Consider the following 72,089-nt stretch of genomic DNA (forward strand, 5'->3'; position numbering starts at 1 on the left):
TGTGGTGCTTGCTGGGGCCTCACCAGGTGGGCTGTGGACTCCACAGAGGGTGGGTGGAGCAGAGTGAACTTGAACGGTCCCAGGCCTGGGATAGTCACTTCTGCAGTTAGTGGTGAGGGTCTGGCTCACTGGGAGGGGATTTTTACCAGGGGCCTTAACGTGGCAACATAAGATACACAGACATATGTACGCTGGTATACCTACAGTTTTCTGCAATGTTCTTGAGCAGTATCAAAGGAAGTGCTGACTCAAGCAGAGGCCAAGCCATCTCTGGATGCTGTGTAACCTTGGCCTTTAGTCTTCCAATTGATCTCCATCATCCTACCTTCCACCCTACTTCCCAGCCTAGGGACATCTCTAGTCTTGGATCTGGAAGTGCCACACACTTGTATTCACTCAAATATATGCCCAAGAATCCTTATTTGTCTATGTGTAAGCATTGGAAGTTCAAAGTGATTGCTAAATTCTTTTTCCTTCCACTCTGCTTTCTTTTGTGTCAACTTATCCTTGAGAGAATGAATACATACCGCTGGGCCAAACAAAAAGAGAGCGGTGCAGGGGAATAAGGAAGTCTCAGAATGAAAAGTGCATTTGTTAATATTTTAGAAATATTATCCCCCAGACGAATCAGAGAAACTTGTTTAATCTAGCCCAAGCCATTTAGGGGAACTGCTTGTCAAACACACTTGGGGGAAACCACGGGTAGAAGGAGCAGGACCAGAAGCAGAGGTGTGCCAGGAGGCTGGAGGAAAGGGCTCTGGGTTAGTTGCCTTCTTGTTGCTGTGAGAAAACACCTGAAGTAAGCAACTTGCAAGAGGAAAGATTTATTTTAATTCATGGTGTCAAAGATTTCAGGCCATGGTTACTTGGCTCCAGTGCTTCCAGGCCTGTGATGAGGCAAAACGTCATGGTAGGGAACATGAGAAAAGGCACAGCTGCTCACCTCATGGTGATCAGGAAGCAAAAAGACAGAGAGGAAGCAGTCAGGGACAAAATGACATGCAATGACATGTCCTCAATGACCTACTTCCTCCAGCTCAGCCTCACCTCTTAATAGCCCATAAATGGATTAGTCCACTGGTGAGATTGATCGGAGCCTTTGCAATTCAATCAGCTCTCAATGGCTCCGCCTCTGAGCACGGCTGCATTGTCGAAAGACCAAGCCTTCAGCACGTAAACTTTTGGGGGTACATTTCAGACCCAAACCACAACAGGCTGTTATCATTTGTTACTCCTTTGGGTGCCACGGTCTCATCACAGTCCCTGTCTCTGTATGTCCACTCCATTCTCCTCTCTGTCTGGATTGGCTTTCACATATGCCATATGAACACCCAAGCCCTGCCCAGAGCCCAAATGGTGCCTCTGTACCAAAGAGAAATTCTGTCCCCTTACAGAAATATTTTAATTACCATCTGCCAGAGGGCTGAATTAAAAACATATGAACAAGTGGCCACAGATGTTCAATGAACTGCCCTGACCCTGCGTGCTGGGACTGCAGGGTCATTCTGGAGCTCTGGCCTCTGCATCTCAGAAGCTGCCAGCCTAGCAGAACCAACATTTTTGAATCTCAATTCCCAGAGAAAGAACCTCGACGTGTGTCTTAGGGAAGTGGCTGTGTGGGTTTGACAGAGGCCCCACATGTGGAGAGGGGTTAATTACACTAAGATTAGGGGCTTCTTTGGTATATCCTCCAATTTCAACACATCATTTAAAGTACTGAGTACAGGAAGGATAAACGTTCTTTTGCAGGGCCAACCTGAGGATTCCTTATGGAATTGTTTAGCAGGTCACCTAATACACCATTGTCCAGTTTTGCTGGTTAAAATTACAGGTATCAGCCTCAACGTCCCTTCCTGGGAGCGTCTGGCAGAATGGCTCAAGTGGTACAGCACCCACCTAGCAACCATGAGGCTCTGAGTTCAAAATGTCCCTTCCTTGGGACACCTTCCTTGGCCCCTTGTAGGTAACACGATTACCCAAATAAGGCAAATGAAGGGGTTTCCCAAAGGTGTGGGAAGAGTTCAAGGAAAGTCTGTAATTCTAGATGCTTGGGAGGCAGAAATGGGAGGACTGCCATCCAAGGACTGCCAGACAAAAGTACGAGACCCCATCTCAACCAATGGCTGGGTGCAGTAGCATATGCCTGTCATTTTAGCTATGCAGAGAAGCACAAACTGGAAGATCACAATCCAGGCCAGCTCAGGCATAAAGTGAAACCCTATCTCAAAAGTAATCAACACAAAAAGGGCTGGTGGCGTGGCTCAGGTGGTAGAGCGCCTGCCTAGAAAGTGCAAGGCTCTGAGTTCAAAACTCAATACTGACCCTTCCCCCTCAAAAGAACTCCAGCAAGGGAAGGGGAGGCTCGCAGGAGCCATCAGGACCCAGAAGCCTTTGTCCCTGGTGAGCATGAATAGGCAGCGAAGGGGGCAGTTACCAGGGTGGTGGCTGGTACATGTCTGGTCCCCACATGGCCATTCTTTGGGAGGTCTTTGGGACAGTGACTCTCCCTGTACTCTGCTTAGACACAAAAGGGAATATTTGGTGAGTGAACATTCACGGTTGAGTGATGGATGAATCCTAGGGTAGGACACTTTGAAAATACCCGGCTGTTTGTTCGTTCCATTGTACCAAGTGTATGTCAAGATTCAAGATCAAGGGCTGGTAAGAGCACCTGCCTAGCAAGCATGAGATCCCAGGTTCAAACCTCAGGGTTTATTTGAAAAAAACAGAACAAAAACAAAAACAGGAAGATTCAAGCTCAAATTCATTAAATTCAGCAAGACCTGTCTCTTCCTCAGAAGACATGGATATCTACAGCATTCCTGTCTCCTGTCCTGGGTCCAAGGCAGTGCCTCGGTCTAGTATCCCCCCTTCACTTTCTTTAAAAGGAACTAGGGTAGTCAGTTTCAGTCCCCTACTCCAGGGGTGACCTGGGAACTTGCCTTTCAAAGTCATGGATGAAACATTCCTCTCCCTTCCCTCCACCCTTTTCTACCCCCACCACCTCCCCTGCCTGAAGGTCAGCCAAAAAACCACTTGTTGCTTGTATCCAAGAATGGACACACTCACATGCCAGGAAGAAGGCTCCAGATTTATCAGGCTAATGATAATGGTACTGTCGATGATGTCATAAGATGCCTCCCTGCCTTAGGTTCGAATCTCAGCTCTGCCACTTCTCAGCTGTGTGACCGTAGCCAGGTTTCTTCTTCTCCCTGTGACTCAGTTTCCTGATCTCTAAAATGAGAAGGTCAGATGAATTAAAGCAATGCAAAAACTTTTCAGAGTACCTGGTGTGCCCTCAGTAAATATCATCAGGTCTCAACCAGTCAAGCAACTTGAGAATAAAAGAAAAAAATTGGAGAGGATTAAACTTTTTTACACTAGAGAGAAAAACAGCACAAGGCACGGAATGCACAGGGGTGACGCAGTGGTTTCTCAGGGGCTGCTTGTGTGTGCCCACCCATCTGAGGTGGGGTAGGGTGCGGAAAAAAGGCTCCAGAACTGTTTCCAAAGGCGAATTTGAAATGAATGGCTGCCTTTTCATTTTTCAAGAAAATCCAGAGGCTGATGACTGTATCTGGCATTTTCTCCCTCTTCTGGGAAAGTTCATGAGTTCTTGGCCTCAAATAAGCTTAGTTCTCTGTAGCTATCCACAAGGAAATTAAATTTTCAGGTCTTGCACAAAAGTTTGGTTATCACTAATACAATCATTGGTGCTGTCACTGTCGGGCTGCAGAAGCTGAATGGGAAGATGGGCTTTGATGGCACGGAAAACAACTCTCTCCTGCCCTCCCTCTCAGACCCTGGGACATGCATGGACACACAGGGATGGAAAGTAGTACACACCCTCAAGCACACATGTGCACAGCTACACACACCCACATGCAAACAGGTGGCTTTCCCAGGGACAACTTTTGTCCTGAGTGGGTTTTGAGAAAACTTAACCCATCTGTCATTTTGGGGTGCCTGCTTAGCCTGAGCCAGGAATTGGAGAGAGGGGAAGAAGAGGATGCTACCAGTATGACTGTGTTCTGTTCCCACCTTTCAGAAGACTGAAGCAATGTATTGGAGGATCTACAACATCTCATAAGAGGTAGACTGTAAAAAGAGCTATGTGTTTGTTATGAAAGGGAGACTGTTTGAGGGAACCCACAGGAGGGGGTGGGGGAAAGGAGAAGGTGACAGGCGGTTAATAGAATTGATATACATTATATATTATGAAAATAGCATAATAAAACCCACCAAAAACTGTTCAAAGAGGGGCGGAGGTATTAAAAAAGAGTAACAGAATTTGCATGTGTGGAAATGTCACAATGAAACCTCTTTGTACAATGTATGCTAATAAAAATGGGCTAGGTGTAATCTTAAAAAGTTGATAAAAGTTGCTCTCTTTCTTTAATTTATTTTAAAAATGTGATCTTGGAGTTTGGTTTTGAAGTCAGCCATCCTTGCTCTGCATTGGTCTGGATTAGAATATTGGATTTACTACTTGTAAGCAGTGATACCTTCTGAGCCTTTGTTTCCTGGTCTGTAAACACGGTGTTGATGTCACTAACCTGCATGTGTTTAAATAGTGTTTTGCTGCAGATAACAGAGGTCAGGTGGCAGGGGCTTAACTAAATAGGAGCGATTTTTCTTAGGTAACAAATCATCCAGAAGTGGCTGGTCCAAGACTATCATCATTTGGATCCATGGAGAACACAGGCTTCTTCTGTCTGGCTGCCCAAGAGTCCAGAGCCCCAACATGGCCTCTCCAGTTGCTGGCAAGAGAAAGGGGAAAGGGCAAAATGACAGGAAGTTGAAGAGATAAGTCAGTTGCACCTGTCCTACTGTGAAGAGCTTTCTGGAGAGTTCCACTTAGTGACTACATCTTATACGTCTTTGCTCACAACCATGCCAAGATGAGCAAGTCTATCTGCAAAGGAAGATGGGCTATCTGGTATTTTATTGTTTTCTCTAACAAAATTGGGCTCCTATAAGGAAGGATGATGGGGAGACCCCAGCAGTGTCTGTCACACCATCTTCGGAACTGGTTGAGAAGAGTCTCTGAGATCATTCATATCAAACTTTTGGCCTAATGTCTGACACATGGGAGCTTTTATTACTAGCTGGGCTCCACTGTCTTCTCAGAGCATCCCCAGTGAGGCGGCAAATGGAGACACAGTCTCCTCAGTGTTCAGGGACTCCCCCTGCCACCAGCTACCTCTTGTCTGGATCTGACTCACACTAATGACTCAGGCAATCTCACCTCTCCAGAATGTCTTCCCTCACCACCACGCTTCTCACAGGCATCACCAGCTGTTTGGAAAACCTGTAGCATGAAATGGCCCTATGTTTTTGTCTTTTGTTTTTTTTTTCTCTCTCAACCAGAAAATACATTTCTTCAGGGTGAGGATTATATTTTCTTCCTATAACCTGGCCCCAACTTTCTGATTATTGGTTCTCATTGCACAGTAGACACCTGCAGTGAATAGAATCTAAGACATTCGCGGTCACCAGCTTTTGTTTAAGTTGGTGGTAGGGCAGGGGCTGTGGTATGCCATGTGCAATAATGGGTCATGTTCTTTGGGGAACTTGCTGTTCTTTGTTGTCTTTCAAAGCTGAGATAGCAAAGATGTCATCCATGGCGACACTCAAAAGGGGATGAGCGGGGAGAAAAGGTGGGCTTAGAATGCCTAACTGGACCTGTGTGCCAGGTACAGTTGTGAGTGTGGCTCTCTTGCTGCTGTGTCACTTCCCACCTTAGGTTAGAGTGGATCCTTGACTCAGCAATTCTCATTTTCTTCAGATTTTTATCCAAGGCTACTTCTCTGGGCCCATCCATGTCAAAATCACTTCTTAAACCCAACTTGGCCACATGGTTTCTTGGGGATCCCTGTCAAATAATTATGAAAGAAATACCTGAAGCAGGACAATCGTGAGTGAGAAAGCCCCCAACCCCTTTGCTTACCTAACTCCTTTCTAGCCAGTGCATGTCCTGGTCCCTTCAGGGTCCCCAAATGAATTACCAGCACCCCTTCTCCCCCGAATCCAGTGGAAAGCAAAGGATTTGTCTGCAGGCAGATTGGAACTCATCCTTCAAGATGAATGAATTTAGGAAACAATTTTAGGTCCTGTTATATGTGGCACTGTGCTGACATGGGTGACTGGGACACACTCACTCCGGGTATAGTGAGGCTGACTGTAATCCCTGCCAGGTGGAAAGTGGAGGTGAGAGGGTCAGGATTCAATGTCAGTCTGGGTAAAGTTAGTGAGACCCTCATCTCAAAAATAAAAAGGGCATGGCTCAAGTGGCACAGTGCTTACCTGATGGTTGCAAAGCCCTGAATTCAATTCCTACTACTGCCAAACACATTACATGGTAGGGAATACTATTTTTTTTTCTTCCTGTGGTGCTGGGAATGGAACCCAGGGCCTTGTGCATAATAGGCAAATGCTCTACCACTGAACAGCCTAAACACAGTCATATAAACAAATCAAGTAAACGATCAAATATTTCACTGGATGGATTAATGGGATACCTTCATCTTTGTAGACAGAGCACTTCCCATGAGCCAGGCCCCACGTTTAACGCCTTAGCTACATTTCTCCTTGGACCCTTGGAGAATTCTCACCGTGAGAATTCTCAGCACCCTGAGACAGGAAATTATCCCCCTTAGGACCTGTCTCTTCCCCTTAGGTCCTGTGTTATGTTAAACCATGAAGGAATGGGGAGGGTTGGAGGTATAATGAGGATTGGAAACTCTGGGAAGAGACTACTCATCTTTAGGATGTCTTGTGATACTGGAGGTGGCCTGAGAGATCAGTATGATGGCATTTTTTAGGTGGAAATGGCCAGAGACATCTCCCTAGCACCCTACTCCCGAATCTCCTTCAGGTCCACAGGATGGATGGGATCTGAAAATGTCCCCATGCCCCTTGATAAAGGAGAGGAAGGAAGTAAAGAAATGAGAGCCAGGGGCATTGAAGCAGAGGGTCACTGTGACATAGTTTGAGGGGACATTGAAACAGAGTGCCTTGTGTTGATGAGCAAAAGCTGAGGTCAGAGGGAGGATAAAGCTGGTCTTGGAATCAATAGAGCCAGAGAAAGGCTGAGTCTTGAGAAGGGCCACATTTATTCAGCTACTGTTGCTTGAGCTATGGATGCTTTTGAAGTAGGAGTGAAAGGGGACAAGCCAATCCCCTGGCCTAGAGAGACCAATATGCCTGATGGGAAACCAGCCATGGCAGTGGGTGGTACCTGGACCAACCAGAGTGACAGGTATTACATGGGACAAATGACACTTCTGTGAGGTCAGAAGAGTAGAGAAAGCTTTCTGGGAACTTAGCTGCTTATCCCTAGGGAGGCATGAAGGAGAAGGTGGAGGGAGAGCACTTTTAATTCAGTTAAATAAATGACTCACCAAAGAGAAGGGCTTTAATCATTGAAGTAATGGTGTTATGTTGATGTGAAAAAAAATTAAGAGGGTGTTTTTTTCTTTCCTTTTGCAGAAACAGTGGTTCCAGAATTGTGACTGCAAATTTTATAACCGTAACAGTTTAGGTAAAAAAATCCTCAAATATTTCCTTTTCTGGTCTTCCTGTTCTTGGCTTCCTTCTCAGACAGCCTCCTCAAATCTGAAGTGGCTGCCAGCACCAAGGTAGATATTAAACCTATGAATAATGACTGAGGCTCCATCTTCATACTCCATGTTGTCCCCCAGTGGGGCACGTGTTCACTTTCATCTGTTAACCAGTGGAGAAGCTGGAGGATGACTCACTTGAGCTGAGGTGGAGGGCTTCATGCCCTTGACAAGAGTCTCTGCATGTGGTTCAGGAAGCCCTGTGAGGACTGCATGGGGTGAGAGGCAAGGGGTGCTGGGAATAATGATGGCGGCCGTTTGGAAAGGGACTCTTCCTGTCAGTGGTTCCAAGGGTTACCCAGGCACAGGCTCCAGTTCAGAAGTTCAGCAACTTCTCAACGCCCACTCCCAGGTTCACACACTCACACACAAAGCCCTCCCTCATCACCAGGGCTGGGGTCAACTCTGCCCAGAGGCCCTTTCCTCTTCCAAATACAGGAAGAGGAAGGAATTATGGAAAAGATACAAACACGACTATGGGCCTCACAAAACTTTGGAGAAGTGAAAAGACCGATGGTTGCCAAGGGCTAGCAGGAAGAAAGCAATGAGTATGAAGAACACAGAGAAATTTTAAGGCAATGAAAGTGCTCTATGACACAACTGTGATGGATAGTTGGTATTTACATTTGTTGAAACCTACAGAATGTACAACAAGAAGAATGAACTCTAGTTAAACTATGATCTTTGGATGTGGTACGTCAGTGCTGGTCTATCAGTTGTGGCAAATGTACCACTCTGGTGACAGTTGTGGATAACAGGGGAGGCTGTGCAAGTGGGGCCAAAGGACACATGGGCTATTGCTGTACCTTTCTCTCAGTTGTGCTGTGGAACTAAAAGTGCTCTAAAAAATTAAGTCTTTAAGCCATCACATCAACAACAGCAATCACCCCCCTCACCTACTCTGTAGACATCTGTAGGAAGCAGCTCTAATTTTCCCTTCCTTGGAGGATAAGAAATTCTACCCAATTTCTTTCCATCCAATGAGGTTGCTGGGAGGTTGAAACAGAGCAATTCCCAGTGTGTGGGTTCAACATATGGGAACTCAATACACAGACCTACAAACCAGATCAATGAAGAGGTGATTACTTACTTTACAGCCAAGTGCTTGGTTTCAGCCCAAGATTCCTTCAGGCAGTATTTCCTCCAGCCTCTAAAAAGTCATTTATAAATAATGAGCATTTGATATAAGGCAGGGAAAAGAAGAAACCCAGAGTTCTGAGCCACCCTGTGTTATAGATCTGGGAGAGTAAAGAACAAAGATGAAGTAACTTTGAAATCGTGTAAGTCGATGAGAAAACAGAAAGGACTTACCAAGTTCAAGTTATATATAACTTTGTGGAGCATTGTGAAATACCAACCTTTGCAATCACCTAGCACCTACTACCCGCTGAACTATTGCATCCTCACAACAGCTGTAAGATGTAGATATCCTCCTCATTTTACAGATGGGTAAACTGAGTCCCACAACAGGAAAAAACCTAAAGGTTTACTCTGTAAATCCACAGGTCTCTTATTTCCCCCCCCTTTGGAACTGAAGCATCAGAGTTAATCATTCACCCCTCTGTTTGAAAAATATGAAAAGGAAACTATTTTTGGATAGAGTGAATTAAAAAGTAAACATGAGTCTCTCTGTTAGTTTATTTTTGGAGTGCACAAACTCCTCCAATGATAATTCATCCGGGATGTGGGCTGGAGCTCATTAGAAGTCACTGGGCCTGGGGGAGAAGCTAAAACCGCTATTCAAGACATCTGAGTCCTTTAGGACAATTTATTTCCTAGGATTTCATTTTTAATAGGAGCCGCGAATTCACACAAGAAGTCCCCAGGGCAAGTGAATAATGCCCTGTTAAGCGTTCCCAAGAATGCTTTTGCTCCTGGGCTGGCCTAGGTACCAGGGCTGCCTGGAGATGCCAGGCCCAGGAACTCCTTGGAACAATCTGGCTTTGTACAATGACAATCTCTTGCCATAAAAAAAGAATGTAGCTCCAAGATGTCCCTTATGTGTTGGTTATTTTTTTCTCAAGGGCCTCTACATTCATGTCAGTGGGAAGATGAGGACTTAGCTGGGGATGGTGACTCAAGCCTGCAACCCCATGTACTTGGGAGAGATTGGTAGGACTGGGGTTTGAGGCCAGCCTGGGACAAACGTCAACGAGATCCCCATCTCAATGAATAAGCTGGTCGTGGTGGTGCATGCCTGTCATCCCAGCTATGCAGGAGGCTTAAGTAGGAGGACCACTATCCAGGCCAGCCTGGCAGGAAAAAAACCCCTGAAAAATAACTAAAGCACCAAGGGCTAGAGGTGTGTGGAGGTGTGGCGCAAATGGTACAGTGCCTGCTCTCGGAAGTATGAGGCCCTGAGTTCAAACTCTAGTACTGCCAAAAGAAACAGAGAAAAAGGAAGGCTGGGCTTGGCTCAGAGGACCAGATTCCATGCACTGAAGTAGGTAGTAAGTGACGGAGAGGAGAAAGTGGTTATTCCGAGAGCCAAATTCTCCCCATTGACGAAATGTGCAAAAATGATCCACCTTAGGCTTGCTATCTTGTTTGTACAACAGGAGGGTGGATAGCAGGGTGCCTTTTTCAAGTCCATGACTAAGTTAAAAAGGCAAAGAGGGGAAAGGTACCGTGGAGTTCACGTCCCTTCCAACACATGGGAGGTTATGACTGCAATCGCAACACCAGCAGAAAGAGCTGACTGCCTCCTAAACGCCAGACTTTATGATCTGGAACCCACCACACACTGGGGTGGCCCAGGAAGCAGGCACTTTGAGCTCCCCATCTCTTAGCTGAGGCAAGTGGGGTCTCTCTGGCTTTCATGCGGCTCAGATCAGACTGGTGGGAGAAAGACAACATGACATACCCAAACTCACATGGAGTTTTGCATCCCAGTAGTCTAATTTTAGCACTTGCTCTCTGTTATGGGTTGGACATGTTTTGAGTGGGGCCCTGAAAGCTTGGTTGCCAGTGTGGTGGTATTGAGGCAATGGGACCTTTAAGAGGTGGGGGTGCCTAGTGGGAGGAGATTGAGTCATTGAGGCACCATCTTTGGAAGGGATTAATATGGTTCTTGCAGACCCTCATCAGTTTCCATGACAGTGGGAACTAACTCATTAAAAGAAGAAGCCCAAATCTCTTTTGCTTTCCGAATCACCATATGACTACTCTCTCCCTCACAAATATGCTCCCACCAGGACCCATTCCCTATGGGTCCTGTGAGGAACCAGAAGGCTTTCACCAAAAGGCTCAACAGACGGGGTCACCTAATCTTGGACTTTCAGCCTCCAAAACTATGGAGCTAAAGAAATTTCTTTTCTTTCATACCCAGTCTCTGGTATTTTGTTATAGCAATAGAAAATAGACCAAGACACATTCCTCATCACCTGTAAGATGGGACTAATCGTGTACCTGCCTCACAGAGTTAGAGTCAGGAGCAAATAATGTCATGAGTCAAAACACTTAGCATTGCCAGGAACTATCATGGTGATAGCTTGCTAAGTAAACTGGCTTTGTTTAGCATGGAGAAGCTAATAAGAATTAAGGAGGCTTAATTATTGCCTTCAAATATGTAAAAAAATTTAATGCTTCACTTATATTTGGTGAATTTCAAGACTCCACAAAGCTAGACTAAAGGTTTTGTATTTATTTAAACAGGAGAAATTTAATTAGATATAAAAAAAACTTGACTTTCCTACTGGGTCCAAAATTTTAGAAGTGATTACAATTGGCTGTGAAGGTGGAATTGATGCAGTTTAAATAAGGAATTACTATTTCAAGACTCTCATGTACAGTTGTGATGTTGTGTACAGCACAAAACCAGGGGCAACCATTGCACGATAGTGTGTGTGAATGCTGCTCTCTGGGTGGCACGACACGTGACCTGCAAGGTCCTTTGTGGCAGCCCTGCCTATTTTCCCTAGATTGTTTAGGTTGAAGCTGGTCCTGTTCCAGATCTAGGACTCCATGGCTCTGAGTGAAAGTTGGGAGTTGAGATGGTTCCTAGATGGTTAGCTAGGAAAAATAAATACGTGCCTCGTGTCACTGGACTCACCCCTGGGATTCCATGACAGCCATGGGTGACAGAGCACAGCCCCGAATCCTCCACACAGCACTCCAGGACCTGCCATGTTAACTAAAGCACAAAAGTGTAAGTCGCCAGTGGCCTGGTCTGGAGAGAGGTAACAGGTTCAAATCTGAGCTCTGTTACTTGCTCTGCTGGTGACCAGAGTGAATCAGAAGTGAAGCTTCTGGTTGTAAATGACAGAAAGCAAACTAAAAGTGTTTTAATAATAAGTGAAAGTTATCCTGTTTTAACCTAAAATGTTCATGCATGCAAACATACGTTTCCCATTTTCTCTCTTTTTTATTAGCATATATTAATTGTACAAAGTGGGTCAATTGTGATATTTCCACACATGCTTTGATTAAATTCATCACCTCTGTTACTCTTTCTTATCCTGCCTTTAAAAAAACAATTTTGGAGCTGGCAGAGTGGTTCAGGTGGTAGGGTGCCTGCCTAGCAAGCATGAGGCCCTGAGTTCAAACCCCAGTACTGCCAAAAAATTTCTTTAACAGGTTTTGTTATCTCTATTTTCAAACATGCACATGAAGTATTTACAACATATTCACTCCCATCCACCCCTACCCTCCTGCTGGTTCCCACCAGCAAAGAATCCTTCTGCTTTATACTCATGTTATCCCTTTTGTTTTTAGGCCTAGATTCTGCAGAAGGGAGAGCACATGCAACATTTGTCTTTCTCAGTCTGGCTTATTTCACTCAACATGATGCTGTCCAGTTTTATTTATTTTCCTGCAAATGACATCGTTTCATTCTTCTTTATGACTGAGTAATACTCCATTGTGTATATATGCCACATTTTCTTTCTCCATTAATTAGCTAGGCTGATCCCACAGTTTGCTATAAACGTGACTGTGCATCTATCTCGGTTGTATGAAGACCTACATTCCGTCGTATAAGCCCAAGAGTGGTAGAGCAGAATCACATGAAAGTTCTGTTCTTAGTATCTCTGATGGTTTGTGGTCGTGCAACTGTTGGTAAGCACAGCTTCTTCTTGTGCACAAACCTGAGAATGCTGATGGCCTCTTGGAAACAAGCCCCAGAGAGAACAGCGTGACAGCCTCCTAAGGTACAAGGCATCACTGGTGCTCTGTGTAGTGCAGAGGCAACTGTGAGTGGACGAACTTGAACATGATGCCTCTTCCTGGACAAGTCATTCAGGAGTGTTAGACTTTCAATGCAGTAAGATTTAGGGAAAACTTGAGCTGTGAAGTATATTCCTATGGATATATTTATTATGAATATATATTTCTTTCTTTTTTTGCTCAACTGGGGCTTGAACTCCAGGTCTCATGCTCGCTAGGCAGGCAATCTACCCCTTGAACCCTTTCTTTTGCTTTAGTTATTTTTCAGGTAGGGTCTTGCAGTTTTGCACAGGGCTGGCCTCAGGCCACAATCCTCCTACCTGTACCTCCTGCATACCTGGATTCCAGGTGTGCACCACCACACCTGGCTGTATTTATTTCTTTTAAAAATTACATATTCATTTATGAATGTATCAGAAAAAACTACATAAAAACTAGAGTCTAGGTACAAGTAAGTCTACAAGCACTCTTTCATTTAATGTGAAATAAGAATTGTAAGCGATAAGAGAATGCAGTGTTGTTAGTGACTGGGTGACATTTTTCTTTCTTGAACACAGGGGGTGGCACATCTTACAATGGTGACAGCTCAGCTGAGAGGACATGCAGCATGTCTGTTTCAAGAAGAGCAGAGAGTGGCCAGCACCAGGGTTGGACAGTTAGGCAGCTCAAAGTGTTTTTAAGGACACTTTCTTTTCATCTTGCCTCGCTGTCACCCTTCGTCTGTTGGCCTGTTCTCTGAGGTGGCTCTTATGGTTCCAGATGGTGACTCTGGTTCTAAGTGCTCCGTGTCAAGGTCCAGGGTCAGAAGGGGAGTCTCTCAAATAGGTCCTCTTGATCAGTGAGAATTCTTAGCAGACCTGACTTCAGGTTTTACTGTCATAATTGTGTCTTACAAACATAATCAAAGTTACTGGGAATGGGATTAATATTGGATTAGGACATTTGTGACTTTTTCCTGGACCTAGGGAAGGACTCCAGCCCCTGAAACACATGATTCCTTGATCAAAACCAAAGTTCTGATCGGACATAGTAGTTCTCACTTGTAATCCCAGCTACACAGGAAGCATAGGTTGGATTGTGGTCTGAGGCCAACCCCAGGCAAAAAGTGAAAGACCCTGGGTGAAAAATAAGTAAAGCAAGTGCCTTACTGGTATGCCTTACTGGTAGCATGCCTGTCTAGCAAGTGCAAAACCCTGAGTTCAAAACCTTAGTACTGCAAATAAACAAAGCCTAATGTTCTTCTAGCATGGAAGAACTATTGCAAATTGACCAGAAGTGTCTGCCACACCCAACAAATTGCTTCTCTTTTCTTTGTCTTGATCTGCTTATGTGCAAAATGTCAATAATAATAATTACAGAAAAGGTGATTTTGAGGATTCAATAATAAATATAAAATACAGTCATGCTGACACATGATAATGGCTTCAAAACTCCTAAACGTTTATTGATACTGTTCTTATTCTATTTGTTACTACTATAATGTTGTGCTCAATATAGATAGGCAATGTCTGAAGTTGCTATTGAAGAAAAGAATGATGGCCTGAGTTAAGTGAAGCCAATAGAACAGATAGCAACTGACATGCAAGTTTGCCCTTTGTATGAGGCATCATTCCAAATCTAGGAAAATTTAAACCCAGCCATTGTTTGTGTGTGTGAGTTTGTGTTCTGGTCATAGGAGAGACTTATGCTAGGAAAACTAGTATGGACCCTCGCCCCTGGGTCTTTGCATGCGCTCTTCTCTCTGTCTGACGTATGATCTCCATTGCTCCTCTCTCCCACCTTAGCCTGACAAGTGACAATATGTTCCACTAAGTCAGCTCCATTGTTCCTTGTTGGAGCCAGCAGTGGGACTGTGCCTGTGTGATTTGGCATCTGGCCTTGTGAGAAAGCTCCAAGGAACTGAGGCAAAGTTCTCAAAACCAGACGTCCAGAAAAACAACAGTGTTGAAGGTTCCCAGATGGCTTCGTGTCCTTCAAATAAGAAAGTTATGCTGACCATGTGCTTCTCCTGCTTCTCTGTTCCCATTTTAAAGGAGACATAACAAAGAGTTAATTTTGACTGTGCTTCCCTGTGTAACCTTGACATGTAATACTTGGTGTGCTTTTTCTGACCAAAGGCTCTCTTTGAAAAAGGAGTATATAAAAGCAGTAGTATGCTTCATTAAAGTGGCTACTGAGCAGGACTCAGTAGTCCCCTCATCTTTTATGGCTCCAGTCACCCAGGTTCCACAGGTAAAGGGCTTACAGTTCCTGACCCAAAATTTAGGCAGTGTGTTTACACTGAAAGCTTTCTTATCCTCCATCACCACAGCAAAGATTGTAAGCTCCATGAGGGAAGGAATCACACATTCATGACTACATCCCTGTGTACAGCACCTGACACAAAAGTGTGTGGTGTAATTTGTTGACTGAAGGTGTGGATGAATGAATGAGCTTCACTTAGAACTCTTTCAGTTATGTGACAGATACAGCCTTGTTTAATTAGAGAAAAAGAAATTATAAACTGCATAACCGAAAATTCCAGGGGTTGGTCTGATTTCAGGTATGGCTTGATCCAGGAGACATAAAACAGTGACATTAATATTCTTTCATATCTCCTCTTCTAGTGTTGGCTTTGTTTTTAGACTTCTCATAGTAGCTGCAGATACTCATTTTTCCAAGGAAGCTAGGTAGCAAAGAATGTGTGACTCTTTCCTTCTATTTCTGCTCAGCATTTGATTGGGTTCCATTCTGAAAGAATCTCTGTGGCCAGGAGTGGAGCTGAGGTGAGGTGTTCCTCTCCTGGCCTAGATCTAAGGTCACAGAACCTAGAAATGAGGGACATAGTGGTTCTAAGGGGATATTTGGGAGATTATATTAGAAGATGTTTAATAGGCACGGGACCATGAAAGAGCCAACTTCACTAAGGAGGGAGAGAATGAATGAATGTTATAGTGCCATGTGATCCCTTCAGGTGTCAAGAAGAAAGTACGGTTGAATTCATGGCAGAGCAGAATAATGGCTTTCCAAAGGTGTTCACGTCGTAATCCTTGGAATCTGGAATATTTTACTTCATTCAGCAGAGAGGAATTCAGGTTGCAGGTGGAATTACAGTTGCTAGTCAGCTGGCCTTAAAATAAGATGTCTGCATAGACCAAGGGCAATCACAGGGCCGGCGTTTCAAAGGCGAAGACAGAGGCAGAAGACAGGACCAGAGTGGTGCCATGTGAGGACTCAGTCCACAGAGGCTGGCCTTGGTGTGGAGGAAGGAGACCAGGAACCAAGATTTCAGGCAGACTCTGGAAACTGGAAAAGGCAACGATGGACACTGTCCTAGAACTTCCAGAAGGAACATGACCTGTTGACCTTGGGTTCAATCCAGAGAGGCCCATCTGACCTCCGGAACTGTAAGATAATTGGTGTTTTAGGTCACTGAATTTGTGGGAATTAGTTACAGCGGCAATCAAAATTGATACAGGCCAAACGAAATAACAGACAGCACTTAGAGAAGGAATGAATGAATGAATGACACAGGACCATGTAATAAGGTTGGAGTGCCATTGAGTTCAAGGGAGGGAGGAAACTTTGTTGTTATGATCAAGAAAAGCAGGATTGTAGATATAGTATTTTCTAAGATTCATGAAAAGATGGAGTTTTGTCTGAGAAAAGCAGAACATCCAAAGGCAAGAATGAGTGAACATATTGGGGATTTCACTGAAATTACAGGCAGGGTGTAGCTGGGAGTGGTAGGTAAGAGAGGGAGGCTGATGAGAAATGGGTGAACCTGGGGTGAGATGTTGCTATTTGTCCTGTTTAGCTGTGGAAGGCATTGTAGACTTTGCATGCATCATGATAAACACAGTGGTGGCCAGGATGGATTGGGGACCAAAAAGGCCAGAGATAAGCCAGGGGAGCAGTGTAGCATGCAGAACAGTCACCCTGTTGACAGGGAACATGGCGGAACTCTGCAACTGAGTAGAAATGGAGGAAAAGTGAGGGAAGAAGAGAACCCTGGAAGATGCCAAAGGGTGGATGACAGTCCCAAGAGTTGATGCAAAATTTAGAATTTGTGAACTTTCCTGCAGAGAGGGCTTTCAAGGGGTGCTGTGACTCTAGAAGGATGAGAGTCAGTGATGCAAGTCTTAAAATATGCTTTCTTGAAGCACAATGTGTGTAATAGAAAAGTGAGTGCATCATTGACGCACAGCTGTTGGACTTGCTGAATGCCTCCAAGGAAACAGAACCCAGACGTCTTCTTGCAAGCTTACTTACCTCTGCTCCTGCCCTCTTCCTGCCTGGGTGACCTTGATCTCTAACACTACTATGAGGTATTAAAGCCAAGGCTGCATTATATTTGGCTCCATGGGTGTCAGGCCACCATTACTAAAAGCAGTACAGAAGCCAGAAAACCATATCTCATGGCTTTGCTCCAGGAGACTTTAGGGAGACCTGGGTAAGAAAAGCACTGGTGTTTTCCAAACATCATGTTATTTTAGCACTGGGCAGGACCACTCCAAGCAGGACCCCTCTCAGGGTACACCAAAGCAGCAAATGTCCCCAGACTGGAAAAGCTAGTAAAAAGAGCGATAAGATTTGAAGTGAAAAGAAAGAAACAGAACTTGGAGAAATTTTGTGTTAGAAGACTGGGGAAGTGGCTGCAAGAGCCATACCTCTTCCTAGGCGAAGGTCAGAGGACTCTCACTACAGACACGGATACCGGTCACTGGTGGCTTTGTGGTTTTAATTTATTTCTGTAATTTAAGAAAGATGCCAGGACCTGTTTGCTGCTGCATTGGAAGATTTCTTTCCCATGACTGGTGGTCATTGCTCTGGGAGGAAGGTTGCCTGTTTAGCCAAAGGTAACCTGCCACTTTTGTCAAAGCCCATTGTGAAATGGTGAGCTCTGACAGAACACCATGGATACCTAGGGAGGTACTAAATATTTAGAAGTTCAAAAGGGAGCAAGGAAGCTACAGGAAGCTTGGGTCAGTGGACACAAAGTCTGCTAATTTCCTAAGAGACAATAAATAAAAGTGTCTTTTCCCCTGATACAGCTCCAAGACAGAATTTTGGTGTGATAGTGCCTAGGGAACCCATGTTCTGGCTTGCTGGGGATGGTTGCTGAGGCTGAATGACAGAGGCTGGCTGGGTGTGTTAAGAAGGTGCTTGGGAAAGCAGATCCGGGCTCAGCTAGAAATAGCGCTATAATGATAACACACAGGACACCAATGTCACAGCAATGGAGTTGGGGAATTGTCACAGCAATGTCACAGCAGACACCTGCCATGTTTGCTTTCCTTGGGGGCTTAAGAAGATCATACCTGAGGATTTATCCCAGGAAACAGTTACAACAGAAGAAAAAAAATACTATGTGTCACAAAGATGTTCTTGCCAGTGTTGTTTACCATAGCAGTAATTTGTCCTACAGAAGGAACACATCCATTTGTTAGAATAAAATTGTTGACTATAAAGACTGTTTCTTTCAAGTTCACTGGTATATGGAATCCAGTTCCTATTACCCAGTAGGTCTCCAATATTTTATTGATAGCTTTTTATACTTGTATAATAAAAATAGCTTTCCAAAGGAGGAAGAAAAACTAAAACAAAGCAAAACAAAAAAACCTATGTTGTTAAAAGTCAGTGTGTTGGATTTTTTTTCCCTCTCCAAAATAACAATTTGTTCAACTTTCTCTAGTTGGTCCTGCCTCACACTTAGACTTATTCTAGGACTTTGCTGAGCAATGCAAAAGGCTCAAACTTCCATTAAATCCTTACAGATGTACTTAAAACAAAGCCTCCTCTGCCCTGCCTTTGTCTTCAGGTGCCCAGGCTCCAACTTCTGATATTCTGAAAGCACCATGGTTACTTTGCTTCCAGAGATTGTTGATTTGCCCTAAAGGAAATTTCCTTTCATTAAGTGTAGTCTGAGAGTTGACTGACCATGAGAACCATCTCAGCGACATCTCCAACACCAGTTGCAAGCTTCTGAGACAACTTAACCCCCAGATCTGAATCCTACGCATATGGACACCAGGGGTGATTGGCAGGTGGAGACAGGGTATCAAGCAGGCCCCATTTGTTCATGGAAATGGCCTCTTGAGTATGTGAACAAGGGACCAATTACTGTGTAACTTTACTAACTTCAGAAACTCTCTGAATATTCCCTAATCCCATCAAACAATAATTATTATTTTTCTCCAAACTGCACAAAGCACCCATAACCCTCCACTAGGAAATTAAAGTTTATTTTCAATTTCCTTGGGCAAGGCAAAGGCAGGAGTAAATTAACAGTCTGTTGCTTGTCTGGAACCAGCAAGACATTGCAAATGTGGCAAGAAGTCGCAGTGTAGGAAAATTGTCCAAAGACAATGCAATATTTAGCTGATGGTAATCTCAGCAGATTCAGTTAGAGGACAGCAGCTGATGAGCAGGCAATATCTCAGCGAGCAAAGGAGAAATGGACTTGGGAGCAGTCATTGCCATGACTTAGATCATGCTTTATCTGTCTATACCAATCTAACATACTGACTAATAAAACACCTGTCTATTTTCCTGGGTCTGATATAGTCCCCTCATTATCACATGTAATTTACAAATTATAAAGTAATAATTTTCTGTCTGTATTTCTCACCTGAATACTTTCTGTTCCTAGTCCTTTATTTTACCTAATATCATTTTTTCTTATAACAATAAATTTTGCCTTCATCTAATTTATAAATTTTTATTGAATTTCCACCATGAGTGCATTCTGCACAAGGCACAAGGGAGAGTGAGCAATTAGAAATGATCAGGGAGAGAGGCAAACTGAAGAGGCAATTATAGCTGGGTGCTGGTGGCTCACACCTGCAATCCCAGCTATGTGGGAATCTGAGATCAGGAGAATAGCTGTTCAAGGCCAGCCCTGGCAAATAATTTGTGAGAACCCATCTTCAAAATAATCAGAGCAAAATGGACTGGAGGTATAGTTTGAAACAATAGAGCTCCTTCTTTGCAAGAATGAAGCCCTGAGTTCAAACTCCAGTCCCACAAAAAAAAAAAAAAGGTAATTACAGGTCAATGCTATGAGAATGTATTCTGCACTCTCAAAGCACAAAGGAGAGGGTCCACCCCAGAGTAGGGAAGACTTTCTGGAGAAGGTGGAGGTGACAGACCAACTAATTCTGAGGAATTAATGGCTAGGATGGTGGAGAAAGAATCCTTAAGTCACCTGTCATCTTTCTCAGACAAAAGAGCTGTTAAAATTTATGTACGTTTCTTCTAGTATTTTTTATACACGTACATGCATATCTAGATGTTTAAATATGATAAGAATTGCATATAGACATGCATAGATTTACAGAGCTGTGATTTATACAGTTTTCATGTAAATACTGCTAGCTAACAGGTTTACCACTGGAGCTCTAGAACAAAAACCTATCGCACTTGGGATGCCCAGGCAGTCTGCCATCCTGGTACTAACCAGGCCCAGCCCTGCTTAGCCTCCAAGATCAGGGTGGTGTGGCCGTAGGCGTGAATGGATGCCAGTGTTATCTTTTCATATCTTTACATTCGTGCTGAAAACACGAGTCTTGACATTTCATGGGGAATAGTTTCCTAATGTGTTTGATGATTCTTTTTGTGTCTGTGTTCTAATTTTTTATTTGCAAGCCATCAAAACAAACCCTAGTAATATTAAGTGGAAGAGGAACTTACTAGAATTCTATAAGATAGGCATAGAACGTATGGAAGGGCTAGAAAAACAGGCTGAGAAAGGGAAATCAGGTCTCAGTCATCTCAGCAAGGGGCCTTCAATTGGGGCCTATCACAGAATCAACCTTCCCTAGGATTTTTTGTTTATTTGCTTAGTTTCAGTGTCTGAGACGGGGCACCTCATTGACGAAGCCTAGGTAATGAGTCAGACCCTATCTACAAGAGGACAAGAAGCAGGGAGAACTAGTCCTCTTGATTGTGTGCAAGAAGTAGGGCCCTGACTCCATTTATCCTCCCCAGTGGCGCCTTCCCCCAGACAGGAAACTTTGGTTACTGGACTTTCAAACAATTGAACATTATTCTGCCAGGCTTTGAGCACATCTCTGATTATCTGCTTAAGATAAATTCTCTAGAGATGGAATTTCTCGATGAAAGGGTATGAACGTTTTGGTCTCCTGATGTACACTGGCAAATGACTTTCTGAAAAGTCACACCAGTTCGTGCCCACTCTTGGAGTGCGTGTGTGTGTGCCTGTTTCCTGCGAGCACTTACTTTCTTTGATCACTTTTAGAAATCTTCACGTCCACACGTTTCTGGACTGAACTCATTTAAACTTTGGTCCTTTGAAATCAAATCCCTGGCAGCAAAGAGAATCATTGGGTAAACACGTTGTTTATTTTCTTGAGTTTATTTGTGATAATTACTTTTATTGATCTTTCTTCCCCATTAATTTGATTAATTTGGGGGCTGCTTCCTTTTCATATGCAGCAGAGAAGCTATTTCTTTTGGAAAGATAGCATTTGCAAAGCAGTGAGTGTGTTTGAAGTAAGGAAGATTGGATTCCAGGACGGAGGTGCTGGGAAGAGTTCCCCCCTTCCTGAGCAGGTGGCTCAGCGGACACTCTCAGGGGCGTCTCTCCCAGAGCCCCTAGGAGCAAAGAAGGGTACATCTTCAGCAGCAGATCCACCCTGTGACACAAGTCTCACCATCTCTAAACTGGGATGAGCATAAGCCCAGAGGGATGGAGAAATATTTCATGACTTTTCTATTAGCTTAGAAAAACGTCTTCTTAGGAAGAAATTATTAGGGCCTGGGCTTTTATTAAGGGAGTCTGAGTGGTGTCTCGAAAGAACCACAGGCTGAGGACTCAGTCACAGGAGATTTTCCTGTGCAGTCAACACGCCACACTCTATTACGACACTCCAAAGAAGGACACATGACATGATGAATTTGCCAAAACCAGTAGAACCCTATCACACAAAAAGTGAATTCTAATGTAAACTACAGACTCACTTAACAAAAATATAGCAACATTGAGTCATTAATTGTAACAAACATGCCTTACTCATACAAGACATTATTAGCAGAAGAAGCTGTATAGGGTAGGTGATGATGCATGGGAAGTCTGTATTTTCTGCTCAATTTTTGTAGAAATGAAAAACTGCTCTAAGAAAATAGACTTCTCACTTAAAAAAAGAAAAAGAGAAACAAAGAGTATATCTAGTCCTAGACTAGGAGTCTGGGCCTCAGAATGCTAGTCCAGCTTTGCTGTTCACTAGCTGCGTGGCTGGGCAAAGCCTCTTCACCTCTCCCAATTCAGCAGGCTGTCAGAACGAACACCTGATCACCCTGGGGTAGCCTAAGATCATAAAATGACTTTAGGTTTTGCTTCACCCTTTTCTTACGTCAAATGTCAGTCGTAATCAAAGCATGCTTTTCACTTTGCAATCTGGTAAGAATTGATCAAAAGAACAAACACAAGTGCTTTCTCACTGCCCTGGGGCTCAGAGGTCTCTCTGGAGCTAGCAAGACCCAGACAAAAGTCAGGCAGGAGGCAAGCTGAATTCTTTCAGAGAAAGTCACTTTTTCTTCCCCTATTTGCATGATTTTATTCTAATGCTCTGCCCTTGTCAAGTTCTTTCTTACTCATAGACGTTTACAAAATAGGTTATAGCCATATTATTTTATTTTTGGCTATTAATAATGGGCGAGTCACCATTTTAACGGGTTTATGTGTGTTGTTAATATTCTACCCAGGGCAAGTAGAGATAAAGTCTTGATTTTGGGTCACTGTGTGAACAAACATCTCCCCCATCCCCTCCCCCAGGGGTCTGTGGCAGGCCAGCAGCAGGTCAGCGTAGAGCTCTGTTCCATGTTTGATGGCTTTGTAGCCAAGTGGCCTTGGGTCCAGTTGATGGTACGCCATATACATGGGATGGCTAGGGTCATCTGTGGTCTTTTTTTAAAAAAATTACTTGTCTTTCTGTTCTTGAAGGACTGTTGTACTTTTTGCAAAGTTTACCTAGCACAGAATCAATCCTAATTTTCTTAAAGTAAATATCTGGCAAAAATCAGAATTGGATCAAGTCCAATTCTGCAGATAAAGTGCCTTCAAATTCATTTCCCCAAAGGAAGGCTGAGAAGCTATGCACCTTTGTATTTGTCTAATTTAAATCTCAGCCATGTGACTGATGCGGAAGAATGTAGAGTAAGGCACTGGTGCAGTCTCACAAGTGTCTGGAAGGGAGTCCATATGGCCCAGTGGGAGCTCAGGGCTTAAAGGCTCTTTCCAGTTGAGGTCGTCACACATGTGACTAGGCTAAGACCTTGCTTAGCCTAGGGGTGGCAATTGTCCAGCCTTTGTGTGTAAACTCTCCTCCTGAGCTTGGCATAGAAATTTCTAAGAAGATGAATTATTTCCTACTGCAATAGCCAGTCAGACATCCAAGGGAGTCTGCATGAGAGCTATGTGGTCTCCTTACCCAGTGGTGTCAACTGGCTTCTCTTTATGGGACACCACTTCTCCTGGAGAGGAAAGGAGATCCTGCCATTCCTCACAGATGACTGATGGAATAAAGTCTCATTCCTTCTAGGGTATGGACTAAGGGACCACGGTATTGAATTGACTTTCATTGTGGTTTTAAAGTCTTCACTGAAACTCCAGGACAGAGAATAGATAAGTACTCACCTTTTTCTGGAAAAAAAAAAGATGTTAGATATACCTCTGGGGAATTACTGAGAGAGCAAAAATGGTCCTTTCTGTCTATCACTCACCTCTTGCCTTTATAGGACAAAGAAGATCAAAAACTTGAGAAGATGGGATTAAATCAAGGATGTCTTAGGAACAGAGAGCACTGTGGGTACTGTGGCTTCCGCCCCTCCCCCACCACTGTCATATCCAGGCAAATAAGAGAGATTTCACAATAAATATCTGCTGGGCGCCAGTGGCTATAATCCTAGCTACTTGGGAAGCTGAGATTGGAAGGATCACAGTTCGAGGCCAGCCTTGGCAAATAGTTTGTAAGACCCCCTCATCTCCAAAATAACCAGAGCAAAGTGGACTGGTAGAGCCTGTGCTTTGTAAGTGTGAAGCCCTGAGTTCAACACCCAGTCCCACTGACAACGACAACAAAAAGTGGAGTAAATGTATGGGATTGCCGTGATGGTGGGGCTCAGAGATTATATCATTTGTGGGGCAGGATTATGGGTTTTTCCACGCCAGCTAAGCTCAGCCTCTCTGAAAGAGCATCCCTCAGAGGACTTCTGCCCACTTCTTTTATCCAAGATTCAGTTCCAAGGAACCTTCTTACCAACTAGGCTAATATAGCCTCTTCTGTCACACTTTATTACAGCATCTGGCGTATTGCCTGGGGAGCAGGTACAATGTGAACTTGTTCTCTGTTTTTAGTTTATTGTCTGGCAACTGTCTGAAGTTTTGTTTTTGGGTGGGGGTTAATTAGAAGTGGAGAAGTGAGGCTTGGAAAGGCATATTAGAGTCCACTCTTTAAGAAGTAAAAATTGTTACTAAATAGAAGCTCCTTAAGAGCAGGGACTTTATTCGTCTTATTTGCCATCATCCCCAGGGCTTGGAACAGAACCTGGCACATGGTGGCTGCTCAATGAAAATATAGAGACTTAGTAAATGTGGGCAGCTAGAGCCCTAAGAGATAAGGTGGTGTCAACTTCTTCTGAGAATGGCCATCTTTGAGTCAATGTCTGTCACAGTGAGGTAGGACCTGCCAAGTGGAATAAACTTTGTCCTCTCTAAGTGTCCACTCTACCCTGCTTCACTGTCTGAGGTCTTTCCTTCATCCTGGTCCCTCCTACTCTGCAGTGGATGTTCACATGGGCACCCAGTTGACTTTGATTGATGAGGCTGGCATGGATGAGATCTCCTCAGCCCTTATTCCACAGGCTTCAGGGGAAGTTGAGTCCCTGAGCAGATGCTGGGAGATCATCTGGAGAGGTGGGGATAGATATTCAAAGGGGAGGGCAGGTATTTTCTAGTGGCACTTATGGCTTCTGTGTACATCGTCCACCTAAAGCAACTGTGTATCTTCAATAATTGGTATTCCAAATATACAAATTTATGGAAACAATCTGGGTAAACCAGGATATTTGAAAAGCCATTCATTTCCAATGCTTCTGATTAGAATCACAAATGCACTCTCTACAACCCCAGTCACAAAACCGTGTGGCAAATTACAGCCTTTCCTCTTGGTAAGATTTGTTTTTGAAAGATAGAAATAAAAATTCCCTACATAAATAGATAGCACTTTGCAGTTTACAAGCACTTCTACCTGGATTATATAATTTGATCGAGGAAATGCTAAATCACCAGGTAAACTTTAAACTACCAAAGTCATAAAGCTGAAAATATTCTGGATGTTCAGTAAATAAATGAATGTTTGAGTGCAATGTGGAGAGAGAGTCACTATTGGACTCTCCATTTGGTGTTAAGGTTTTATGTCAGGTTGACCTTGAATGATGGACCACATAAAACAAAATCAGGTAATGTGTGCTGACAGCTGAAGGGTCAAAGAGTGCAATCAGGCCCAAATCTAAGATTTGTGGGGCCCAGGGTGAGATTACCTACAAATGGAAGTCCACGTACACATGCACCAGTATGTAACGTGTAAATCAGGCCATAAAACTGTAAGGTAAAATATATTCCATCCTCCTACCTTGACAGGTAGAATCCATGATGCTCTGGAAGGCCAGGTTTGAGTTGAGAATTCTTGGGAGAGTCTGACTTGGGTGTCTCCTCCTCTTTCCACTCCCAGCTCCATCCCACGCCACAGGGGTCTTGAGCGCAGGCAAGTTCATATTGTCAGTCCTACACCCAATCTCCCACACACCTAGGTGGTCCTTAGGAGTGAACTCAGGGGATTCCAGGGTGCTGGGTATTTAGTGTGGAGGAAGAGGATGAAGGCTCTGCGTGACATTTCCTTGGCTCTTGGGCATGCTGTCACCACAGGGAGAGGTCAGCGTAGGGAGCAGGCAGGCCTCTGTAAAACACAGGGCCTTTCTTACCTGTCCATAGGAGGAATTCAATCCGATGATGGCTGATGTATGCTCTGAATGCTTGTGCCCTGACCCCATTCATATGTCTAAATCCTAACTACCAAGGTGATGGTTGGAGGCAAGGCTTTGGGAGGTGATTAGTCAATGAGTTTAGTGCATCTTTAAAAGAGGGTTTTCAGTTTTGAGGTTTTTTTGGTGGGACTGGGGTTGGAACTCAGAGCCTTCCACTTGCAAAGCAGGCACTCTACTGCTTGAGCCACTCCTCCAGTCCATTTTCTCTGGTTATTTTAGATTGGACCTCACTAACCATTTGCCTGGGCTGGTCTCAAATCTCAGTTCTCTCGATCTCTGTCTCCCAAGTAGCTAGGATTACAAGAGTGAGCCACCATGCCCGAGTTAAAAGAGATTTGAGAGAGATTCTTGCACATTATACTTTATTTTAAAAGATGGCTGTCAGGAAACAGGTCCTCAGCACCTCAATCTTGAACTTGCTAGCCTCCAGGTTTCTGTGTAAGCCTTTTGTATAGTAGCTCAAACAGACTAAGAGAGTCAAAATTAAACTGAATATTGCTTGCTTCTCCTCTGTGTCTTAGGTACCCTTTCCTTTATGCAAAAGCTTTCAGAACACTAGAGTATCTAAAGCTGCACTAATTGAAGACTTATTTTAAATAAAGTCCAATTTAATCTACTTAAAAATTGTTTGGGGTCACTTGGGATAGAGCATCCAATAGTTAGAACAAATGAACCAAAATAAGATACAGAAAGGAGGAAGATAAAGCATCCTGGCTCTGTCAGGTGAATTAAAAGAGTAATCATCATAAGAATAATGACTTTAATAGTATAAATGTTTCTTATTTCCAAAGCACTTTCACTTATATATGTATCGTTGAATTCTTCTAAAAAGAAGCATGGATTCTTTGAAGTTGAAAGTTGTATACTCCAGCCAACTGAAAAAGAGCACAATAGTGTGAAGAATAAGCCAACAGGCTCCATTAGCTTGAGGGATGGTGGAAACCAGGCTAGAATGGTGTGGAAGGGAGAATCAAAGACAGAAAACAAGCTTTATCTTTGGGCCAACTCTGAACCGTCAGGGGAAAATCTCAGGGCATGCCTGGACTCCGTGGGTAGCAATGAATTAGCCATATCTGTTGTGGTCAAGGGAGAAGCCATGGTGGCACACACAGTGAATGTGCCACCCCTGGCTGGAAGAACACGTGTGGCAGATAGTAAGGCCATGCTCGGTACTTGGGGTCAAGCTTAGCCATCTGCAGTGGTCAACAGCAGGCCAATCAATCCACAATCAATCCACATTCTTATTACACAGTCTCATGTTGTTGAATCTCTTTGTTCCTCCACTCAAAACCATCTGATCAAGTTTTTTTTGAAAAAGACACATCTTTCAATTTATTTTCTGGTATGGAAAAAGATTGGATAGACAATTGCTAAGGTGTCAGTTGGTGATAGCTGGATTAATATGAGGCCTGGGCTCTTTTCTCAACTCTGTCATTAACTAGCCATGTGACCTTGAGCAAATCCCTCAACCCATCTGGACCGCTATTTCCCTGTCTCCAAAATAGGAATGCTATGTGAGTGAGCTCTCAGAGTTTGTGAGACCTAAAAGAGATAGCAAAACAATCACTGGAATATAAAACATTACGCAGATGTAAAATGAGCAAATTGGTCTAGGGTAGCAATTCCTAAAGTGTGTTCCTTGGAACATTAGTTCCATGGGATGTCAATAGGTGCTACAATAAATCCCTCAACAAACAAATAAAAATATTCTCTCCTAAATAAATTATAAAGCATCATAGCTAAACAAGCTTCAATTAGTATCTTTATCACTGAAATGATGTGTTTGTTTTGTAACAAAAACAAACACAAATTGAGGGATGGTATCTAGTAGTTCACACACTTATTTGGACACACAACTATTTTTTTCTCAAAATATTAGTTCTTAAAACTAATCATTAAGTTCTAAATCACTGAAGAATCTACTCTTCAAGTTCCCCTCTGACTTGAATGCTGTCTAATTGACGCAGTTATTTGACAAATGTTTTATAGAGCTCTTATTAAGTGTCAGGCATGCTTCAGTATAAAAAATTTATCTGTATATAAAACAGAAAAAAAATCCTTATTCCCCCAAAGCTTACATCCTAGTGGGATTTGATGTCTCTCATCCAAAGGATGCCTGTGCTTAGAGAAGTGACTCCTATCCCCTTAACTCAAAGAAGTAAACTGATTTCTGTGGATAAAATAATAAATTAGGGTTCTGATGTTCAAATAAAACTTGAAAACCATTGATGCCTTCCCAAAGGAAACTATCTTTTTACTTCTTAAATTGTACACCTTAGATCAGCTTCTCTCCCCCTAAATATTTGCATTTTCATGAGCAATTCTGGCAGATTGAGAATTCTTTCAAATCCAATGTATGCATTGCTTCTTGCAAATGTATTTGCTGACATTAATTTTATGATAAATGACAGAAACCCCAACTCAAGATGACTGTAGCAAAATAGGGAATTGTCTTACTTTGCAGAAAAATACAGTGAAAGTTTGATCCGGAAGTGTCAGACCCATTCTCTCTCCACTTCATCATCCTTCTGGCCTGAAGGCAATCTTTATTCTCAGGCAACATATGGAGACAAAATGGCTGCCAGCATCCATGTCCACATCTTTCCCGTTCAAGTCTAGTGGAAAGGGGGGCTGCCTTCCTGAAGCTACCACACAGCTCTCTATATTTCCTCTGATTGTGTCACCTATGTCTTATGCTCAATCTTGCACCAATCACATGGCCAACTAGATGAAATTAAAAAGATTGGACAGCCCTAGATCACACAATTCCATTCTGGAGCAAGAAGTGGAGACTGAGCTGTATGACTGAGAATCGTTTCCTAAAGAAAATTGGAGCTGTTAGCAGAAGCATAGACGTGGAGGAGGACAAAGAGAGTGAAGTGGTGTTGGAGAGAGATACAAAGGAAGAAGAAAGAAAAAGTAAGAAATACGAAGCAAAAACTCTTTTATTTCCATTTAACAAATGTAAAAAAAAGTATCTGTGCCATGAGCTTTTTTGGTTGTTGGAAGGTGAAAAAAGTTGTGAATCTAACATTGATGAGACATGGCTATTTCCCTGAGCCTGTCACTTCTCAGTGCCCTACCCATCAAATCTCCTGGTATGAGAGGAATTTGGAGGTCATCTGTTTCAAGTGATCATGAATTCCCTATGTTGAATACCCTCCTTCAGCCCCATAGCCACCATACAATCAGCTTGTGTCCTTGACACCTTCCAGAGACAGGAAGCTCTTTGCTCCTGTAGCTGGCTGTCACCCATTATTAACTGATTAGTCTTACAGGTCTGAAGTCTTCCTCTCTATCACTCTTGTCCATGAAAAGAGAGTATAATGAGTGGTGGTGAACTGGCGGGCTGTGGCCACTGGCCCTGGATAAGATCACTGGTGAGAACAATTTTCTTTTCATTTTTGAGACAAGGTCCTGTGTAGCCCAGGCTGGCCCAAGAACTCAAGATCCTCCTGCCACAGCCTCCTGTGTGCTGGGATTGCGGGTGTGAACACCTCGCTCTGCCAGACATTTGAATACAATTGAGTGTAGGTGTGTCAGGTAGATAGGCACGGTCCTTTACCTAGGGCTGTCAGGACTCCTACTTTCTCTTCCCTGGTTCTCTCCATGTTTGTGTTGCCTGCATGGACAGGGGAGGACTCTGACTTTGCAATCTTGATCTAGTTCTTCATTTATATAGTAATTGATTAGGTACTTGAGGATGTGCTTATGATCAGGTATTTCTGGTGAATAAAAAGAATGGAACTTGAACTTACTCAGTCCAGTGAACTCACCTCCTTCAAATCATCATTGTGGAAGTAAGAGGCACCTTCTCCAGTGACACTGTTTTTGCTCGGAAGGAGTTTCAAACTCCTCTTGGAATTGTTCTAAGCAAAGGCTGGTTCAAGAGGCTCTGACCTTTAGAAGAAGCCAGAAGTCACTGAGAGCTCAGGGTGAGTGACCAGGATGCTGGAGCATCCGTCTCATCTTTTTCTTCTGTGCCCAAAGCAAAGTTCAACAATGCAGTCATGAGTCTTTTACATTTTTTTAATTTACTGTTACAATTTGGCTCTCCAATGTCCTGCAAAGTCTCACATGTTGAAGGCATGGTCCCCAGCTCATGATGCTGTTGGGAAGTGGTGGAACCTTTAGGGGACAGAAGCTGGTGGAAGGAAGTTAGGTCAATAAACTTAAAGGGGTTATTGGGATCTGGGCTCCTTCTCTCTTTCACTTCCCTGTCTCCACGATGTGAGCAGCTTTGCTCCACCATTAACTCCTTACCATGATGCTCTGCCTTGCCACAGGCCCAAAGCAGCAGAGCCAAATGACCATGGACTGAAATCATGAGATAAAATAAATCTTTCCTCCTTGTAAGTTGTTTGTCCCAGGTATCTTGTCACAGTGATGGAAATCTGACTAGTGCATTTGCCTTTTACTCCTTTATTTCATTAATTACATAACCTATAGATTCACGTGCCATTTTAAGAGGGCTCAAAAGAACGTATGATTTAAAAAAAGATCTCTCTCTCCTTCTTGTCCCCCAGCCATCCATTTTTTCTTTCAGGCTTTCTGTGTTCTCTTCTAGAGTTTATGGAACTCCCTTAAATGACTTGAAGCCCAAGAGTGTCATGTCTAAATAATTGCAGTATTGCCTGCATGCTAGCCTATGATCACTAAATTGGGTCTAAGTTCTGATATGTTTATGACAAGCACAGGTCTCATTGCTTCACACTTAGGACCCCAGAAGTTCTCTGTAATGGGAGACAGTCTCTTGGCTCAGTTGCCCAAGCTATGCAAGACATCAGGTAACCTAGTCATTCTTTTTGAGCCCTGGCTTCCTCATCTTTACAGATGGAGAGAGTGTCAGTAGCCCCTCACAGGTTATTGTGAGGATTAAGTGAAATGGGTAAGAAAATGTCCCAAGAGGGAGTGACGGTTAATTCCCTTTTCTACTTGGCTCTGTCATGGTGCCAGTTGTTTGCTCAGACAGCAGTCTAGATGCTGTTATGAAGGTATTCTGTAGGCATGATTACCAGCTACAATCAGTTGACTTTAAGTGAACATATCTACCTGTGTTTTATGATGTGGATAGGCTTCATCCAATAAGGGTTATTTTCCCTCAGAGTAAAAACAAAAAGTTTTGCAGCAAGGAAGGAATTCTGCTTCAAGACTGTAACATAGGAAACTTCTAAGTTTCTAACCCGCTGGTCTGCCCTGTGGATTTCAGACTCAAAATTGCAACACCAGCTCTCACCTGAATTTCCAACCTGCTGGCTTACCCTGTAGAGTTGAATTTGCCAGTCCCCCTGATCACGTGAGCAACTTCCTTAAAATAAATCTGTCTTTCTTTAGCTAGATAGGTAGATATCTCCTATTGGTTCTGCTTGTCTGGAGAACCTTGATTGATTGAGAAGGGTAACACTGCATTTTAAGGAGAGAGAGTACTTAAGTAAACCTAGGTTTTAACCCTGGCTCTTGCACTGACTGGCTGAACAGTTGTGGACCAGACTCCTGACACCCTGGGCTTTCTCCTTTCTCCACCTGCCTGATACCTCTCCAGATCGGGGAGACACTGTGGAAATGATATGTCGGGCACCAGGCATGCAGGTTATTATGGGCTAGCTGTCTTTGGATGCACACATAGCTTTAAAGTCATCCTTTGGGGGCTCCATACTACATCTCTTAGACATATCCCCTTCTCAAGCATTGATTCTCAGCTCTGTCTCTGTCTGTCAAACCTGTACTCAGGGAACAGAGTCAGTCTTGCAGTGGGCAGTTATCAAGGGTCCCAGTCCAGGCCACGGTGGGCTCTGCACCCGCAGGTGTGAGGAATTGAAGGGAGGAGGAAGAAGAGAGTGAAGGGAGGAATTTATGGAGGAAGGAGCAGGGGAGGGAAGGAAAGTGAGAGGGGATGTGTGTGAAGAGGTCCCCAGGGGTCCAGGGCTGATTTGCTGGAGTAGTCAGGTCGCTCTGCAGATTGCAGGCTGATTGCTACCTATTAGCTGGGACCTAAAAGGGCCTCATCAGAAAAGCACACAAATCCAGAACTGAGTGTTCTGCAATTTCTCTCATCCCAGGATAGAGCCAATCAAAGTGGAGAGGGTGGGTGAGAAGCACTGTGAATAGCCTGCCTCCACTACCACTGCAGACATCAAAACACCACTTGGCCCCGTTTCCACTTGTTTTCCTCTGCTGGGGATTCACAGGCCAGTACTTGAGAGGCGTGACACTTTGCTGTGTCTGAGACGCCCCCATGATGCTGCCTGTCCACCCTGTGTTTCTACTTCATCACTCAGACCTGGTCCTTCATATCACTTATCCCAAGCTGAAATTAGATGATAAATAATTATTTACCCCCAAACTCTTCTCCCCTCTAGAATGTTCCATGAGATCAGAAATCTTATCATACTTGCTTGCTCCTATCTTCCCAGCCCCCAGCAGAGTGGCACATAATAAAACTCAAAATATGTCTATTGAAGAATAGAATGGATGAGTACCACTTACCAAAAACCCTCTGTGCGCCAGACAGGGAGCACAGAGGCCTGGCTCGTCTATTCTTGAAGAGAGCTCTGTGAAGGAGTATGATAATCTCTATCTTTCTGATAAGAAAACTAAAGTTCAGAGAGGTTAAGTAACATGTCTGTTGTGGTCACACAACCAGAGCTGGGATTCTGATCTAGTTTAAAATGACTTCAAAGTATCTGATCTTAATCACTATTTGGAATAAAATCCACTTTATCAGCAGGTCCAGCATTGATTGATTAACAGTTGAAAACAAAATTGAGGGTGTGGCCTGACTTAGGGAAAAGGAGTGCTGAAATCAATTAGTGATGTCTCCAAGGCAGGAAGTGCAATGTCCAGGGGTATACGTGCCAGCTACTTTCTGTTCTTACACTGCATGTCATGAGTCTCCCTCAGTTTGTACTGTAGAGGCAAAGGAGGGGAAAGGACAGAGACATAGTAGGAAACACTTTCTTTTCTTATCCCAGGTCTTACTTCCTCTTGCTGCATCTGTCTTTTCTTTGCAATGGGAGCTCATCTAACCACAAGCTTCTTTGGAGGACAGCCTGCAGTCTGAAGCAGGAGCTGGCTTTTGAGAGTCTTGCTTCAAAGGTTGTGATTTTTGTTTCTTAAGCTGACTTCAGGGTCCTTGCTATTTTTGTGGGAACCCAAAGGTGCTGTTATTTCTCAAAGGCCTGTCAGTGAAAACCAGGACAGGGAGTGTGGTGGGCAGGGGGGGAGGTGATAGGCAGGCTGCTGAACTGGATCCTGAGGACTGGATTCTGTTACAGGTGAGCCTCTTCCATCCACTGATCATGGAATAATCACCGGGTGTTTATTCTGCCCAACTGAAACACGTTCTAATGTTGCCACTTACTGTGCAGTCTTGGTAAGTTATTTAAACTCCATGAGCCATGGTTGCTTACTTAAAATATTATCTGTCTGAGGGGCCTGATATTAGAATTAAGAGTGACATTTATATAAAGAAACGATTTGGCCTGGCATACAGCAAGCACTCAATGTCTGTGAGGAAGCAACGCGTACAAGTTGAAAGTGGAAAATCAGAGCAATGACCTGAATCTAAGTTGCCTCGAGCAGGTACTTGTGGGTTTGTTTGCCTTCCTAGTTTGCATCTGAATGTTTTCAATATTCAGCCTCTGTGCTTTCAGAACTGGGATTTTTGGAAAAGGAAAGGGCAGGGCTTTGTCCTTGAAACTCAGTCTGTAGTCCCCCGTTGCTGTTGTCAGGCCTCTCTCTAATGGCACAAGGAGACATGAAATCCTCCTTCCATCGGGTGTTGAAAACTGAGGGTTTTGTTGTAGCTTGTTTTTGAGACAGGGGGTGCCATGTATGTCAGGCTAGCCTGGAACTTGCTATCCTCTGCCTCTGCCTCCTGAGTGCTGGGATTTCAGGGCCGCCATATCTAGCTGAAAAACTGAGTTTGAAGATAGTGAAGTTGGTTCACAGCAAACACCCAGGTTCAGGACAGCCCTCCTCATCTTCTGTAAGAAACTGCTCAGCTCATGGGGCTGGTTTGGCCTGCCATGTATTGAGCACTGAGTGTGTGCGAGGATCTTTAAGTACTGTTTGCTACAATCCAGTACTTGAGTCTGGGTAATTCATAACAAGCAAGAATTTATTTGGCTCACAATTTGGGAGGCTGGGAAGGACGTGATGCTGGCACCTGCTGGGCATCTGTGAGGACTTTCTTGTATCATCCCATGTTGGGTGGCAAGTGTGTGTGTGCGTGTGTGTATGTGTGTGTGTGAGAGAGAGAGAGAGAGGGAGAGGGAGAGAGAGAACGAGAGGTCAAACTCATAGCCTTGAGCCCTTTAAAAATCTTTATTAAGGGTGGTTTGGCCCCACCTCCCAGCACTACTGCCCTGTGGATCAAACTTCCAGCACACACTTTTGGGGACACTCGTCCACACCACTATCATTGCTCCTGTTCTGCAGATGACAGGGCCGAAGCCCAGTGTGTTCAACTTATTCATTCAACGTTACCGAGCCAGGAAGGAGAAGACCTGGGATTCAAACCCAGTTGAGAGGTTCCAGCATTCCTATCCTAACTAACCACTTTAGTCAAACTGTCTCACGGAAATTCTAGCTTAATGAAGAACTCTGAAGAAAATGTCAGATTTATAAATGACAGCAAGGGCTGGGAGTGTAGCTCAGTGGTACAGCGCTTGCCTAGTAGGTGCGATGGCCTGGGTTTTGTGCCCAGCATTGTGAATGAATGAATGAACTAACAACTGAATGAATAACAAGGGCTGTGAGAGACTCCAGAGGAGTCAAAGCAGTCTTTCCCAGGCCCAGCTGAAAGCGCTCATGAACTTGAGCTGCTTGGTCCCCCTTCCCCTCCCCAAGCTTTTGATGCGCTTGATCTCAGCAAGAGTCAGATCTTCCAGGTGATTCTGCTAAGTTCTCAGGCTTGAGAATCGTGCAGACAGTTGGGAGGGATTTAGCAAACTTTGTCATTCTCCCCCGGAGGAGGTGGCTAGCACGTTCCAGGTGGGATCCCTTCACCTCCACCTCCCATTTGTGGCTGTGGGCAGTGGAGCTTGGCGTATTGCAGCGGTGGATGGACGACCAGCTGGGAATGTGCCATTGAAGTGGGAGCACTGTGATGACGCAGCTGGGGCCAGACATGGCCCCATTTCGGCCTTGGAGTGGGAATGCTCTGGACCACACCCTGTGCAGGTCAGAGTCATCAGGTTAGTCCCATGGAGTCGGGGTGGGGGGCGTCTGGTCATGGCGTGGGGAATGGGGGAATGCTGGCTGCCCATCCTGGTTGAGGAAGGGTGTGAGCCAATGCCTAATTAGAACCATTAACTGGCTCTCAGTCTGGACAAGAAGATCTGTGGCTCCCGCTCACGGAGGAGATATGAAAGAGTAAACACACTGCAGTTACGCACGGGGTTAAGCGCGCCATTAAACTGAGTGCTTTTGAGCATCTCATGGGGCAGCCAGCAGGTGCCCTTTGTCTGCCTTCTCTTTCATTTTCCCGTAATTCTTCTCTGCCCTGCTTTTTGGGTGATAATGGACACATGCCTGAAATAGTACTTAGGAAGACAATTAGGGTTATTTAAAAATAGGTAAATTAGGCTACAGTAGGTTTCTGGCTCCCAAGTGCTGAGATAGACCAGTGCAAAAGGCATCACGTCCAACTTTTGAAGCCGTGGGAGCAACACTAGGAGGGCTTAAGAGCAGGACTGTGAAGCTGGGGCTGGATGCAGCTAAGTGGTAGAGCACTTGCCTCGCATACTCAAAGCCCTGGGTTCGATTCTTAGCACCACAAGAAAACAAACAAACAAAAACAAGGGGTTGCGGTGTTTGGTAGAGTTGGATATAAATCCTTTCCCATCGTGTAAAAAGCTGTGTGACCCTGAGTGACTGGCTTTCCCTCTCGTGATAACAACTACTGCCGTCAAGGGCTGTCTGGGGTTAACACAAAGTGGATGTTAGGTTTAGTGCCCGGCAGAGGAGGCTTCACCAAACAGTAGTCACTCGGACGAGGGTGATGACGGTTAACAATTCTGGATGACTTTGAGCCAGTAACAGCACCTGAGTCATGTACTTAAGAACCTCGATAGAATTAAATGATGAAAAGTACTTGATACAGGGCTTGGCACACAGTAAGAACTCCGCGAGGACTTGCTGAATGAATGGGGAAAAGCAATGTGATGCCAGCTGCAGACAGACCAAAGCTTTCCTACCAGACCCAGAAAAATCAAAATAGCCCTGGGCTGTTTGTCAGTACATTTGTTAAGGACAGGAGAGCTTCGCTGCTCCCTTTCTCCTTGTTGTGCCTGCCTCTCCCAGCTCTTATCAACACTGAGCTGGAGAAGAGAGAATACCTACCAATGCTGACACACACAGATGAAATCCCACTATCACCATGTTACCAGGCAAGGCCGCAGACAGTGAGGGCCAGAAATAACAGAGTCACCTGTGCACAAGTGTTCAGCCAGGCAGCCTGGCCATTGTGTGTGTGTGTGTGTGTGTGTGTCCTCTTCAGTCCCCAGGGGCCAGTGTCCTCACCTTGTGCTCACACCCACTTTCCTCTCCAGGGTCTGGCCCTGGTCAGCTCCCCAGGGCAGTGACTCACACCCTGAAACTGCCTGCCTCTCCCTCCTCTGCCAAACTCCAGCCCAACTAGCTTCTCTCTCCAACTCTCTCCAGCAGGGAAGGATCTAGAAAACCAGTGTGCTATTCTTGCTTAGTCAGCTCCCCTCTGGGGATAATCGAAATGTCATTTAAATAGCATTTATGGCTTTAATTCTAATTATAAAAGTGATGCATGTTTATTTTAAAAGGCTTGGGGGCTGGAATCTGGGGAAAGAAAACAAAACACAGAGAAGACAATAAAAATCCTGAGGTCCAGGTCACAGTGATTAAATCAGAATTTCTGGGAATGGGATGCTATATCAGGACCGGTTTTATAAAGTTCCAATGTAATCAACAGGAGACACCTGCCAATAATACTGCCAAGTGTTTCCTCTTTTTTTAATTTTTAAAATTTATTTATATTTTTTGGCAGCACTGGGATTTGAACTCAGGGCCTCACACTTGCTAGGCAGGTGCTGTTACTGCTTGAGTCACTCCATCCTTGATATTCAACTGTACACAGCATCTGAAATTCTTTTATTAACATTATGTTTTGAACATCTTGTCGTATCATTAAATATTCATCTAAAGTGGCTATGTGATTTTCCGTTTTATTCAGGCACACTATGTTTTTTTAGTCAATAACCCACTAGTAGACATTTTTCTAAAATTGACCAATTACAATGATAGCACCACTATTTCTGTTTGTGTGAGCTGCAGACAGCATGTACACAGCATGCATCCATATGTTGCACACATTTCTGAGGCTTTCCATGTATTTTATTTAATCTGCAGCCAACCTAGGAGGTAGGGACTCTTGTATTATTCCCATTTCAAGGATGGGAAAATTGAGGCTCCGAGAGGCTAAACTCATGGTAAGGAATGCAGCCAGTCCATGGTGCTCTGGATTCGAAATTGCTCAACTGAAATCCATGGGATTTTTGAAATGCATTGCCAAAGACCTGCCAATGAGGTTGTACCAACTTCCTTCTCCAGCAACATATGTGAGTCGGTGCAGGGTCTCGGGATCGGAAAAGATTCTATAACCGGATGGAATTCATCAGTTAAAAAACTCTCCTTCTTGCATCTCTACAATGTATATAAAGAAAATCTTTCAGAGTGGGATTTTCAAAGATGATATCTGTATGCTGGGAACATAAAAGTTTGTGAGTGTTGTGCCAGGCAGAAGGGAGGGCGCTCTCTGGACGGAGGGAGGGAAGGGGACTTCCCAGGACTCTCCAGTTTGTACCACACTGAGACCTGCTCAGAGGGGGCTCCTGAGTATTTGATTTTCTCCTTTGGGGAGAACGCTTTTGGGAACAGACAGACACTTGCGTGTGCAGGGGTTCATGGAGACGAGGCATTGCCAGAGAAAATCTGTTGAGCTTCTGGTGTTTTATTCAAAGACCCAGAGCCCCTGCCCCCGAAGGACTCACACTGGGGTCTCTCTGGGCACTCAAGGGAGGAAGTAGGACTAGTTTTCTTGGAGTCCTGTGGGGAGGACAGAAAGGCCCCCAAAGTCCAAGAGGACAAGGAATCCCAGGAAAGAGGAGGCGAGAGAGAAGGGAGCCCACAGAGGGACTCCCACAGAGGGCTGGTGTCTCCAGAAGGAACTTTCAAGAGTCTGTGAACCATTCCTTTGTATATTTGTTAAATATAACAGTTTGAGTATTATTATTTTTCTTCTGGAAGGGGATTATAACCACCCAAGATTCTTCCTGTCATCTCCACCTGCACCCCCATACATATGTGGTACCATGACAATCTTGAGGGATTTCCTCCCCACAGCAGAAAAGCAAAGGAACTTCCCATTTGTGACTGCCTTGAGGACAGGGGCCTGTGCCTTTAAAAATATTCATTCTCAGTGACTCTTCAGGTCACAATTTTCATTTTGATTGTCAGGGGTCTCCATCCTACAAACCGAGGCGTGGATGAGAATTACATTAGTGAGCTCTGTTTTGGTTGCCAGCTTCAGAAACCCAGCTCAAGCTCTTAGGTAAAAAGAGAGAGAGTCCAGACGCAGGGCTGATCTGGCTGGAGTCAGTTCTGAAGGATGTCGTCTCTCTGTCTTTTCTCTCTCATCTCTCCTCTGATTGGCCTTTCTCTCCTACTGGTGAAAGGGCCGCCTCCACAGTGCCAGGGAAGATGTCCTCTCTAGGATTTTATGGGTGGGCTGGGAGAGAGACATCCCTTCCGCATTGGTTATTGCTAATCTGGGTCCATGAAGCTTGGGGCTGCCCAGCCCTGTTTCCAGCTGTGTGATCCTAGTTTAACACAGTACTGGAGCAGAGGCTGGCTTGGCTTGAGTCACCCTGGGTCAATCAATCACCCCACTGTAGCTGCTGGGGTGAAGTATGACAAATAGCCTTTCCATGCACATCTGTTACCTGAAGAAAAGAGCAAGAAAACAGCGTGCCAGGAAGATAAAACCCACTAAGAACCTGCTATTGTCCATACTTGACTTTCCCAGTTCGGGGTTTCAACTGGTCAAGTTATTTTGGGTTTTTATTTCTGTCATTAGTGGCATATTTTTCTAGCATTTTTCTATCTACAAGTAAGATAAACACTGCTTTTTATTATGCTCTGACTTTTTAACCCCTTTTCTTCAGCTATTGCTCCTCTTAGCTATAAAACATACAGCTGGGCACCAGTGGCTCATGCCTGTAATCCTAGCTACTTGGGAGGCTGCAATCAGAGGCCTCAATCCCGAGGTTTGAGGCAAGCCTGGGCAAATAGTTCACAAGACCCCCATCTCCAAAATAGCCAGAGCACAATGAACTGGAGGTGTGGCGCAAGCAGTAGAGTGCCTGCTTTGCAAGTGTGAAGCCCTGAGTTCAAATTCCAGTCCCACCAAACAAAAAGTCCAGATAGCATCACATTTACTGCCAGACTTCTTGAGTGAGATTTACCTGTGAAGCCTCCATTTTTCTTTTTTAAAAAATTAGGATACATTCCTTGTACAAGGGGGATTCGTTGTGACAATTCTGAATGGGCTTTCATTGCACATTGGTTAGATCGCCTCTGCTATCACCATCTCCTCCCCCTCAAGCCTGTATTTTTCAATGAGTTACTTGCTGTAACCCTTTTAAATGGTGGGTGTGGAACCACTTCTCCATGAAGTAGCCTCTTTCCAGCCATTAGTGCCTCCGCATTGCTGACTCCATTGTCCTTTCTTGGGCAGTTTTTCTGTAGCGTTTGTACTCTGTGCAACCCTCTTTCTGGTGCCACCTCCATTTTGGAAGCAAAAAATATTTCCTTGAAGGACCAGAAAAGCTGATTCTCATTCTGGTACTCCTGCCCTTTGGGGCTGGCTTTGCTCCCTGTCTATAAATTAAGGTGGACTCATTGTTTGCCCCTCCACCTCTCAGTTGGACTGCATTTTGCCTTTGACAGGCAGACAGGAAGTGTAGAAAAGAAGGAGCGTGGGATCAGGCCAACTTGAGTTTCCATCCGCTAACTAGCTGACAGTGAGATACGTTTCTTTTCCTTTCTGGTGACTTGTCTGAGCATCAGTTCCTTGTCTTTTAAATGTAGGGAATGAGCAGAGCCTCCCTCTTAGGATGGCTGTACGGCTCCAGGACAGTCTAGCATCCAAAAATGGTCAATAGATGTGAATTCTCTTCCTCTTCCCGAAAATACTAAATTTGTCCTCTGTCACCTTAGACATAACTCTGCTGACTCACAACAACTATATATTCTACAAAAGTTGCCAGCCCATTAAATATGTTTAATGTTTAATCCTGCTCCTCCTTCTTCTCCTCTTCTCTGGTAGTACTGGGGTTTAAAATCAGGGCCCCACACTTGCTAGGCAGGCTCTCTACCACTTGAGCCACTCCCCCAGCCCTAAATATTTTTTTAATATATGCTTTACAGATTTTAAAGCTGACTCTTAGAAACCATCCTGAAACAAAGGCCAGTGCTACTTTTTCTTTGGTGTAGCAGCAGCTTTTCCCTTTATTCTCTCTGCTGTAACAAACCTCTCTCGCCTGCTTGTCCCCTCCATTCCCCATGGAAAGAGGACATGCCTTCCTCGAGGGAGTTGTTCTTTTGCATTTTGAGGCAAGGGGTGTCACGTGACCAAGGCTTGACCAATCATGGTTTTTAATGTCTTTGGCCATAGTAATTGGCCATAGGAACCCAGGTTTGGTTTATTGGTGTCCATCCCTTGAATTTTATGGGAAGACTCTGGAAGGGAGAAATCCTATCTTCCATGGGAGTTACTAATCTGGGTTGATGATATCTACCCCAGGTCTCCTGCTGTGTACAAACCTGTATACATCCAGCTCTTGTATGTTAGGAAGAATGAGTAAAATCCATGGGGAGAGTGGAGAGCTAAGGTGTGGAGGGAGAGGGTGGAATGGAGGGAGAGAGCTGGTATCACTTGATTTCCTGAGGAGAGCTCTAGTCCTAGCCTTCACAGATACCAACCAGCAAATTCAGAGTTTCCCAGATGGAATGCGGTTTCTCTTCCTTGAATTTGGGGGGGGGTCCTAATAAATTCATGGGTTTATTTAAATTAATGTCTGCCTTACAAATGAGAGTTGTGTTTGTGACACACAAAATCCTGACAGCTGGTCTCCTGCTAATAAGAAAGCAAGTTGTGTGCTGAATTCTTAGGACAAAAAGATCTGGGTTTACAAAGTCGCTTTTACACTTGTAAATTGGAAGTTAATGTTGTACCCGGCACAAGGAAGGTTGAAATAACGTATTTGGGGAACAAAAGAAGGTGTGAGAAGGAATTTGATTGGTTCATCTGGTCAGTCACCATTCTGTACAGAAGGGTCCCACTGGGTACACGTGGACCTTCAGCCTGTTAATTATAGGTCAGATCCCTTATCCATGGTCAGGTCAGTGGTAGGCATGGAACCAAAGGGTGGACAATAACCTCTTTTGCATAAGGAATTTTTAAATTTGGTTATGTGTACAGCAGGTGATCTGAGTCTCACGGAGGGGAGAGAAGCAGATAAGCACTAGGATGGCTTGTTCAGGCCATTTGCATCCTGTGGCTGGAGCCCTCAGCCAAGGGTTTGGAGAGCTATTGGGTGAACTCCAGGCAAAGCAGAGATACTGGTGTCCTGATGAAAGCCCCTCTCCCCCCATTTGCTCTTCCAGAGGAGAATGGCAACCCTGGACAAGGCGGGGATAGAATTCTGGGAACCTTTGGACGCCCGAAGCCATTGCCAGAGAAGGGCTGGCTCCAAGTCCACTGGCAGGGCCAGTGAGAAGCATCCCCTGTGCTCTGGTGAGGTCACAGTGACTTGCAGCCTCTGCTGGGGATGAGAGCCTGGGGAAGCAATAACATTCCTGTGTCAGCCAGGCTCTGGCCCTGTCCCCAGGCCTTGTTCCCACTATAAACTGTCACTGGCTGGGGAGGGCCGGTGTCAGGGCCAGGAAGGCTCCAGGGAAGTGTCTACTCTCAGACATGAGTGGCATCCTGCAGAGGCTTCTTGAGCAAGAGTGCGGGGAAGACAAAGCCAGCTCCTGGGCTTGATAAGGAGGGTAGGGCCCAGGCGACATTGCACACATGATCACACTGTGTGCTGGGGGACTTGGCCTTGTGAGGCTGGCATTTGCCCCTGATTTAATCTTGGCCTTGTGTACTCAGCCACAGTGATAAATGTGAGGTGGTAAGCTGCATCTGGACAGACTGACGGGGATCTGGAGGCCTTGGGGATCCCAGAATCCCCACCTCCTGTTCCCTTTCCAAGCAGTCATGGGACCTCCTCAGAGAAGCTTTTATTCTGTCTGCCCTCGGGCTCCTCGGGGTAAACTGAGGAGACCCGGTCACATGCTCTTGGAGGTTCCTTCCCACCTGAGAAATCCACAGACTCCATCTGAATTCACTGGCTTCCTTGTGATAAGTGATTTGGAAAAGGTGGGCCCCAAAGTTCATTTTCTTTGTTGTTGTTTTCAGTTGTGTTGAGATTTGAACTCAGGGCCTCACACTTGTTAGGCAAGCCTTAGACCACTTAGGTCACACTCCAGCCCTTTGCTTTTAGTTTATTTTTCAGGTATGGTCTCCAGCGCTTACTTGGTCCAGCCTCAGTCCATGGTCCTCCTGTCTTCACTTTCTAAGTAGCTGGGATTACAGGTGTGTACCACCATGCTTAGTCCCCTGAAGTTAACTTTCTTTGTAAGTAGTAAGGGAAGGGTAAGAAGAAACACTAACCCAAACGGAATGATGATAATGATAATTATTATAATGACAATAATAAAACAAAACACCATCCTAAAATAGTCTCTATTAAGGATCTTCTGTGCATGACCTTATTTATTCTTTTACAATCTTCCTCTGGGGGTAGACTTTACGGTTTCTGTTTTGGAGGAAAACTCAAACATTTTGGAGATTCACACAGCTTAAGTTGCTTTTTTACCATGTCACTGTTAAAAGGTGACAAAGCTAAGATTGGGATGGTTGGGAGGGTCCTGCTTGATTCTGAAGCCTGTGTTCTTGTCATCAGATGGGGGATAGTGGCCCCCCACCCTCCCCGGTGGACACATAGCCACATCGAGGCAGCACAGACCACCAGCACAGCCAGCCTAGAAGACAGGGCTGATGGCTTCTCACACGTTACCATGGCACAGATTACAGCCCAGACATCTTGCAACCTCACAGCTCACCAGTTCCCATCGCCCCACCAAACCTGTGCTCCACTCCACACACTCGTCCACTCACTGTCGCTCCATCTCTTCCACACCTCAGAGCCTCTGTGCACGCCGGTCCTTGTTCCTGAAAGCTGGGTCCTCTCTCTTGCTTCTGGCACCTTCCTGCCCAGGCAGGCTCAGATGGCATTCCCTTTTTGAGGATGTTCTCGGATTTCCAAACAGCTAGTCACAACACCCTTTGCCAGTTGTCATAGCATGAGTCAGGCTATGTAATTAGTGCTTTTCACCAGCGTTTATTCAAAAATATTTACTGGGAGACCCTGTGTGCTGGGCACTGTGGGGGGGGGGCTTGTGGATTTTCTCCTGCTTTCCAGACACTTGACCCACCATCAAACTTTCTAACCCACAGAGGTCTTTTTGTTTTTTTTTTTTTTTTTTACAGAGATGTGCCTTACTTCCTCTGACTCCCAGGTACCTGACGAAGCTTGGTAGATAAAGGGTGCTTGAAAGTTAGTTGATGACTGACTATACGACCCAGAACTAATCCTACTTTTGAGTTACTGCTATTTCTCCCCTCCATACCCAGCTAGACTCTTAGACTCCTCGTGGACAAGACTTGGGTCTTATTTTGCTTTTGTCCCAGCTGCTTGGCCACATTTATTGAGTGAATGATTGGTGAGGAGTGCGTTCTGGTGAATGGATATGCTAATTCCTTGAGCAATGATTTAACAGTCACTATGTGCCCAACACTGTGACCTTTGGTTGGTGGACACCCTGGAGAATAAATGCTGTATAGATCTTACATCCCCAGGGTCCAAGATGTCCAGCTACTCGGATTCTGTATACGAAGTGACAAGGGGAAGACCCAGAAGAAGGTGAGCCCAGGCACCAACCAGACACCCACCACATCCACATTTGCTGCTGTTTCCCTGCTGTGTCTGCAGCCTGCCTCTGATCCCCACAGGGTCCTTACCTTAAAGGGCTGTCTTCCTCTAGAGAGAAATGCAGGTGGCCCATGAAAGAGCCCTGAGTTCCTCCAGGATGAATTCCACTTCCAGCTGAATGTGGATTAAAGGGCCTTTCCTGTGCCCAGAACCTTGCTCTTATGCTAGGAAGGGACCACAAGTGGTTCTCTGGCCTGGTTCTGATCTCTCTACAGAAATCATTGCAGTGGGGTAGAAAGTGTTTGAACTCCTGGCCCCAGAATTCTCTTTTGAAGAAGAACTGTCTTAAAGGCCTGAGGGCAAGATTAGCAGAAGACAAAGTGTTGGAGAACTGGTTTTAGGTATAAAATAAATAGGGAATTTCAGTGAGGGAATTTGAAGGAAGAGAGGAAATAAAGAAGAGGACCCAGGTGGGAAAAAGTGGAACTTGACATTTGTGCTAGTGGGACTTTTTAAGAACAGGGATGTCTACTTTTTGGTTATACATTTGTGTGTGTGTGTCCACGCACATGTTCTGGAAATCTCTCTCTCTTCAGTGAAGACTGTTGTCCCCAAACTCTTGTTAAAGTAGGAGGAGAGCAGACAGAATAGAGAAAAGAATGCTGAGTACCTTGTCTGTGTTGGGGTTGGTGGAGTGGCTCAAGCAGTAGAGTGCCTGTCTGGCAAGCACAAGGTCCTGAGTTCAAACCTCAGTATTGCCAAAAAAGGGAAAACTTGTCTGCATTGGCAAATATAGGCCACACAGGATGGAGAGACCAGCCATAAACTGAAACAACTTATTAGAAACTAGAAACTAGTGGTTCCAACAAGTAAAAGACAGCAGGAATTCTCCCTAAGGGTTAGCAGGAATTATAACCCACTGCTACATGTGGGTTGGGGTCTCAAACCAATATTTACTTGACCCTCCAAGAAGAGGGGTACTCACTAGGGTGCACTGGTTGTAAATAACAGAAATAGGCTAAAAAGCCAAATGAAGAACTCTGTTAGGAGGATTCTGGGAAGTTTGCAGGACTGAAGGGAAAGTTGAACCGTCAGTTCTCAGTGAGTGGGAACTTGTGAACACCACTTCTGAAACAGCACCCCTGCCCCGCCCGGAGGTGTGTGCCATGCTAAGGAGGGTCCAACCAAGACCAGATCTCAGGGAGAGGAAGTCCTGTGGACCCACCCAGTCTGTGTCATGTTCCCCCGACCCTGTTTGGGCAGCATGGATTAGGGATGTTATAACTGACCATCTTCTCAGGACCACATGACAGAATAAGGGAGAAAGAAAGAAAGGGGGTGCTTTAGTCAAAACACAGAGGAAGGGATGCCAGCAAACAGAAATGGAAGGCACCCACGTTCATAGAGTATCTCAGCTGCTACAAACAGCATACTCACACCCCACCTATGCATACACACCCACACCCACACCCAAACACACATGTACACATGCATGCACACAGTGCACACAATGCACACAGACACCACACACACAGACACCCACATGCATACACATGCCACACACACAAACACACATTCATACACACATGCTACACACACACCACAGACACAAACACACACGCACACACACACCCCTACATACCCCACATATATCACAGACACAAACACACATGTACACAGTGCACACACCGCACACAGACACCACACACACACAGACACACACATGCTACACACACCACAGACACAAACACACATGCATACACACACATAGACACCACACACATAAACACATAAACACACACGCATACACACACCCCACACACAAACACACACGCACAGATACCACTCACACACATACACTCATACCACACACAAATACACATGCACCCACACATGCATGCACACACACAGCACACACATACACATGCGTGATTCTGCCAGTGCTTTGGGGCCTGCCTCTCCATCTTCCAGGCTTCTAGGGAGGCCTCCCTGGTGCCTCTGGGGCACGGTGGCTAGGATGGCCCAGCGGCTCCCGCCCTGTTCTTGTCCAAGAAGCGGAGGGAGGATAGGGATGGGCTCCATCTTAGATCACTTAGTGGCGCGCTCTGTGATCCGGAGTCGCTTTTAATTTCCTGTGCTGGGAGCCGGCAGCCTGGTGAGATGAAGCAGATAGCTGCCTTCGCCCAGTGCTGCGGGTCCCGGGCGTGTCTGCTCGCGCCAGGGTCACGATCCCTGGCTCTGAGAGAGAAGAGCTGCACGCACCCCCAAAGCTCCACCCTTCTGCCCCCAGGCATGGGGGGAGGCTGCTTGGTGACCTTCTGATTGTGGGGATCAGGGGATAGGGAAAGGGGTGCTTCTTGGACTCTGGGGTCAGGCACAGATGACATGGGTCCTGGCTCTGTGGCCTCCTGACCATGTGACTTGACTCACTGAGCCTGTTTTCTCAACCATCAATGCAGGCAGTAGCAGGACCCACTTATGGAGTTCAAAGAGAACGAATTCAGTGTGTGGGACAAGGTGCCAGGTGCGTAACTCAAGCTAACTGGTGACAGGTGACATTTGTCTTCTGCCTCCTTTCCCTTTTCACTCCTTCCCCTCCCCCAGCTACTGAGTGGTCTGTTTCCCCATCTCTCGTAGTGTGGACAAGCACAGCATCTTCTATAGCTGTCATGCTCCCCACCACCATGATGCCTCCCTTTGATGTGGTGTCAACCTTGTGCCCATATGGTGCCTTCAAAATGTGGAGCGTGCTGGCCAATCCTTACAACTCTCCATGTGCCCACTTCAGAAGACAGAAAGCAGCCATGGATCCCCCCAGATCACAGACTGCCTAATCTGGTGGTCATTGATACTACGGCACACAGACAGTGGGTTTTCTCCATCGTTGGTTTGCATTTTCACGGTGGTTTTCAAAACAAGGTCAGAGGCTGGTTCAAAAGCATTCATTGATCGTGGCTGCAAGACAAGCTTGAGGAAGAGAGAATTTTGTTGGGGCACAAGGAGTGCCTTTCTACCTCCCTTAGAGAAATGAAACCAAGGCTACTGTTTACTCTGTCTGAAATTAAGGACAGCTCTGAGTGCGTGTGCGAGAGCGCCATGCACAATGCCTCACTGCGTTTCACGAAGCAGGTAGGATGCTCCCTGGGAGTCCTGCCAACAAGCTGAACTCTCCCCCAGACTTAAGTCCTAAAGAAACCAAAGATTTTCCCCAACTTCAGTGAGGTACCAGCAATGCATGCTGAGCCTTTGTTCCAAGCAGCCACAAGGCTTCCTCCCACCACCACAGGTGTCACTGGCTGCTAGTGGCCCAACCTGGACAGGAGAAAGGGTGAGTCAAGAGGGGAGGGGCTGGCTGTGCACTGGCCCCAAACGTGACATGTTGTTTAGCTCGATGGACTTTTTAGGAACAACCAACTCCATTCTTTTTACACAGAAGGCACCCAGGTTTAGGTTCCATACCCGTAATCAGTGTACTGACTTGCCTAGAATTCCGTGCACCTGAGGAGTGTTTTTACGGGATTAATCAGAGTAGTTATACGGTTCATGCCACTGTTAATCAGAGATGTCACCTTCTACTTTCCTCTGCTTGTTCCCTCCCCACCTCCTTTCCTCCTCTGCCTCTCCTTCATTACCCCCTTCTTCCCTCTCCTCCCACTTGGTCCTCACAGCAACCAGGTGAATTTCCAAAATTTTAGGGTAAGTAACCGAGGCCTAAAGAGAAGATATAACCCACCTGAAGTTACACCAAGATAAGTGACAGAGGATGGACTGAAATGCCACCAAATGCTTCCCAGAGATGCTCTGCCCCCTTTGCAGTGGCTCTGTGACTGATCAGCTGTGAGTCCAGAAGCCGGTCACATCATTTCTCCGTTCTCTGCATCCCTCTCTGTAAGCAGGTGAGTAATAATAAACTCCCTCACAAGATGTACTTAAGTTATGGAAAGTGCTTATCAGAAAACGTGGTACTTAGCAAGTGCTTGCTAAAAGTCCTTTCTGCCCTACATCTTGACAACCCCAAACGTTGTCATCCTGGAGATTGTATGCATTTTGACATTATGCATTGGACTAGAGCTTATTTCGTGCTTTTCAGTGCAAAAGATTTATTTTGCAATGCAAATTAAAAAGTAATCCAATTTTCACTTGGCAAAGATGTTAGTACCCAGGGCTCGAGAGTGTGTGGGGACAGGAGACGGGTAGTCTCACCAGGGCTGCTGCACTCACACAGTAACAGCAAGGGTACCATCCCCTCTATCCCCCAAGGGGACTTGGCTCTCCTCTACCACTGGGGTCGTGGGACTTGGTGTTCATTTTGGGAAGACCAACGGGGTTGTGTGTTAGATGCTGCAGAAAGTTCACCTTCAGACAAGGCAGATACACAAAGTGTATCCTGGTGTCTAAAGATGACAGGAAGTGACCTCTAGGGATTTGGACAGGTTCCTCCAGTCTACGGGGAGTGGCCTTAAGATAGGAGAAAGGAGCTATAAATGTCTTTGTGCGGCCATGTGGGGAGGTTCAGACTACTCTTAGCTGCATATTAAATGGAGGAGTGACCCCTGAAAACTAGAGACTTTAAGAAATAGCTTGCTCACATATGTGGCTGGCTCACAGACCTGCCAGACTTCCCCGTCGGGATCTGCACTCTGCATTGCCTCCTACCCCATTGATCTTATGCCTCTGCTCATCCTTTGAGCCCATTTCAATGGGGTCCATGAGGATGGGAGCAACCCCCCCCCACAGGGCTGATGTGTCCCATGTAAGAGAGACCTCACCTTGAAGTGTTGTCACACAGCAAGTGCTCAAGAATGCTAGCATTTGGCAGTTGCTTCTTGGACCAGATCCCTGTGCTATTCCTTTGCTACTGACTAGGAAATAATGAGCCCTGTCTTCCTTAGCTTTGTAGTCCTGGATAAGCCAGGACCCTCCGAGCCTCAGTTTTGCATCTGTAAAATGGCAGTAATAATGGTACCTGTTTCGTAAGGCTGCCTGAGTATTGCTTGAGATTAAAGTACTTGGCGTGGTGCCTGTCACAGTGAGTGCTCAGTACATGATGGCCATGAGTGTCTGTTAGAATTGTTATATTTTGCTGCCTTTCTGGAGGTGGCTTCTTTCTTCCAGCCACCATCTTTGGTGCCACCCACTGGCTGGACTGCTGCAGTGTGCCCGCCTCTGGGATGAGCCCTAGACTCCGGGGGCCTCTGTACACATACAACACAATGGGCACAGTGCAAGCATCTCTCTCATGCTTGCCTTGGCTTGCGGCTAGTTCAGGGCTGTGTGATGAGGACATTGGGATGCCAAGCACCGGGGACCTGACCCTAGGTTCTCCGGCCCACTGTTGACTTTGGCATTGAGAACTTTGGGGGAGGGCTGCCATGGATGCATTCTTCAGAGAAGCAAAGAGAAGAGAAAACAGTCCAGCCCTTGCCAATTTCCTTGAGCTCCAAGGGAAAGAAACAGAAATAAAGCAATGCGAAAATGCCCTTGGAAGTGTGTTGCAAGGAGCTGAAAGTGTTTGGGGTGTGTGTCAGGAACAATAAGCCACCCTGTGTGAAGCCTGGGGTGGTGATTATGCTGGGTGTCCCTGGTGATGGGCGCCTGAGGCAGTGGAGTGAGGTTGTGATGAGGTAAGAGCAGAGACAATCGGAGGACACTTCGTGGGTGGGTCTCAAATGTCTCTCGACGGCCCATAGGTTAAAGGTTTGGTCCACAGCCTGTGGTGCTGTTGGGAAGTGGAGGAAACTTTAGGAGGTAAGGCCAAATGAAAGGAAGTTAGTTCACTAGGGTCGTGAACTTGAAGGGGATATTGAGACCCCAGCCCTTCTCTCTCCCTTTTAGCTTCTAGGTTGCCAGGAGATAAACAGACCTCTACCACGATGCACTCCCACCATGATATACCACACCACCATAAACCCAAAATGACAGGGCCGAGCAATGGAGGACGCTGGAACTGTGAGTCAAAATAACCCTTTTTCTCCTTCAAGTTGATTAATCTCAGGTATTCTGTCACAGTCACAGGAAGGTGATTAACACAGGGACCCTACACATATTGATCACTATTGTATAAAAATGCAGTGACCTGATTACTTCTATGGATCTCACCCTCCACCTGAAATATATAGTGAGAGCGCTCAGATGACTGTTAGTGTGAATTAGTAAGAAGAATTAATTGCCATAAATCTCTCCTCCCCTCCCCTTTGCCCTCTGGAAAGAGAAGCCAACAAATTGAAGTCACATTACAGAGTGTGGGGGGGAGGGCAGGGGGGGTTGCATGGGGTCTTTCCAAAAAAGAAAGGAGATGTCCTTTAAGGGCAAAGAGAGAAGAAGCTGTCAGTATCTCAAGACCAGCATTCCTTTTATCCGTTGCTGCTTTAGAAAATGCTCCTGCACTTAGTGGTTCCAAAGCGAGACATTTGTTTGGTTCATGAATTGGCATTTTGGCCAGGATTAGGCAGGAACGGCACGTCTCTCTCTCCACTCTGCTGGGCTGGCCTCTCTCACGCCTGGCTCCCTCGCAGGCCTGGCAATTGTTGCTGGCTCTCAGCTGGGCCTTAGCTGGGGCTATGGCCAGGACCCAGACACCCCTCCCTGAGCCAGGCTCTCCTCCTTGACACCTGGGGCTAGGTTCCCAGGTGAGCATCTCTGGGGAGGGGCCAGGCAGAAGTGACCTCATCCCTTCTGACCCTGCCTGGGGAGTCAGGCAGCACCTGTCATTAGATGTGACTCAGCAAGTGCATTCATTTCTCAGGCTGCCCTAACACCCTGTCACAGCCTGGGTGACTTAAACAACAAATTCCCTTTCTGTTCTGGAGACTGGAAGTCTGAGATCAAGCTTAGCTCTGAGGCCTTTGTCCTTGGTTTGTAGATGGCTGTCTGTTCCCTGTGTCTTCATGCGATCTTTCCTCTGTCTGTTTTTGTATCCTAATCTCTTCTTCTAGGGACACCAATCAGATTAGAGTAAGGCCACCACGAAAAGTCTCATTGGGTCCCATCACCTCTGGAAAGGCCCTAGCTGCAAATCACAGCACACTCTGAAGTACCAGGGGTTAGAGCTTCAAAAAGGAGTTTGAAAATGGGCACACGTGAGCTCATGAGATCACGGTTAGCCATGTTCAAAGCATGTGGAACATCAGTGATTTTTTTTTTTTTGGTGGGTTTGGGGTTTGAACTCAAGGCTTACTGCTTGTAAGGCAGGCACTCTACTGCTTGAGCCATACCTCCAGTCCATTTCACTCTGGTTAATTTTGGTGATGGGATCTTCACAAACTATCTTCCCCAGGCTGGCCTTGAACCATGATTCTTCTGAGCTCAGCCTCCCAAGTAGCTAGGATTACAGGTATGAGCCACCTGTGCTCGGCCTGTCGATGTGTTTTAACACAACCATCACCCCAAAAGTTACAGAGGTTTTGGCAAGCCCTGTAATTGACAGAGCCTTGGCTTCCACTTCCCATCCGGCACCCTGGGAAGGTTATGGAACCTCAAATGCCAATTGGGTCATGGCTTTCAGAAAAGCCCAAGGTGTGAGCATCTCTGAAAGAGCCACGGTTTCAGAAACCAGTATCGCAGCAATGAGGCCACTCCAGAAGCCCCTTCTCCTGTTAGCCGACCTCCACGTGAGGTCCCAGATTCTGGTACAAATTTAGGCGGAACGGAAGGCTCTCAAAATCACAAGGGAGACTGACTTTCCCCCCAACTTGGTGAGTGAGGGTTCATGACTTAGATTTCATTTGACTCAAGTATTGTCATGTCTTTCTGAGTATTGTCACATATGGGTTACAACAGGATGTAGATCATGTTAGGTTTTCACTTCAGATCATTCTTTGTGTCATTCTCTCTCTGCTCGTGCAAAAACAGTCCTGTAGAGAGAGTTCTAGTCTCACCACCTCCATTCTGACAGAGCCTCTGTTGTTCCAAACAGCCATGGTGAAGATGCATTTCCCCAACAGCTGCTGCCATCGATGTGTGTTTCAGTCCATATTCTGTTGCAGTAACAAAATACCCAAGGCTGGACACCCTCTAAGGAAAAGATGTTTGCTTACCTCAGAGTGCTGGAGATTCACGAGCAGGGTGAAGGCCTTCTGGCTGAATCACAGCGTGAATTATGCCCTGGTGGAAAATGTGTGAGAGGAAGCAATCCCAGTGCAGGCCAGGGGCCAGAGAGACTGGGGGCTAGGCTTGCTGTTTTCATAACAACTCAGTCTTGCAGAGCCATGTTAATCCTTTCCGAGGGTGGACCCTGTGATCTGATTACCTTGCATTAGGTCCACCTCTTAAAGGTCCCCACACCTCCACACCATCACACTGAGAAATAAGCTCCCAGCAGGTGAACGTTTGCAGGACATCTGAACCATGACAGTGTAGTTAAAACAGCAAATTAAAATGCCATTTTTAGAGTTCCCATAGGTAGGACAATCAGGGAAGACCCTTGAAGAGGATACTCCATGCACCATTCACCTTCCTTCTGTCCTGCCACAACTATCCTTCTCCACAGCCTCCGAATGGGTGTCAACCCCCTTTCTTACACATCTCAAAAGGCCACCAATTAGAGATTCAGTCAAGTTGACATATTCCTCAGGAAGAGTTCATTAGTTTTGTATCAGGACATTTTGGTTGAATCGGGGGTACACTACACTCTCCCCCATTGGTGAGAAGAGCTTTGCTTTCAGCCAGGGAGCAGTCGAAGAACTATTTGCTGTGTTTTTAGGAGCAGAGTGGCCTCCCTGAGAGGAAGGAGATAAAAATTCTGACTTAATTTCATAGTTATGACATTTGTTTGATAGACTACAGTGACCTCACCAAGGTCGGATTCTAGAAAGAGTTATGAGGTCCCAGAAAGGTAATTCTCCATAAAGACTGAGAATAATGGATCAAAGGACTGCCCTTTGCACCCAAAGTGAGGTATGAAAATAGTTGTTCTGGGTCTGTGGCAGTGGCTGACCCAGGTCACCTGTGCCACACGGAGCACAGAAAACACCACCTTCCCCCCACTGCCATGGCAGGCTTGTGTTAGCTCCAAGTCTCTGCCTTAGAAAGGACAAACCAGATTGCAAATCTTATCAGAAGTGAGTAACCTCACTGCTTATTGTCCCCCCTCAATCGTCTCCACCGAGCAACATATTAATACATGCAACAGCATTAAAAATTTTTTTTTTTTTTTTTCCTTGTCTCTTTTTTTTTTTTTTTTTTTATTCATATGTGCATACAAGGCTTGGTTCATTTCTCCCCCCTGCCCCCACCCCCTCCCTTACCACCCACTCCACCCCCTCCTGCTCCCCCCCTCAATACCCAGCAGAAACTATTTTGCCCTTATCTCTAATTTTGTTGTAGAGAGAGTATAAGCAATAATAGGAAGGAACAAGGGGTTTTGCTGGTTGAGATAAGGATAGCTATACAGGGCATTAAAACGTCTGTGTGGAAGGCCTGCAATATTTGCAACACACCCAATAGGCAAAGAGCTAATTTCCTTACTTTGTAAAGAGCTCATGCAAATAAAAAATATGAAAAGGCCGACCAAAAAATGGGCCAAGGATCTGAAAAGCAATTCTCAGAAAAACAAATGCGACTATCCAAAAACTTTATGAAAAAGTGTTCGACTTTCCTTACATTAAAGATGTGGAAATCCAAAACACAAAATTCCATTTTCTGCTGTCACACTGATGGAATTACAAAAGCCTGTTATGGATGAGTGAGAAAGAGGCTCACAGTGGGCGAGCAGGTAACTGGGTGTAACATTTTCGTTGAGCATTTTGGTAAAATGGGTTGAGTATCACTTATCTCACATGCTTGGGATAGAAGTGCTTCGGATTTCAGAGTTTTTCAGATATGGAGCATTTGCCTAGGCTTTACTGCTGCACATCCCCAAATTCCAAAATCTGAGATAATTTTAAGGATCATCAGCACTCAAAAGTTTTGGATATCAGAACATTTTGGATTTCAGATTTTCAGATGTTTGACCTATAACTACCACGAATGTAAACACATGTATTCTTTGAACCATGGGGAAGAGTTTATGCCACGTATACATTCACAGAAACATGAAGATTATAGATATAAGAAGGGTCCTTGTAGCATGGTTTGTGAAAGGAAAAAAATGGGAAAAGACCATAATGTGGGAGTTGATTTTTACAACGACGGAGTGTCCTTATGGTGGAATATTATGCAGTCATGAAAAGAACGTGCAAAACTACATCCAAGTTATTAAGGGAGAAAAATAAAGAGCAGAATAGTAGGCATAAAATGTGTGAACAAAACAGAATAAATATATAGGCTAGCATAGGCAAAAGCACATTTATGGAAAAGTTCTTGAAAAATGAGAAATGAGAAGTCAAGAATGAAAGAAGGTAATATTACTTTTTGCTTCATGCGTTTCCATTATTTTCATTTGCATGTCTTGCTTTTACTTATTTGCTTTTAAAGCAGGTTTCCATAAATCTTATAGTAGACAGCCAACCTACTTACAGGTCTGTTCCATGTGAGTCTGTGCTGCCCAGCAGAAGGTATCCTTGTGGGTCATGTGCAAACTGCCTGCCCAGTTTATGACATCATGTGAGCTACTGGAGGGGGGCTTGGGAAGCTGAGGTCTGTTTTTAATGGGAGGAGCAAAACCAATGTACTCCTGGGGTGGCACTGAGCCCGGTCCTGGACCTCATATGCATTCCGTGATTTATCTTCCAAGCAGCAGTGTGGTCTGTGCAGTAGGCGCTTCTGGGCGAGAGCAAGGCTGTGAAGACATGGTGTGAGAACAGTGTGACCATTCACATTGGCCACCTGCACCTGCCAGTTCTAGAGCCAAAGCGTGTGGCCACGGAGAGTACAGTAGTTCCCATGAACTCATTTGGTGTCTATGGGCAGTCCTGGGACTTGAACTCAGGACTTATGCTTACTGCTTGAGCCTTGCCTCCAGCTCTTTGGGTTTTGGTTACTTTGGAGATAGGGTCTCACATTTTGTCCAGGCTGGCTGGACTGGGCCTGCTATTTGCACTTCCTTTGTGGCCCACACCCAGCTTTTATTGGCTGAGAAGGCCTTGAACCACAATCCTACTGATCCTCACCTCACCTTCCGAGTAGCGAGGCGTGAGCCACTGCGCGCAGCTTGAACTCAGTTGTTAACCCCTGCTTCTCACTGATTGTGGAAACACCACAAGAGACCCCAAACTCTACCCAGAGCCACCTGGAGAAGCATATGATCCCCCAGGTGTCTGCTTCCACGGGTCTGCCGTGGAGCAGGCAAAGCTGCAGCTTCCCAAAGGACGCTGACGCTACTCTCTAGACCCACACGTGAGACCACTGGTGTATTTTCTTTTATTTTGGTGGGACTGGGATTTGAACTCAGGGCTTCATGCTTGCAAAGCCAGTGCTCTGCGGCTCGAGCCACTCCTCCAGTCCATTTTGCTCTTGTGATTTTGGAGATGGGGGTCTCAGGAACTATTTGCCTGGGCTGGCCTCAATCCATAATCCTCCCGATCTCAGCCTCCCAAGAAGATAGGATGACAGGTGTGAGACACTGGTGCCAGGTAGAGACCCTCTGTCTTGTGACAATACTTTATCAATTTTTTCCCTCTCTCATTGACACCCCTCACATCCTTTATCTATTTTCATTCTCTTTCCTTACAACTCATCTTTGTGATCAGTAAACACTGAGCCCCATTCTCCCTTTCTCTACCATGTCCGGATGCCAAAGGTCATGCATGATGACAGAAGGCTCCCTGGAAAGGGATGCAGGGGAGAAACTAAGCAGGAGGACAGAGCGGGGAGGACTGGGAGCACCTGTGTTGATTTTTGATTTCATAAGATGAATGGCCATTAATCTTTTATCAGTGCCTGGGGACACCACAGCAAGCCGCCTTGGGTGGGGTGGGGGAGCTCTGGTCTCTGAATGTCCCCTGTGGCTGTCTGAGGACAGGGGCATCAGAGAGACCTGGTGGCTCAGCTCCCAGAAGGGGAATCTTGGCAAGAGCCCCGGAGAAGTGGTCCAGAACATTTGTTTCTAGAACCTCACTAGTGGGGCCTGGGCACAGCCTATTGGGGGAACTCTTTTTTTTTTTTTTGCTTTTTTCTCCCACTTTCAGGATCTTCTTCTCCCTTCTCAGCTGGGTGGCTCCCTGCATCCAGGGGCCATCCTCTCAGGCAGGTGTCAGGGACCAGGGCTCCTGGGGAAACAGAGCAGGGTGTCTTTCACTTGCTGTGCAGATAACCAGCAGGTAACAGGATCTTTCTTTCCCCACCCCCACTTCCATTTTTCTAGTGGAAAAGAAAAGAAAGGAAGGAAGGAATAAAGGAGGAAGGAAGGTAAAAGGGGAAGAAAGTCTCTGATTTCAAGCTTACTTATGTGGTATGGGTTGAACAAGTCCTATTTTAAAAGTCATCTTTCCTCCTTCTCTGGGTGACATTAGTCTCCTAGGTAGAAGCAGCTCTGGTTCAGATGCAAAAGTACTTTTCTTGGTGGAGCATCTGATGAAGCACTCCTGAAATCGTAGCTACTCAGGAGGCTGAGAACAGGAGGATTAAGTTTCCAGGCCCATTCTGGCCAAAAGTTCATGAGACCCCATCTCAATAGACAAAGCTGTGTGCGGTGATATATGCCTGTCAGCCCAGCCACTGAGGGAAGCCTACGTAGGAGGATTGTGGGCCAGGCTCACCCAGACAAAAAAAAATAAAAAGGTGAGACTCTACTTCCAAAATAACCAGAGCGAAAAAGGGCTGGAGGCATTGCTAAGTGATAGGGCACCTGCTTAGCAAGTTCAAATCCCAGCTACACACACACACACACACACACACACACACACACACACACACACACACAGTTCCAGAAGGAGTGGAGACTCCACCTAGCTGGCTTCCCAGAGCGGGGCTTCTTAGCCCTTGAGGTATGCAGGAATCCTCCGGGGGTCTTTGGAAAATGTAGCCTCATTCAGGAGATCTGGGTGAGCCTGAGTCTCTGCACTTTTAACAAAGACCCCAGTGAGTTTGGAGGTGAGTCTCTCTCTGATCTCCTCCTGTTCTCCTGGTGGCCTGCCCACCTTCTCCCCAGAGCCAGTCATAGAATTCCTCTCCCTCAAAGTAAGCCAGCCATAAAACCTAGAAGCACTGTCTTCCTTCTTCCTGGAAGACCCTCATTCCAACAGGGTCCTGCCCTATTCCCAGGAAGAAGGAAAGCTACACAGAGAGGCCAAGAAGAGTCTGCACAGAAAGGCCTTGCTGGGGTCCCCTCCATCTGTCCCGTTAGCTCAGAGTCTTTTGTCCACATTTCTGTGTGGCTGTGCATTTTTCATGGAACTTAAACATAAAAATGCATGTTTCCCCTGAGCCTTTTGGTCCTCATTTCTGAAGGCTCCTGTGTCATGTAAAACTTTAAATAAACATGATGTTTTTCTCTTGTCTCACTGTCTTCCGCTATAGGAGGAGTGTTGGCCTCAGCCCTTACGATGGGTGGGGACGGTTCCCACCTTCCTGCCCCTAGACTGCCCTTAACTATGACTTGGAAGATCTGACCCTGGGCCAGCCAGTGGCCTAGTCACTCTGCTATGGTCCTAACCCTGTGGCGCTGGGCTGTGACCCTCTTTACCAAGAGCTGGTTGCTAGTGACCAGTTCTTAGACAGCAGTAGATTTGAAAAAAGCAAAATTGCTAATGTTTTCCTGAGTCCTGGGTCTGGTAATTTATGGTGACTGTCATGTCTAGGTTAGAATCTTAAGTGACACAGTTATGGTCCATCAGGCAGCCACTGGGAAGACAGCAATGCCAGAATAATGGGGCAGGGTGAGGCAGCTGGGATCTTTGCTAGGACAAACCCCTAGAGAAACGCTAAGAGCAGGTGATCGGTACACTGAAAGCCCAGTGGACCAGCAATTTCTGATGACCCTGGCTCTTCCCAGGCCCCCTCATTTACATTGGTATCCCCAAGGTTTTGCTTCTTTAGTTAGATTTTCTGGTGATACAGGGGCTTGAACTCAAGGCCTTGTGGTTTTTTTTTTTTTTTTTTTTTTTAGGTTATTTTTTTAGATTGGCTCTCACTTTTTGCCCAGGCTGGCCTGAAACCACAGTCCTCCTCTCTATGCCTTCTGGGAACTGGGCCGGCAGGCACATGTCAGCATACATTTGTTGAGATGGGGTCTTGCTAACTTTTTGTCCTAGCTGGCTTGAACCATGATCCTGATCTCAGTCTCCTGAGTGGCTGGGATTTCAGGTGTGCACCACCACACCAGCCTGCTCTTCATGGTTTTGAAGGTAGCACTTGGTTCAAGACAGCTGGGAATCCTGAAATTGGAGGTAAAACTTTCTAGAAGGGAAAATGCTTATTTTGTGGTGTTGATCAACATAAGCCAGAGCAGTGAGCTGGGTTACAACAGGAAGACCCCCAGGATTAGATGGTCAAAGACCTACACTTCAGGCCTGGTCCTACTGTTTACTACCTTTAATAGAGAAGTGGTCTCACCACTCCCTTGCACACTCACTTACTCACTCATTCATTCAGTCACTCAGTCACTTGCTCACTCAGTCACTCAATCACCCAGTCAGTCAGTCAGTCAGTCATTCAGTCACTCTGTCACTCAGTCAGTCACTCACTTGCTCACTCATTCAGTCAGCAGGCATTTACTGTGCACGAACACTTGTTCCAGAATTCAAAGACATGGACTGCTCCTAGGGAACTTACCATTCAATATGGGGGAGGGGAAAAAATCAACTAATTAGTACAGTATAGTTGTAAGAGGAGCGAGTAACACAGTGTGCTCCGGGAGATAAGGGATGGGCAGTAAGGTCAGACTGTTTAGAGGGAGGTTTCCCAGAACAGCCCAGGGTTGAATTGAGCCATGAAAGAAGAGTGGGAAGGTTTGCAGGGCTCAGAAAGAGTGTCCTAAGCAGAGGACAGGACACAGTCCAGGGCCATGAAACTGCAGTGCTGGATCCAGGGTCCCTGGTGGTGTGACGTGGATGGGGTCAGGTCACAAAAGCCCTTGCGTACTGAGCTGGGACCAAGTTTCAATTAAACGATGCTTGCAAGTGAAATGTTACATAATCAGTTGTAGTACTATTAATTATAATTATCAGCAGGACATCTGGATTCGTCAAGCGTATCACTGCCATTCTGGTCCTCCCAGCACCCCAGGCTATGGGTCCTGAACCATTCCTGTTGCTACAGATGAAGGACTAGGGGCTGAGAGAGGACGAGCGTCTGGTGAGCTAACACGTCAGCACGGCCAACCCAAAGCACCCTGAGTGACAGGTGCCCCAACGCTTCCTTACATTGTGAAATGATGGTCAGACATAACACGATTCTTCTAGAACTCTTCAAAAACGTGCATCACGCCCGTCTCCACTCGAAAAAGATTTAGGGTAAAATAGCATGTGTTCCAATATGGAGAGCTCCAGACCGCCTGCACTAGAGGCCACGGGTGTGCTGACGGGCAGAATCCCTCCGAATGCCTCACCATGGACAAATGATGGGGGGCTTTGAGCCTCAGTGATGCTGATGGCCAGCCAGCTTTCTGAGAGGTGACCGGTCCTTGGTGAAGGTCCGAGTGACAAAGTATGATATTCCCTTGAATACCGGGCAGAACTGGGATTTCACCTCCATCAACTAATTCCAGAGTTGAAGTGAGTTATCCTCACACGGGGTGATTGCTCCCTCATGGGGGCGGCCTCACACTTTAGGGGTGCCAGCAGCAGGCTGGGGTGACCTGCAGAGACCTCTAGGGGTGCTGAGTATGTTTTGCAGAGTCCCTGGTCCCCCTGAAGTACTGGGCAGTGACCCACTGCCCCTCGGATTAATTCATCAATTAATTCATCAACTCTCTAAATATTTATCAAACCTCTAATATTTGTGTGTGTGTGTGTGTGATCTATTGTTACCAACAAACCATCCCCAAAATGCAGGGCCCTAAAACAATAACCAAGTTCTCGAGACCTCACAGGCTGACTGGAGGAGCTTCCTCTGCCCCAAGGTGCTGGCGGGGACATTCAGGTATCAGTTGATTAACGGGGGACTTGATTTCTCCTGCTTGGGTGTCCTCACTAGGTTTCCAAAGGGATCCCTCTAAGTGGCCAAGACAGAGGCTGTAGGTCTTTGAAGGCAGTTCCATGGTGTCATCTCTGCAGTATTTGTGATCAAAACAAGTTGTGAGGCCATCCTGGATTCAAGGGGAGGTGAAACAGACTCCATCTTTTGAAGATGAGTCGAAGAGAATTTAGGGCTAACATTACTCCACCAGACCCTATTAGATAGGTAGCAGGCACAGTGCTAGGCTCTTGGGACATTAAAGGGGGCATAAATGGTAGGTTCTCAGCCAATGTTTGTTGAATGAGTAAAGGATGGACATCTGTGATTCTCAGAGGCAAGAATGCCAGTGGAGCTGGAGCACAGAGAGAAGGAGGACTGTACGAGAGCAGACCAGAGGAGATGTGTGAAGTTTTTTGAGGCTGTGTTGACTATTTCTGTCTCTGGCCCTGAAGCAAGACATTTTAAGCCAGAGCAAGTTGGTTTAATAGGGTTTAAGCTTTGAGACGGTCCCCCTGGCTATAATATGGAGAATGAAATGATTTGGAGGAGTAGGTGGTGGGTGTGAGGAGCTGAGAAAGAAGGGAGGGAGTCTGCTGGTAGTAGACCACCTGAGCGACGGATATAGTGTCAAAACCTTGGGAAAGAAATGGTCCTTTTCTGCTAGTTCCTCCTGCCCTGGGAGCCTGGGCAGGCGGTAGCCTGGACTAACAGTGGGGTCTGAGCCCCAAAAGGGAACTTGAGGCACTGTGGTTGGAGGCAAGGAAAGAGAAGCAAACACACCTCACTCTCAGCCCTCAGAGCTGCAGCTCCGGTCAGCCATGTACTGAGGGGCCTTCTTCCACCTTGGGCTCTGCGGGGGATTATTGATTTCTGCTGCACAAAATGCAATTTTGGCACCTGCCTTCAGGCTTTTCATTTTGTGCTGTTCCCCTGGGGTGGAATGAGGCCACGGCTCTGAGGATCGATGGCTCCAAGCAGCACGGAGGGGAGGAGAGCAGACTCCTCGAGTCAACCCACGCTGTCCAAGGTGGCACATGAATCACTGTCATCACCCTGGACACAGGAGCCACGGAAATAAGGACCATGACTTAGGATTCTCGGTCAGTGGCAGTGGGACTTTTACCTTTTTCATTGTGGAAATCTTAAACTTACTCAAAAGATGACCAGTGTAACGAATCCCACCATCTGACAGTTGCCAGCTCTGACTAGTCTTGTTTGACTTAGATACACGACCTCTGTCCCCTTGGGTTGCTGTGAGGCAAAGCCTAGACCTGGAATGTCATCTGCCCACATGACAGAGGCGCTTTAAAAAGTAAGCACAGTGAAAAGCGTTAATGGGTACAGACAACGGCTTCGCTCCATGATTTTGGTCACCTTCATTATGGTGGTCCATTAAGGTTATAAGCTGCAAATTTTCTGTAGCTGGTGACAGCAGAGCCTTCCTAATGCAATTGTGACAAACATCCCCCATGCTGTGAGGATGCTTTTGTAGACAAAACTACTGAGCCCCAGTGGTGTAAAAGGAAAGTAATATAATTACATCACATCGTGCATTGTAATTATACAGTTTAATAAGAAGACGTGAGAATAATAATAAATAATTATCTGACTGGTTTACCTATTTACTGCTTTTTTTTTTTTTGAGATAGAGTCTCACTATGTATCCAAACTAGCCTCGAACTTTCCATCCTCCTGCATTTATATCCCAAGTGCTGGGATTACAGATATGTACAACCACACCTGGCCATTCTATTCGTTTTGTTATTATTTTAGAGTAAAGTCCTTGTGAAAAAAATTATTGCCAAACAGTGTGCGGTGTTACACTGGCAGCAGCCTTATATGTCTCATTTACGGTGTCTTGGATTGCATCAAGAGGCCACATCACATTGAGTGACTAGAATGCCACCCATGTGTGTCAGGGCACTCTGTGACGTGCAGACAGTGAGGACATAGCCTGATGATCCCTTTCTCAGATTGTGTCCCTGCATAATTGTATTTGTTGTTATGGTGTATTAAATATTATAGCCTATCATGATGGTTATTTTACGCCATCAAATAATTAATAGGCATTTGTGCACTTTTCCTTAGTTGTCTTATAAAAAGTTGTTATCATGGCTTGTTTGTTTTGTTTTATTTAAATCAGAACTGAGCTCATGGACACACCTTTTAACTGGTTTCATACCTCTTAGGTCCTTTGGGATCTATAGATTCTCCCTCCATCTCTCTCTTTCAACAACATCTTTCCTTGTATCTTGTAGAAGCTAAGTGAGCTGTCTTATAGAGTTTCTATATCATGAGCTCGCTGATAACTCCTGTGTGACATTTCACAGATTCCTTGTTCCCTGTGTTTCCTGGAAGTTGGTCACTGAATGTTGACTTTTCATTCTGGAATTAGTAGGTATAGGTAAGAACTTTCTCAATGGAACCCCAGCAGCACAGCAACTAAGAGATAGCATAGATAAATGGGACCTTATAAAACTAAGAGACCATCAAAAGAAATGGTCTCTAAACTGAAGAGAACACCCACAGAGTGGGAGAAAATATTTGCCAGCTACACATCAGACAAAGGACTGATAACCAGAATATATAGGGAACTTAAAAAATTAAATTCTCCCAAAATTAATGAACCAATAAAGAAATGGGCACGTGAACTAAACAGAACTTTCTCAAAAGAAGAAATTCAAATGGCCAAAAAACACATGAAAAAATGCTCACCATCTCTAGCCATAAAGGAAATGCAAATTAAAACCACACTAAGATTCCACCTCACCCCTGTTAGAATAGCCATCATCAGCAACACCACCACCACCAACAGGTGTTGGCGAGGATGTGGGGAAAAAGGAACCCTCTTACACTGCTGGTGGGGATGTAGACTAGTCAACCATTCTGGAAAAAATCCATTATCAACATTTTTTGTCCAAGCCACTTCACTGGTATGGGCTTGTTCTTCTTGGCGTCCGACCCCTCTCCCTGCAGTGTGAGCGGTCCCACTGACCAGTGCTAGATCGTTGACTCATAGGGACCACAAGCTGCAGGTGGCCTAATTCCGTGGTTCGTCCTTTCCGTTGTTTTTAGCTCAAATGATTCTATAGAGAGGAGGTGTCCTTCACCAACCAGCTGGCTATGTGGAGCCATTGTGCTCACAGAGATATGGTTAATTTCAATGCTTTTCCTGTGTCTACTGGTTTCCTGCAAAAATGTGTGTCCCTGCTTAAAATAAGAATATACTTGAATGGCATTATCTTGTTTTCATTACCAAAACCCTAGGAGATAGCCATGATTATTGGCTTAGAAAACTAAGGTTTAAATATTCTGTGATGTCCCAAAGTTCTACAGCTAATAAGCAGACAAGCTGGGGTCGAATTCAGATCTGCCTGGCTCCAATTTCCAAGTTCTTAATCAGATGTTAATAGGGGCAGTGGGGGAGGGATTCTCATTTTAATTCATTTGGGGACAAAGAGAAGGAAAACCAGATTCAGTATTCTAGAAAAAGGTGCAGTCACTTGATTTATAATCCATCCCTTTTTCCATTCTTGCATATTACTAAGTGCCTTCAGAATCTGAATTTCAAAGCCAGCCTGCCTGGGTTTGGATCCTGGTTCTACCACTTGCAGCTGAGAGATGACATGCCTTTTGTGAGCCCCAGTGTTCTCGTTGGTAAGATGGGAATGATAGTAGCAGATCTGGGCGCGTGTGAGATATAAATGAGCCTGTACTTTAAAGCACTTAGATCTGTTCCAGGAGTTTCAGGACTGTCCTTGTGTTGTCACTGCTGCTGTGAAGCCTTGTGCTGGCTGATCTGTGTTTAGGAGAAAGAATCAGGAGTCCTGGGCTGGGGTTTAGCTCGGCCACCAGAAAGCCAAAGGGATCATGGGCAAGCTAACTTGCCCTTCAATTTCTCACCTGTGAAAAGAAGGGCTTTGTTCTCCTGATCTCTAAAGGTACTCCACCACCAAGTCCCCCCTTTTTGAGGGGCTTGTTCTCCCTCTCTCCCCATCACTATGCAGAGGCGTAGTTAGTTTTCTGGAAGCTTTCTTTCTTTCTTTCTTTCTTTCTTTTCTTTCCTTCCTTCCTTCCTTCCTTCCTTCCTTCCTTCCTTTCTTTCTTTCTTTTCTTTCCTTCCTTTCTTCCTTCCATCCTTTCTTTCTTTCCTTCCTTCCTTCCTTCCATCCTTTCTTTCTTTCTTCCTTCCTTCCTTCCGTCCTTCCTTTCTTTCTTTCCTTTCTCTCTCCTCTCTCAATCGCTGTCCCCTTCCTTCCTTGTTTTTTTTTCTTTCTCTCTCCTCTCTCAACCTTTCTCCCCTCCCTCCCTCCCTCCCTCCCTTCCTTCCTTCCTTCCTCCTCCTCCTCCTCCTCCTCCTCCTCCCTTCCTTCCTCCTCTTCCTCCTCCTCTTCCTCTTCTTCTTAGTATTGTGGTTTGAACTCAGGGCTTTGCACTTGCTAGGCATGCACTCTCCCACTAGAGTGACACCCCTGCTGCCCCTTCTTGCTTGAGTTATTTTCCTCATAGGGTTTCATGTTTACGCCTGGCTGGCCTGGACTGTCATCCTCCTATTTATGCTTCCTAGTGCTTAGGTACAATGGCCCACGGCCATTGGTTGAAATGGGAACCTCATGAACTGTTGGCTCAGGCTGGCCTCTTACAGCAGTCCTCTCAATCTCAGCCTCCCAATAGCTAGGATTCTAGGAATGGGCACTGGGCCTAGCCTAGAAGCTCAATTTTTGACTGTCCTTCTATTTCCCTCTTGACAGACAAAGACAGTGATGTCATTAGCTGCATTGTATTACTCAAAGTCGGATCCTCAAGACCACTCTGCTTAGAACTGTTAGGGCTGTAGATAAAACACAGATTACTGGGTCCCCACCCAGACCTACTCAATCAGAGCCCTCTAACAGTAAGCCTCTGATAACTGACTACCTATGTAATAAGGTCCCAGGAGATTCTGACCAGACCTCATTTCAAAACCACTTGGCCAGAGAATGTAGAAAAAGAAGTCCAGCTCTGAGTCAGACAAATAAACAGGGCTCCCAAACTTGAATGTGCACACTAGTGAGTGAGTTGAGGATCGGGTTAAAATGCAGATTCAGGATCAGGAAGTCTGACAGTCCAGGTAATCCTGAGGCTGCTGGTCCACGGACCACACTTTGAGTAGCTCATGAGCTACTGTACCCTGGGAAGGACTTTAATTCCTCTGACCCCTAGTTTCTTTATCTATAAAAAGGGATAAAAGCAGTACCAGGATCATAGGAGTGCTAGTTGGATCCAACTAAATAATCTATGTAAAGCTCCTTGCCACTGAATCTAGCACATAGGCAGCTATAAAAGATACCCTGAATAAACACTGCCACAATAAAAGACCTATTGACTCAGACTCCCGTGGTGGAAGAGGATCTGGGAATGTACATTTTAAAATCAGACTTGTAAGTAACTTTTATGCACAAGGAAGCTTTGTCTTTGTCAAGGGCAGGAAAATTCCCAACCTGCTTCAGGTTCAACTCTTACAGGTGCCCACTTTGATGCTGTTTGATTCAGGAAGTGATGCTGTAAGGTCTTCAGCAAGACTGCTGCTTCCAAACAGCACAGGTCCTGAGAGTTTTGTAGGACCTGCTTTCATTGCCTGCTAAACCCCTGTGTGCTGGAAGCCTCCCGATTCCCCGGATTGTGTCAGAAACTGACCCAAATCATCGAATCCATCAGGTGAAAACTGAATTCTGTGCGTGTGGCAGGGGACAAGTAGGGATGCATCTGAGATGGGTGGAAGGGCTCTTGAAGGTGGCCCAGCTCCTGTGCAAGAGAAAACCAGATGCCAGACAAACCAGTTCTCTGTCTGTGTGGGGCCCTGGCTGTCACCTGGCCTGGGTTGACAATCGGAAGTTTTATTTATTGAGCTTGGAAAATGCTAGTCAACAAATCTTTATTGAGATTCTGTAATGCTAGACTCTGTGCTAGGTGCAAGGACACCAAAATAGTGAGGCAGTGGTTCCCCCTTAACCATGGGGGATACATTTCAAGACCCCCACGAGATGCCTAGAAGCACGGGTAGTACCAACCCCTATATATACTATAATACATACCCTGGTAAAGTTTAATTTATCGGTTAGACACAGTAAGGCACAATAATTATAAGTAACACTTAAACAGATTAATTATAAGAATATGCTATAATATGCTCTCTCTCTTTAAATACCAAATTGTACTTTCATCTTTTCACTTCAAGGAAGACTTCACAGTTTCTCTTGGTGTTTCTAATTGCCAGCATCACTGCTCTTGACTTCTGGGCTGTCCTTAAGTAAATAAGGATTCCTTGAACCACAAGCAAGGGACACCTCCAGAGTTGATCTGATGACCTACATGGTACTAATAACTGATGGGCAGGTAGCTTATAGGGCATGCACACACTGGACAGAGGATGATTCACGTCCTAGAGAGGATGGTACAGGGTTTCCCCATGATAATCAGAATGGCAGGCTTATGAATTGTTTCTGGAATTTTCCATTTAGTATTTTCAGGCCACAGTCAGCTGTGAGTAACTAAACCCACAGAAAGCAACACCGAGGCTGGGGGTGGAAGATACTGGAATAAGACTTAAGCAAACAAATTAATTAGACAGAGTAGATTGAATGAAGGCAGGGAAGGAAATGAAGAAAGCACCACAGGAAGACGCAGAGCGAGGCCTTGGGCAGAGCCAGGGAGGCCTCTCTGAGGAGGTGGTGACCCAGCTAAGGTTTAGCACAGGCATGATTTGGCCCCTGAGAGAGGGGAGGAGCATTCAGGGAAAGGACCAGCCTGTGTGAAGAGCTCAGCTCCTGTGTCCTTTTCTTGTTGAGAGAAAACCAGCATGGCTGCAGATGAGTGTGTGTGTGTGTGTGTGTGTGGTGAATGTAGATGTGTGTGTGAGTGTAAATGTGTGTGGTGAATGTAGATGTGTGTGTGTGAGTGTAAATGTGTGTGTGTGGATGTGGGTGAGTATGTATGTATAGGTATGTGTGTGTATGTTTATGTGTATGTGTGCATGTGAATGTGTGTAGCTGAGGTGCGTGGTACCTTAAATAAGGCTGAAGACATGGGTGATCATAATGGGTGACACGTTTTGTAGACTCACGCATGATATGCCTGGTGCTAGCAGCTTTTTCTGCAGTAATTCCTTTAGTGCTCATGACAAACTCCTGTCCACTTTACAGATGGTGAAACTAAGGCCCCCAAGTGGTTAAGAAGAGCTTAGTTCCGGTGGGACTCAAGTTACTAGGAATTTGCAACGTCTGAGAGCTTCATTTGGGGACTCTGACCCACACGCCTTGCTTTCCCTAGCCCCCTCTTTTCACCCTCTTACTGCCACACCTCTGTCCCCCACTGTCCTTACCCAGGTCCCACCCTGACCGCTGTACAGAATCAGAAAGAAGGTGAGAAAGGCTGAGCACCACGAAGCTGCCATTCTTCTACTTCTTGGACTCCCCGGCACAGCCAGCTAAGTTTTGCTGGCATTTTCTCTACACATATAATGACATTTAATAAAAAATTCACTCAGTGCAGCACGGCACAGTGGTTACGGGTAAGGAATCAGGAGAACAGGACTGAATGTCAGCCTCGCTGTTCATTTTATGTCTTGGAGCCTTAAGAAGCCACCAGGTGTGAGCTGCGCCATTAAAGTAATAAAAACATGTCAGGAGAGAAATACCATTCTAAAAATATACCTCTTTTGTGGGAACATCTTTATTCCAGAAATGTTAAAATGTGAGAGGGATAAATAAATAAGGAAGTAGGGTGTGATGACAGGAAATTTACTTCAAACCTCACATGTCCCATCTGCAAAATGGGCACAGTCACAGCTGCCTAACTGGTTCTTGGGAGCAGTTTTAGCCAAAGCAGACGTAGCAGAAAGGGGGGTGGGGTGATGTGAAGGCTGGAGTTTTGTAGTGATGCATCTAGAAGGAAAAGTTTTAAAATGCAACTGCACATGCATTGTAGTTTTTATGTTGAATACAGTCCAAGAGGCACACTGTGATCTTTCCTGTGCCTATGTTGTCTGGAACTCTCGTCTGAGTCCTGGAAATGGGGAGGAATGAGTGAAATAATTCATGCTGGTGTGCACCGCACTGCCAGCACATGGCAAAGGCTTTGCAGAGGAGTTTTTGTCACTCTCACTCTGGGCTGGCCTTGGATTCAGCTGCAGTTCAGGTCCTAGATTTCTCTCAAGGCCCCTGTGCTAAAAGCTTGGCTTCAACTTGGTGCTGTTGGGAGATGGTGCAGACTTTAAGAAGTGGGGCCTAGAGGGAGGTTTTGGGTTACTAAGGGAAGGTTACTAAGGTGTTACTCAACACCTTCCTCTTCCTTTCTCTGTCCCATCCCCGCCATGAGGCGAACTACCCTTTGCTCCTGCGTTCCCCCCACCATATCATGCTGCCTTGCCACAGGCCCAAAAGTAACGAGGTCAACTGATCCTGAACAGAAATCTCTGAAACTGTGAGCCCTAATAAACTCCCCTCTCTCTCTGGCTATACTGGGGTTCGAACTCAGGGTCTCAGGCTTCCCACGCAGGTGCTCTACCTCTTGAGCCACACCCCGGTCCTTTTTGCTTTCGTAGTTGTTCAGATAGGGTTCCATGCTTTTTCCCACGGCCAGCCATGGACGGCGATCCTGCTACCTATGCCTCCCATGTAGTTGGGGCTACAGGCACAAGCCATGCCCAGCTTATTTGTTGTGATGAGCTCTGGCTAACTTTTTGCCCAGGCTACCCTTGAATCATGATCCTCCCTATCTCTGCCTCCTGAGTAGCTGAAATTACAGGTGTGTATCACTGCACCCAGCCCAACATTTTTCTTTATAAGTTGTTTCTCTCAGGTATTTTTTTATATAATGGAAAGCTGACTAACCTAGTTTCTGTGCTGGGGAGAAGAAAAGCTGCATGATAATTATACGTTGTCAACCAAACTGGAGTGATTTGAGAATGCAAGAGAGTACGGTTGTTAACAAAAACAGAAATGACCAGCATAAACTGGGACTGTCCCCAGCAAGCCAGGGCATGTGGTTCCTGTCACCACAAAGTCCAGGAATTTACCAGAGTTAGTAACAAGTGTCACTGCCTCATAGTTCATGGGCCTCAAAGCCTCTCCGTGTGCTAGACAATAAATAACTTACCTATTTAAGATTTCTTTTCACTAAAGTCAAAGTTTCACATAACAAAAGACCTTGGTTTACCCATGTGACTTTATTATAATAGAATTTTTCTTTGCAAAAGCTGGGAAGCCTGTCCTTGGTGAAATTCCTCTCCATCTAGGGAGAAAAGACTTACATTCAAAATTATAATGTCATACAAAGAAAGCCAATTAATTTCAGATCCACTAACCTGGGATTCGCATTAACTTGGGCAGAGGCTGGGACTAATACTCCCTTTTGCATTAACTCATGGTAAAATAAATTTGTAAAAAATGCATTTTTGCAATGTGCGCAGAAGGGGACCAGCTACAGAGTTTAGAGGGTATTAAAACCACATGGTGGAGAATGATGGAGGGAGTGAATTCAACTATGATATGTTGTAAGAACTTTTGTAAATTTTTCAGTGTACCCCCCAGTACAACAATAATAAAAATAAATTTTACAAAACACATGGTGATAACAGCTAATGTATTTTGTGTGCTTCCTACTCCTCAGATACTGAGTTAAGATTTTCACGCGTGTAATCTAATTCTTGTCACTGAAATGTGCTCTTACAAGAGACAGAGAGGCATGCTGTATTTTGCACAGTTAGTAAGTGCTATGGTTTGCTTCCCACCAAAACCCATGTTTAGGCTTGGTCCCCCTTGTGGCAGAGGTGGGAGGAGGGGCCCGGTGGAAGGAGTTTGGGTCAAGACAAATCTACCCTCTAGAATGGATTCATGTTTTTCTCATAGGAATGTGTTAGTACTTACTTTTTTTCCTCTCTTTGCACGTAACTCTTATTTCCCTTCTGCTTTTGCAGGTGCATACAGCAGTAAGAGACCTTACCAGAAGCTAAGTAGTTGCTAAGCCCTGCTCTTAAATGTTCAACCAATACACACTTCATTTCTTTGTAAATTACCCAGTCTCTGCTATTCTGTAATAGCAACAGAAAAATGAACTAAGACAGTGAATTAGTTAGAGCTCTCTAGAACCAACAGAATAGAAAGGTAACTATAAAGGGTAGTTTATTGGATTGGCTTACAGTTTTGGAGACTGGGATTCCAACAATAGCCATCTGCATGCTGGAGAGGAAGGAAACCAATTGCTGCTCATTCCAAGAAGCCTGAGAACAGGGGGGCTGGCAATGTCACAGCCCCAGTCCAAGGTGGAAGGCCCAGAATATCCCTGGAGAGTCATTGGTGAGTCCATGTTGAAAGGCTGAAGAAGCTGGAGTCTGATGCCCCTTGGGTGATGGCAGGAGCAATAGATGCAGTCCTGCAGGGAGGGTGGAGCGGGCACCTGCTGTCTGGCTTTCTCTCCATCCACATTTATTCCTATTGGATGGTGCCGACCACATTCAGAGTGGGTTTTGTCCTCTCAGTTACTGTCCCACACATCAATCATCTCTGAAAACGCCCTCACAGACACACCCAGAAGGATGCTTCACTAACTCTCCATCCAATCAAATTGACCATCAAGATTAACCATCACAGAATGGTAAGTAAGAAAATGATGGCCCCAAGAAACAAATTACTGTTTTCTACTCTCCCCTAAGAAAAGGAAATTATTTTATTTACAAATTACTTATACAGAAAGTTACTAGACTTAACTAGGGCACTGTTCAGAAACCTGGCATTTAGAAAAACTAAAACAACCTGTGGCCCAAATTTTACCTTCACTACGAGGCCCATAGCACCTTGTACTGTATTGTATTATAATCTAATAAGTTTTCACCTTGTCTCTCCTCTCGACTTTGAGCAACTTATAGTTCTGTGCGTATCTGCCATATTTTGTGTCTAGCACATTGCCTGGTATTCATATCAGTGTCCATTCATTCACTTGTTGACATTGATTGATTGAGTGAGTGATTGGTTGATTTGACCAATCACTCACAGACAGGGCAGGGGCCCTCTCTGTGCTCTGCTAAGCACCAGGAATAAGCCATGGGGGAAATCCCCATGGTTCCTGTGCTTGCTGAGTCTGGTAACTCACACCTGTAACACATCATTGTGTGATGGGTCATCACAGGAAAGACGACTGAGTCACCAAGCTGGAGGACCCTCAAACTGCCTCTAATTTGCCTCAGAGCCTCAAGCAGGACAAAGCCTTAGGTTGAGGACAAGAGGGAAAGGCAGAGTGTTAATCAAGCAGGTAAAACAGTGTGATTTTACTCAGTTCCCAGGGTGTGTACAGATCATCTGAAGCACATTGGACAAATAAGATTGTAGACGCTACGCTCAGAGGGTATGATTTTGGGGGTCTAGGACACCCCAGCCAGTTGATTTGTGTATTTCATAAATATTAACTTGAATCCCTGTATGTGCTGGGCACTGTGTGAAGACTGGGCTTCAGAAGTTAATAATCTAGACATGTCCTTACCTTCAAGGCATTTACACTCCAGTGCAGAAGTTATAGAAGCAAACAGATGAAGAAATAAAAATACCAGAGTCTGAAGTGACAGTAGGGTTGAAAAATGGCACACAGAGGGGGTAAGAGACTGCACTGTAGTGACAGTTGGGAGAGTCCTCAGTGAAGAAGTGGTGTTTGAACTGATTCTTGAGGCACAAGGAGAGACAGATGGGCAAGAGGCTTCTGGGCAAAGGTTCTGAGGGATAGAAAGGAGGCCAGAACTGGGATAGCATGAGCTGCAAGTGAGTTCAGGAAGGTATCTGGAGACTGAGCACCTCTTGTAGACCAGGATAAGGAGTGAGGTTTTATCCTAAGAGCAGAATGAAGCCTGGGAAAGCATTGAAGCAGCAGAAAGCCATAATTGCTGGACTTGACTTTGAGAAACGGAGGCCGTGGTTTGGCCTCAACCAAACAGAAGCTCCTGGGATTCTTGTCCTCTTACCTTTGCCCCCTTTCCCCCTCACACAACATTTTCTGTCCTTAGAGTAGCCATCATGCGCAGCGATGACCATCGTTCTCTGTCATTGTCACCACCCAAGGGCTAAGGGGAGTTGTTTTGGTGAGAAGCTGTGATGGACAGTGAAGCAAACACCTCATAAAGTGGTTGTAATTAAGAGGCCCCGGCGTCCTGAGCAGAGAAGAG

The sequence above is a fragment of the Castor canadensis genome, chromosome 16 (assembly GCF_047511655.1).
Source record: "Castor canadensis chromosome 16, mCasCan1.hap1v2, whole genome shotgun sequence".
NCBI lineage: Eukaryota > Metazoa > Chordata > Mammalia > Rodentia > Castoridae > Castor > Castor canadensis.